Here is a 72089-nt window from a genome sequence, read left to right as displayed (position 1 = left end):
TTGAGTGCGTCTTGGGCCTTCCGGCATCAGGCTTCAGTGGCCCAGGTGTGTAAGGCGGCGACTTGGTTGTCCGTGCACACCTTCTCCAAGTTTTATAAGGTGGATGTTCAGGCATCGGCCGATGCCTCCTTTGGCCGTAAAGTTCTCAGTGCGGCAGTGCCATAGGGACCCTTGTTTTTGGGTCTTTGGCTGTTGGGGTGTTTTTACCCCTGGGTTACTTGTTTTTCCTGGGTTGTTGCTCCTGTTGAGCACGTTTCCTGTTGCCCAGCTGGTTCTCTTGCTGTGAGTAAGGTTCCTTTTCTCTGTTGTGGGTACTGCGTTGGCTCTTTCTGCGGCTGCGTCTCCCACCCCTCATGTCTACACTGCTTTGGGACATCCCATTGGTGAAGACTGTGTGAGTGGGTGGCGACTGTCGGAGGACGTAAGAGAAAACTGAATTTTTGTAAAATCTTATCGTAAAATTCCTTTCTCTGAGTCCTCCGACAGTCGCCGCCCCTCTTTTGGGGTTTTTGTGTACTCTTACTGCTATGCTACCAAACTGAGTGGGAATGCTAGTGCAGGGAGGTATTGACTAGTGGGACAGCCCCTAGGGGTGTGTCTATGCTAAAAGCTTTTGTTACTAACAAGTCTTGTGCCTAGCTACTCCTGCGGAGCAAAGGTCAATACCCATTGGTGAAGACTGTGTGAGTGGGCGGTGACTGTCGGAGGACTCAGAGAATGGAATTTTACGGTAAGATTTTACAAAAATTTCATTATTTTCCTTTACTTTTTTAGTTGTATTATGACAAAATGTGGAAAATTTCAAGGAGTATGAATACTTTTTTAAGGCACTGTATATGTGGTATCGTGCAGTTCTTAGTGCTTTACTGATTTCTTCAATAAATCACATAATCTGTGGAATCAAATCACTCTTCTGCCACCACCACTAACACTAGCTACTTACCAGATCACCATGACCCTCTAGTGTGCAGTGGGTCATGTAGCTATTTTCCCCTATTAAGGGAGGGGCTCCCCAGACCAGAATCTTACTCCTCCAAAGCAAATCTCTCGCTCTCCCAGTGTAGGATCCACCAAAAAGGGGAAGAATCCCACATAGTGTATAATTCTTTTATTAATTACTGTGCATTGCCTTTCACCCAGGTTACAGCGCTATCTCATGTAAAGCAACTGCTCCACCGCCACTGCTGACCTAAGGCGTAAGCTTTACTTCCCATACATGTGTACCTCGCCTCAGGGTTCATGACTGTAGGATAACGTCACTTCCTGCTGGCCTGCCCCGATGCGGCATTTCATCATGCTGATGTCTTCAGGGCACCCCTTGAAGCTTGGTCAACCACCATCCATACACAGAAGGACACAGGTTGGGTGGAGAACCATAGGGACCCTGGAGCCTGTGTAATCTGGGATATTATGAAACGGATTGCAGAAGATGCAGTTAAAAGATATGCAGCAATATATGATGAACTTTGAGCAGTGAGCTTGCTATCAGGGAATAAAGCAACCTCAAAGTGGATGTAAACCCCATTCATGAAATTTGAACTGGGCACATCTATCAGTAGTGTTTACTTATCTCTTTTTCAAAGTTTAAGTCCCATGGCTTTCTCCTGCCCCGTTCTTCTGTTATCACCATGATAATTTCTGACAAGTTCTCTGTCAACTGAGATAAAACCAGGCTGAATTTTGTCGGGTGGATGCTATAAATAGATTAACAGACAGTTGGTCTAGTCACAGCACAGCTCTTCGTGTTTCTGCTTATGTGGAGAGGGGGAGTGTGCCTTTCCTCCAATCAGCTGTCTCGTAGTGTATGGCAAGAATCCACACCCACAGGTGAATCGGGAAGAGAAAATTGAAATTCTAACAGACGTGCACATTCTAAACGGTATAGAAATCTGAAGACAGCACATATACAAGTAAAATGTATGTAGGGAGATTTGTTTCATCTCTGTGTATCATCTGAGGCTGTTCACGTCACTGGTTATATGTTATGGTTTACATCCACTGTAAGTGACTTGTTCTGTTGTTGTGCTTAATGTGTGATAACGATACGAAGAGTAAGGAGTGGTGATATTACGGATTGACTTAGCTGGTTGATTACAACTGGAGTTGAGCGGTGATCCATCGATTCCTAGAGGGATTTTTCCCCAAAAGTGTAGGCAGACTTTCTGCTACAGAGTTCTGTTTGCAGTAAGAGGCTTTGATATCCCTCTTTGGTGGTGTGCTTGACGGTGAGGATTGGAGGCATAAAATCACTCCTGCTAAGTGCATGATTAGAGGACGTTTGTTCTACATACCACTACACTTGGTTATCTTCTGATCACTTATTAACTTTTTAGATCACTTATTTGTTTCATTTATTGCATTTTTTTTCATATGAATTTTGTATTATAACTATGTACTTAATTTCATATGAATTTTATATTATATATGTATTTATCCATGTTATTGAATTTATGGTTTATTCACATTATTTATTATCTAGCAACGCAACACATTTATTTTGGTGACTTTTTTGTATTATTGTGTGCTGTGTGAAAAAATTCCTTCAGTGACTCTTGTTAATGACACCTTAGCACAGGATACCCCTCTTTTGTTATATTTCACCAATTATAATCTGTAGCTATCAAGTCTGTGCCAGAGTGCTCAGACAACATGGTATAAACATATTAGAATATGTATGCAAAGCTCCATAAAGAAGTGTGCTCACATAAATATAGCCTTACCTTTTTCCTAGCAGTGTTAAGGTAGCTGTGTGTGTATGTACACTGTATTGGGACGCCTACCTTTACATGCACATGTCTTTCTAGATCTTGCTCTGTGCACTGGTGCGCAGTCATGTTGGAAGAAGAGGCCATCCCTAAGATGCTCCCACAAAGTTGGGAGCATGAAATTGTCCAAAATGTCTTGGTATGCGGACACTATAAAAATATGGATGAGCGAGTTTGGGGTGGATGAACTTGACTGGCCTGCACACAGTCCTGACCTCAATCCAATAGAACCCCTTTTGGGATGAATTTGAGTGGAGACTGCGAGCCAGTCCTTCTCGTCCAATATCAGTGCCTGACCTCCAGTCTGCTTCTGGAAGAATTGTCAAACATTCCAATAGACACACTCCTAAACCTTGTGGACAGCCTTCCCAGAAGAGTTGAAGCTGTTATAACTGCAAGGGGTGGGCCAACCCAATATTGAACTCTACGGACCAAGACCGGGATGCCCCAATACTTTTGACGATATAGTATATGTACAACTCCAATTCCAAAAACTTGGGATGCTGTGTAAAATCTACATTAAAAACAATGCAATGATTTGCAAATCTCACAAAACCATATTTTAATCAGAATAGAAAACATATCAACTGAGAAAATGTACAATTTTATGAAAAAAAATATGGTCATTATAAAATTGACGGCAGAAACATGTTTTAAAAGTTGGGACAGGCCCATCTTTACCACGGTGTATCTTCCTCTCTTCTTTTAACCACTTGCCGACCGCCGCACGACTATCTACGTCGGCGGTCAGCCCCTCACAGGCAAACTAACGTAGGGCTACGTTGCTTGCTTGTGAGGGTCTAGGGAGCGAGTGCGCGCCCCCGGAGGCGCGCTCCCGCGTGGTCATGGACCCCCCCCCCCCCCCCCCCGCGCGTGTTACCAGCGGACCCGATGTCCGTCGGCGATCGGCGGGGGAGAGGGAGAATGTCAGGCAGCTTGTGTAAACAAACTGCCTGTCATTCTCCTCGCTGCAAAGACACTGATAAAACGGATCTAGTATGTAGATCCGTTGATCAGTGTCCTTACAGCTAGAGCCACAGCCAATCACAGTAGAAACCACGCCCCTAGGGACACACACAGCCCCTCCCTTCCAAATAAAGTTAACCCCTTCACTACCAGTGTATTTTTACAGTAACAGTGCATATGTATAGCACTGATTACTGTAGAAATGTCACTGGTAACCCCAAAAGTGTCAAAAATGTCAGTCAAGGGTCCGATCTGTCCGCCGCAATGTCGCAGTACCGCAAAAAAAATCGCAGATCGCCGCCATTACGCGTTAAAAAAAAAAAACAACAAAAATGACAAAAATCTTTCCCTTTGTTAGTAAACGCGATAACTTTTGCGCAAACCAATCAAAATACGCTTTTTGCGATTTTTTTTTTTTTTACCAAACATAGGTAGCATAAAACAAATTGGCCGAAAATTTTTAAAAATTTTGATTTTTACATTTTTTTGGGGGGGAATTTCATATAAAAAAATGTGAAAAATATTGCTATTTTTGCAAAATTGACGCTCTTTTTTTGTTTATAGCGCGTGATCAAAAAATCGCACAGGTGATCAAATACCACCAAAAGAAAGCTCTGTTTGTGGGAAAAAAAGGATGTCAAATTCGTTTAGGTACAGCGTCGCACGACCGCGCAATTGTGCGTTAAATTCACGCAGTGCCGAATCGCAAAATACCCCCTGGTCGGAATGGGGGTAAAATCTTCCGGGGCTTAAGTGGTTAACAACACTCTTTAAACGTCTGGAAACTGAGGAGACCAGTTGCTGGAGTTTTGGGAGAGGAATGTTGTCCCATTCTTGCCCGATATATAGGATTCTAACTGCTCCAACAGTCCTGGGTCTTCTTTGTCGTATTTTATTGTTTCAAGATGCACCAAATATTTTCAGTTGGTGAAAGGTCTGGACTGCAGACAGGCCAGTTAAGCATCCAGACTCTTCTATTACGACGCCACGCTGTTGTCATAGATCCAGTATGTGGTTTTGTATTTTCCTGTTTTAATTTGCAAGGCCTTCCCTGAAAAAAATAGCCTCTGGATGGGAGCATATACTGCTCTACAACCTGGATATATCTTTCAGCCTTAATGGTTCCTTTTTAGATGTGCAAGCTGCCCATTCTATACGCAATAATGCACCCCCATACAATCAGAGAGGCAAATTTTTGAACTGAGCGCTAATACCATGCCAAAAGGTGTCTCTTCTCTTTAGTCTGGAGGATGTCGCCCATTGTTGCCAAAAAGAATATCAAATTTCACTTCAGCTTACCACAGAACAGTTTTCCACTTTGCAACAGACCATATTACATGAGCTTTGGCCCAGAGAAGATGGTGACGTTTCTGGATCATGTTCAGATATGGTGTTTTCTTTGCATGATGAGGTTTAACTTGCATTTTTTGGATTGCACGGTGAACTGTGTTCGCAGTATGGGCTGAAACAACTAATCGATTATGAAAATAGTTGTCAACTATTTTCATAGCCGATTAGTTGGCCTGCATACAGAATGCATTTTTTGTTTTACATATCAGGAGATAAAGCTCAGAACACCCTCCATACACGTCAGTATACACAGTGGAGCACACATACAGCTCAGTATATCCCCCTCCATACATGTCAGTATACACATGCAGCTCAGTACCCCCCCCCCCCCCCCCCCAACATACATGTCAGTATACATGGTTCAGCTCACATACAGCTCACTACACCATCCATATATGTCAGTATACATAGTGCAGCACACCTACAGCTCAGTACACCCTCCATACATGTCAGTATACACAGTGCACCCTCCATTAGAGATGGGTTTGGGATCCCACCTACCCGATCCTGCCAGGAAGCCGACACTGCACATGGCTAATCACAGGCAGTAAGACATTCCCCGATCTGTGCAGCTGCAGATCTGGATCTGTCTCAGTGTCGGCAGGATACGGAACACGCCCGAGCCCATTCCTACCCTCCATACATGTCAGTATACACAGTGTAGCACACATACAGCTCAGTACACCCTCCATACATGTCAGAAAGCTTGTGAATGTGTGAGGAGCAATGCCTCATGGGACATGTAGTACCATACCTTGCTAGGGGAACTCAGTATTATACTTTGCGGCTTGCGACTTCATTTAACAGAACTTAATGCAAGTCACTGAAATCCCAAAAAAGGTATAGTTTTTAGTATTAGATCATTTTCACGAGTGCAAATGCTTAGTTATAGGCACCAATACCGGTGCAACACTAGTGTGTGTTTGTATATATAGATATCTCTTCTGCCTGTTATTAGAGTAGATTAGATAGTTTGTTCCCTCACCATATAGATACAAATTCTGGATGGACCCTTTCCAGCAAACTATGCAATGAAAAACAGAGCTATTTAGTTCACATAAGTCCATCCAGAATTTGTATAGTGTTAATATGTGGTCACCCCCCCCTTTAGCACCTGATAGATTATATACATGTACAAGCTATTGGGATTTGAGCACAGGTATATAATTTCTCTGCTGTAACACAGGTGAGTGACCAGACCTGAACCTAGTAGCTCTTCCCCATCTTGTGTCTCTATGTATGCCCCAGGTTGGTATGGTTTCCACTATAGTATTTGCAGTGGCAAAGCAGTGTGGAACTGGCCATCAGAGGGAGTACTTTGATGCAGTTAGCTTGCTAAAACATGTATTGCAGTATATGTGAACTAGATATCCCTGTTTTTAATTGCATAGTTTGCTGGAAAGGGTGTAAAGCCATGTGCAGAGGTTCCATCCAGAATTTGTATTGTTAATATGTGGTCACACCCATTTAGTACCTGATAGTTTTAAATACATGTACAAGCTATTGGGATGTGAGCACAAGTATATCTTTTCTTATATAGCTGGTTATTTGTATTTACCACTGCATAGAGATATTCAAGAATAAATCTTTTTTTAAGTAAACTAACTAAATTATACGCCACACTTTTTTGATTTTTTTTTTTTTTTTATCCGATTTAACCACTTGCTGCAAAGTGACGTAGGGGTACGTTGGCAGAATTTGCGGTGTTATACCGGGGTGATGCCTCTAGCTAGAGGCACCATCCCGGTACCGTGGTTTAGAGCCAGCAGTCGGATTTCCGTCGGTAACGACCGATGCGGCTCGGGATCCGCTCAATCGTTACCCGGGTGACCGGGAGGGGACGTCCCTCCGCCTTCCGCGGCTTTGCCCGAGTCTCCCGTCCCACCAGGAGACCCGAGCAACCAGCCGGCGTGTCCGCCGGCTGGATGGAGTCCCGATCGAAGCCGGAAGCGGCTTTGATCGGGTCTCCGATGACGTAACCAGGAGGCGGCGTCCATGATGTCACGTCCGGGTTACTCTGCTGCAAAAGGCAGCAGATTTAAAAAAACTACTGTATTCAAAAATGCCGTTTTCGGCGTTTTGAATACATGAAAGTGTAGTGGAGGCGTCTAGGGTCTTTTAGACCCTCGATCCCTCCATAAAGAGTACCTGTCACTGCATATTGGTGTCACAAGGGATGTTTACATTGCTTGTGACAGCAATAAAAGTGATCAGATTTTTATTTTTTTTTTTAAAAACCTGTGATAAAGTTAAAATAAATAGGGAAAAAAAAATTTTAGCCGCCCCCGTCAGCTTGCGCACGAAAGAAAACGTATACGGAAGTCGAGCCGCGAATGAAATGGCTGTTCAAACCACACATGTGAGGTATCACCGAGATCGCCAGAGCGTGAGCAATAGTTAAAAAAAAAAAAAAAAGAGCTAGAATCTAACTCTAAACTGGTAACCGTTAAAAAAATGTTAAAGCGTCGCCTATTGAGATTTCTATTGACCGTAGTTTGTCGCCATTCCACGGGTGTGTGCAATTTTAAACCGTAACATATTGGGTATCTATTTACTTGGCGTGACATCATCTTTCACAATATACAAAAAAAAAAATGGGCTAACTTTACTGTTTAGTTTTTTTTAAATGCAGTGAAATGTGATTTTTTGTAATTTTTCCCAAAAAATTGCGTTTTAAAGACCGCTGCACAAATACTGCATGACAAAAAATATTGCAATGACCGCCATTTTATTCTCCAAAGTCTTTGCTAAAGAAAAATATATATATATATAGTGTTTGGGGGTTCTAAGTAGTTTTTCAGGAAAAAATACTGATTTTAACTTGTAAACAAAAAGTGTCAGAAATAGGCCTGGGGCTTAAGTGGTTAATCAAAACAATCGGACAACTAAATAGATTATGAAAATAATCGTTAGTTGCAGCCCTAGTTCACAGACAGTGCTTTTTGGAAGTATTCCTGAGCCAATGTAATGATGTCCATTACAGAATCATGCCTGTTTTTAGTGCTGTCTGAAGGCCAGAAAATCATGGGCATCCAATATTGCATTTTGATCTTCTCCTTACACACAGAGATTTCTCAAGATTCCCTTAATCTTTTGATATTTGGTACTGTAGAGTACGATGATGATATATGATGTCTGCAATTTTACGCTAAGTTACGGAACATTATTTTGAAATTGTTCAACAATTTTTAGATGCAGCTTTTCACTAATTGGTGAACCTCTGCCCCTTTCTACCTCTGAGACACTCTGACTCTCTAAGGTGCTCTTTTTATACCCAATCAGGTTACTGACCTGTTACCAATTAACCGTTTTGCAAAATGTTCTTTCAACTTTCCGGTTAGTACCACTTACTTCGCCAGCTTTTTGTTGCCCCATCAATTTTTAAAATGATCTTATTTTTTCTTAAAATTGTAAATATTCTCAGTTTAAACATTTGATATGTTTTCTATGTTCTATTGTGAATAAAATATGGGTTTATGAGATTTGCAAATCATTGCATTGTTTTTACGTAAAATTTACATGGCATCCCAACCTTTTTGGAATTGGTGTTTGTATGTATATATTCTGCTAGACGAGGAGGTATTCCCATATGGACTTTTTTTTTTTTTTTTCAAATGGTCCATTGCAGGTAACACATACAACCTGTCGATTACTGCCAGTATTAGAATAAACCTGCCCAATGTTGGGAGGGATAGAGCACGGGAAAAGGTAGGTGAGGTAGTTCCAGCTTCTTGCACAGAACAGTGGCCAGCAACTGAGTGTAGAAGTAATGTTACATGGTGTGAATTAGGACACAAGGCAGGACTTTGAAACCTTATAGTAACTTCAGCTTTAAAGTACTGTAGATAAATCCATAATTCACACGTAGCCTGCATGGTATTTTCTTTATTCATGCCACTAATGTTCATCTATTCACCTTCTTCCTTAGGATTGGTCTTGACTTGCTTGGAAAGCCCCAAGATAATAAACAAGTCGGTGTATTTGAACCCACTGTAGTCAAGACAGAGTCTCAAGTTTTCAACAGAGGCAGCAATCACAATCCTGCAAATTGATGACCTCATTAAGTTCTACCCAGAGAGTAAAAACGAAAATGGAAATATCATGAAGCTGTGCAATCTGGTTCAAGTAAAAGTTGATCTGTCTTAAACACTTATCTTTTTATATATATATATATATATATATATATATATTTCATTACTGTCATTTATAAACTAGTAACTATTTCATTGTTCATCTTGCACTTGTTGGTCTAGCGGAAACCAGTAATCTATACACCTAAATAAAAGCAAACTTATATTTACTTCCTTTTGTGCCTTTTATTTTACTGATATAATAGTGGATACTGTTGTACAAAGTTTAGAAGTAAATACTGAATTAATGGACATTTACTCTGGTCAAAGGCACTTAGTAGCATTCTTAGCTTGATTTCACATTTCATCCAATAAATCTCACAGAACACATAAAAGAAATGCCTTAGTAGAATGTTAATTTAACACAGCCCAGACAAATCATTTTTAAGTAGGGTTGGAACTTCTGTTAGTCTTTAGCTTTCCATGTCCCCATTTGCAATATTTCTTTATACTTACTGTTGCAGAAGTTGGAGGAAATCCCACCTCAAAATTTGTGTCCTAGCCATAGATTTCCTTGTGTCTCTTGGGAGTGCTTCGACACAGGAATTTGGATAGTTGTGTATACTGCTGCCTATGGGAGGTTTGGTAAGCTAGGCCCTGTATAACCCCTCCGTTATCCAGTATGCCTTAGTTGTGTGGAAAATCAGTACTAAGAACAATAGAAAAAAACAGGAGTAGAGAATGCAGCCAGGAATAGTTTTTTTGTAAATGTTTTCCAGCATCAGACAAGGGGCTTTGTCCTTCCACAGTGAGTACCCCTAACTCCTACTTGGAGATCAAGGCACTGCAGCACCTAGCTTATATCCAGTCTGGGAAACTGACCCAACTCAGGGTTCCCCAAAGTAAAATGAACTAGATTGGAGCCCTGGGTCTGTGGACACCTTGGTCACTGAGATGCTCCTGGGCAGGGGGTAGATATCACCTCTGCTAACCAGAAGAGTTGATGGGTTGCGCCAGGGACCACCTCGTCCAGAGAGACAATGTAGATGTCACTCAAGTAATATAAAAGCGGGTTGGAACCAAAAAGGGAAGAGAGGAACAACCTAGGAGGGGGTTACCCCAATGCCTCACACACCCGAGTGGGGAAAAGGGGTGCACTCTCTGACTGTTGAAAAAGGCACACCAGTAGAAGACCTTTATAGCATGGATTTAAAGTTGGCTCCTGCTGCTGTCAATAAAATCCAGTGATGGGGCGGGAGTGTGCCCGCATGAGTACTCCCCTAGCAAGCAGCTTGATAGGGGGATATTCAAAGGCAGGAGGATCAGGGCTGCTCTGTGCAAAGCCATTGCGCAGAGCAGGTAAGTCTGACATGTTTGTTATTTTAGAAAAAAAAACATTAATATCACTTTAGATGTATATATCTTTGCCCACCTGAAGCATGAGGTTACCAATGACAGATGTCTGCAAAGTCCTATCTGGCCAAAGCTTGCAGATGACAATAGGCTCCTTCAGAAGGGTGCCGAGTAAGTGAAAGTTTTTTTTTTTTTTTTTTTTTGGAGCCTGACTCTACCTTGGCACCCTTTCCAGACATTACCATTTTGGGATGATCAGACAACCTCCACTGAAAACACAAGGTCCAGTTCTCTGAGGGGTAGAGAATGCCTCTAAAGTATGAGGAGGAGACAGATCCTTGTTTAGGTAGGGGACAGTCAGCCAGAGCTGGTCCCAGTTGACCTTGTGGGACAAGAACTCACTGTTGAGTGGGGTAGCCCTTACTGCAAAGGGTTTAGTAGAACCTAAAGACAGAATCATTCTGAGGGAGCAAATCTCCAGATAGAGTACTATTCCAAAACCCGAGTCCCCACTGGACAGGGGCAAAGCATCCCAGGATGTAGAGAAACAACTGAGGGAGACAGGGGTTAGCTTATGGGCTACAAGGGTGTCCTCTACCCTCAAGGTCTAGGTAGACACACTACCCAAGGTCCCATCCAGATACAAAATGAGCCCACCATTTGTAGAAAGAGGGAGGGGGTAGCACACCTTTATGCATAAGGCTTTTCAGATCAGTTAGTGGACCCTTGGCTTCCAGCTCCAAGGGCTGAAAAGGAGTCCGGCTCTCAAGGCCTGTGTGTACCCACAGCTAAAGTAGATAGGAGTGAAATTACTCCAACCCCACAGCAGACATTGTATGCTGAAGCAAGAGCACACTGTCCATCCATGGCATTGCTAATCAGTGTCATGACCAAATAGACCATGTTCCATGTTAAGTGATTAAGGGGCAGGTATACAGCTGCTGGTGTGCAGTTGGATGACAGCAGTGCTGATGCAGTGCATCACACTGTGTACTTTTGTTTTGTAACAAGCTTTGTTGAAATGCCACACAGTGACCTTCCATTAAGATCTATCGGTCACAGCATGATGTGAGGCAGTAGATTGCTTCACACTGCACTACACTGAAAAAAAGTACTGCATGCTGTACTTTTTTTTTTTTTTTCAGAGCATACCAACACAATTTAGTGGTTTGAACTGGTAATGAAGAAGACGATGGCATTTTGCCTTGTCTTATGGTGGGACTGCCCTGGAAGCACCTGGTGTGAATAGGCCCTCAAACTCATGGATGTAGCACCAGGATATCATCCATACAGCTGCTCTGTGCATCTGTACAGACATTAGTCCCATGCAAAACACAAATTTAGATGCCTGTAATAAGCCATAACTTCCAAAGCATAAAGTTCCAGAGATTTGTTCCATACATTCCTAGGAAGCAGGAACGTAGCCTGTTATGGTGGAGGGAACCCACCATCTTAGGTCTGACAAAATAAAGTACCGTCATTATGGGGCAGGGGGTAAGGCCAACCAGTCCAAACTGGGATTTAGGCTGCCTGTCAATGGTATCCCAAAAAAGTGAGCACTACCTTAACCAGTCTAGTGGTCTTCCTGTTAAGGTCAGTCACGGTATATCTATGGTGGGAACAGACCACAGGTTTACAAATTTCCTCTCAATGGTAAAAAGTTTTGATACACCCAGGTGGGGCCCAAGACCCTTCAGGATGCTTCCATTACATATTGAAGAGCTGTAAGAACCCTTAAAGACCCAAGACTTTGAACAGACTGATACTTCATATACAGGGTACAATGCAACTCCTTGTAAAGCTGAGGTGACTGCAGTGCTGCAAACAGTTGTCAGTGATAGACTGCTGGGAATCTGAGTCGGAAATGGTAACTGGGACCAAAGGCCCAGCCTTATCCAAGGCCTCTGGATTGTTAGACAGACTCCGGGATAACTCTGCCTTACCCAACAGAGCGAAGGAAGCAAGGCCTCAGGTACTCGTAAACCCTGGGAAGCTGGTGCTGATGAGGCTTATGGGCAGCCAGAGCTGACAGTCACTGTGGGGTGTGACCAGGGATCCACATGGTGATGCTTCTAGGTCAAATGGTGCCACAGAAAACACACACATTGGCTTCACCCAGCAGATGATGTCTGTTCAACCCCTTACCACAGTGAATCCATTAGTGGCAGGCAATTTAAGAGGTACTTGGCTTTGTAAACAAAAAAGTAGATCCTGGTGCTTTAAAACAAAAGGACTTGCACACAAAATGAGTCTTCGGAAACAGGGTCATGGCTCTGGACTTAGCAGCTACTGCAGTACACTTGGGTCTTAAAAGTGCCACAATGCAGAGCCCAGTACACAAAGGTCACATTCCAGGCTAGCCCTGCACCTTGTGTCCAGTTGTTAAGGTACAATCTCCAAAGCTAGTGCTAATATCCTGATCGCTGCTCTACAAAGACCAGCTCAAGCAGCAGTGTAGCAAGGAATCTTGATTAAAGTCACAGAGCAAAAAGTAACATAAGAAAAAACAAAACACTTTGCTGTAGCAGAGGGTGAATCTCCAAAACAATAACACTGTTGGCAATAAAATCCCTGTCTCTACCAAATCTACAAATAGTATTGGTTGAATGTCTAATACAAAGGCTTCATGTGTCTTCTACATCTTGGAGACACGCAACCTTCAAACAATTAAGCATTAATGCAAAGCCCTACAACCGTACATTTTCTTGATCACATTCCAGGAAACCTTTATTTAGCCCCCATTTACACTTGAAGCTTTTTTTTTCTCATTCCTTTGTGCCTTACTACACAGAATCCCATTATTTATTTCTAATTGTCCCTGTCCTCACTTGTACACAGAGTCACCCTACGCTCAAAAAAGCTTTTATTTTTTCCTGAGCGCATTGTTTCTAGTCCCTTAATCCCCGTACACACGTAGCGAATGTCAGCCGAACGATCGGCCGTCTTTTGTCCGGTGCTGTCCTGTCGGTTGAAAAGTGCTAAAGACTGCACACGAATTTTGTCGGCCAACAACAGCCGACTGCAGAAGTGATGTCATGTGACGGTTAACTTTCCGTGTGTTTTTTCTTCTCTGAGCATGCCCAGTCTTGCTAATCTGCTGTTTGTCGGCCGAATTCTGTACTGACTGGCGAACAATCGGCCGTTCTGGTGTTGGCCAACAAAAATTTTAATGCCTGCACACCCGATTCTGTTCGGCCGAAAATGCGCTGTCGGAAGCATCATACTAACAAGCCTACAATCGGTCGTGGGCCGAATATTTACAGCCGACAATCGGTACGTGTGTACGGGGCTTTAGACCTCAATGGGTACACCTGAAAAATTCTTCTCCTCCCCATGCCCAGACCAGAAAACAAACTCCTTAGGGTCCTTTCACACGGGCGTTCCTGTATGTCCGTTTTTTCCTCCCATCCATTAGCGAATTAAAAACGGACATAATGTATGTCTATGGGATTGCGGATGACCATCCGCTGACATCCGTTTTGCGTCCATTCCAATCAGTTCAGTTTTTTGAGTGAAGAGAACCCTATCTTTCTTCCATTTGAAAAACGGAACGGACGCAAAAACTGATGTCATCCGCTAACGTCCGCAATCCCATAGATATACATTATGTCTGTTTTTCATCCGCAAACGGATGGATGAAAAACGGACATACGGAACGGACCCTACAAAAGTGTCATCCGTGTCCGTTTAAAAAAAAAAGTGCCTGAGCGGAAAAAAAAACGGATCGTGCCGTGTGAAAGGACCCTAAAGCTGGATACATGTGAACAATGCTTTCAAATCACTAGGAATATGCTTTGCTTAGGTGTGAGTGCAGGCTTTCTCCTGAAAATGTAAATTCCTGGCTACCATGCATTTTACCTGCTGACTGGGAACAAACATGCAACAAGTAAAGACAGAAGTCCTGATCTGCATACTTGTTCTGGATCAGTACCTGAAAGACAGTTTACCTTTACCAAAACAAATCTACCCAAACAGATATAGGATGCTGGTAGATAACAAAAAACTGTGCAGTTTTGATCAAAGTGTAATTCGATGATGAACCTTGCTATAGGTGTAAGCTATTACATACCTTATGAAGCCTGACTAAAAAACTCCCAGGACGTTGCTAAGAGAGGGCCAGCTGTTACTGCTGCTTCGCCATCACAGGAGTGAGCTCTTTCTCTGACCCCCCTCCCATGCTCTTTCAGCTTTTGAGAGCTCACTCCTGTGATGGTGAAAGTGAAAAGTAACACTAGGCCTCTCTTCCCTACGTCCTGGGTGTTTTTCAGTCAGGCTTTGTGTGGTATGAACTGTAAATGGCTTACATGTATAGCAAGGGTATAATTCAACTTTAGTCAAAGCTACACAGTTTGTTTTTATCAACAGACAGCTTTTATCTGCATAGGCAGTTTTTTTGGCAAAGGTGAACTAACCCTTTAACCACTTCCCGCCCACCATATGAAAAATGACAGCTGCATCTCCGATCTTGGTAAAGAGCCTATGACGTAGGCTCTTTACCATGTGTCCAATCACAGCTGGTCACATCGTAACCAGGAAGTGCAGTTTCTCAGCTTTTCCTCTATTCGCGTTGACAAGGCGTGAGAAGAGGAAAACCGATTGGCGTCTCTCCTGATAATCAGCACATTGATTATTAGAGCAGACCCATCAAGGATGCCCAGTAGATCCCACCAGGGATGCCAGCCTGTGCCCATTAAGGATGCCAATCAGTGCCTATAAGTAATGATTGTCAGTGGCTCCTCATCAGTGCTGCATATTAGTGCCTCCTCATCAGTGCTTGTCAGTTCAGTCTCATCAGTACCCGCCCATGAAGAAAATGTACTTATTTACAAAATTGTGTAACACAAACAAAGAAAAACTTTTTTTTTTTCAACATTTTCAGTCTTTTTTTATTTGTTTAGCAAAAATTAAAATAACCAGTGGTGATCAAATACCACCAAAAGAAAGCTCTATTTGTGGGGGGAAAACAAAAAACAATGATAAAAATTTTGTTTGGGTACAGTGTTGCATGACCGGGCAATTGTCATTTAAGATGCGTCAGCACTGAAAGCTGAAAATTGGCCTGGGCAGGAAGAGGGTGAAGGTGCCATGTTTTAAAGTGGTTAATATATTTAGGCCATTAAATCTGAAAAGACTAGACAACAATTAATATTTTTGTCCGAAGTTAAAACTCTCCCTTTTTTTAGAAAGAGGTCTTTGCCTGCGTGCCCTTTTAGGGGAGCTTCCCCATTACTTCCTGTCATGACAAGAAATCTTCCCAATAAGTACACAGATCGCAAAAAAAAAATCTATCAGCGGCTCTAACCCAAATCTGCTCTGTCCCAAAGGGAAAAAAAAAACTTTTGGTTGGAGTTGGCTTTAAGCCAACATCATCAATGGTATTTCATTAACCACTATGGTTAATGGGTATTTTATTTTTCGAACTCCCATACACAATAAATGCAACAGTTTTGCGCACAACCAAATAACAAAAAAAAACGCTGCTTTCTTGTAGTTTAATGCTAAATGTATGAATATTTAATCCAAAAAAGTATTAAATTAAGGCTAAAAAAATACTAAAATAGTGATTGGTTATATCTAAAATTACTTGCAACTTGGGTGGAATGTCATAGTGCATCTTCAATACTTGCACTTTGTAACAGGAACAGTTGCTGTTTCCTATTAACCAGTGAGCACATGTTTAAAAAAAAAAAATGATGAACCTTAAAAAATTAGAAAAAAAAAAAAAAAAAAAATTGAAAACAAATATGTGCAGGCATGGATAATGCTAATTTTAGCTGGTTCGTTCAACACACATTGCTATTCCCATGCCTCCACCTATACATAGGGCAGCCACTCCTTTCTTTCCACCAGTTCTTTCCAGAGCATAAAGAAGAGTCACCAAAATACGACAACCAGACATCCCAAGAGGATGGCCCAGAGCTATGGCGCCTCCTTGAATGTTAACCTGTAAAAGAAGAAAATACTTTAGCAACATACAGAATTTGGCCCAAATTGTTTTTTATTTGCTAAGAAATGCCTTAATCGCTTATAATATTTGTCTAAGACCCCGTTCACACTGGGGCGACCTGTCAGGCGACCTGCCATAGAGAAGCTGTGGACCCATTCTAATAGGAGCGACACAAGTCGCTCCGACTTAGAAAAAGGGTCCGGAGCTTCTTTGGGGCGACTTGCATTGACTTCAATGTTATGAAGTCCATGCCGGCCTCTCCGAGGTCGCGGTGCGAGCTGCGCGCCGCAACCTGTGAGGTCGTCCCGGCAAGTCGGATCGCCCCAGTGTGAACGGGGTCTAACTCTACTATCGGTGTCCCTCATAAACAATGCATTTAGGGGTGACAAGTGAATCCAGACTATGGCATTCTCTTGCACCTCCTGTGGTTTTCTGGTTAAGCTAAATCCCATTTACACAGTTATAGACAGTTTTAAACAAAAGTGGGAATCCAAAAGAGAAATGAAGCTTCCTCCAGGTTATACTTCTAGTTTAAGATGCGTGGCAGCTCATTATATATAGATATATACACACACATATGGATACACAGTACTGTGCATATGTTTTGGGCAGGTGTGAAGAAACGCTGTAAAGTAAGAATGCTTTTAAAAATATATATTTTAATGGTTTGTTTTTATCAATTTACAAAATGAAAAATAAGCAAGCAGAAGAAAAATCTAAAGAAAATCAATATTTGGTGCGACTACCCTTTGGCTTCAAACCAGCATCAATTCTTACACTTGCACACTTTGAAAACTTGCACAAAAGTCAGGGATTTTGTAGGATTAGAGTCAGATATATGATTTACCATTTGTACCAAGCAGGTGCTAATGACCCTCAATTTCATATGTAGGTTAAAACACAGTCATTAACTGCAACAGAAACAGCTGTGTTTTGTAGGAGGCTTAAAACTGGGTGAGGAACAGCCAAACTCTGCTACTATGATGAGGCCATGGAAGAGTTTAATGTCACAGGTCAAGAATTTGAATGGGATTTTTTATTCTGTTCCCTCAGTTTGTAAGTTGTAAATTGATACAAATAAAATATATATTTACTTTACAGTATTTATTTACACCTGCCCAAAACTTTTGTACAGTACCTCAAAGTATTCAGTCCCCTTCACACTTTTTTCAATTTTGTTTTGTTGCAGCCTGATAATACAGTTGAAGAAACACATTTTTTTTTTCACAGTAATTTACACTCCGTACCCCATAATGACAAACTGAAAACAGAATTTTAGAAAATGTCTGAATTTATTAAAAAGAAAAAAAAACTTATTTGCAAATCCTCTCAAGCTCAGTCAGGTTGGAGGAGGACCACCAGTGGACAGCAATTTTTTAGGTCTCTCCAGAGATGTTCAATAGGGGTCAAGTCAGGGCTCTGGCTGGGCTACTCTAGGACATTCACAGAGTTGTCCCTACACTACTCCTGTGTTGTCTTGGCTGTGTGCTTGGGATCGTTATGTTGGAAAGTGAACCTTCAGCCTAGTCTTAGGTCCTGAGTGCTATGGAACAGGTTTTCATTGAAGATATCTCTGTACTTTTCTCCTTTCAGCTTTCCCTCAACCCTGACCAGTCTCTCAGTCCCTTCTGCTGAAAAACACTCCCTGCCACCACCATGCTTTACTGTTGGGATGGTATTGGGCAGGTGATGAGCGGTGCCTGGTTTCCTATAGATATAACATTTAGAATTGAAGCCAAACAGTTCAATCTTGGTTTCATCAGACCAGAGAATCTTGTTCCTCACAGTCTGAGAGTCCTTTGTGTGCTTTTTTACAAACTCCAAGCATGCTTTCATGTGTTTTGCACTGAAGAGAGGCTTCCGCCTAGTCAATCAGATCGGTGGAAGGCCGCAGTGGCAGTTGTCCTGGAACTTTGTCCCATCCCTACACAGGATATCTGGAGCTCAGGCAGAGTTACCGTTAGGTTCTTGGTCACTTCTCTAACTAAGGCCTTTCTCCCCGATTGCTTAGTTTGGTGGGGCAAACAGCTCTTGGAAGAATCCATGTTGTGCCAAACTTTTTCCATTTGAGAACTATGGAGGCCACTGTGCTCTTGGGAACCTTTAGTGCAGAAAGTTTTTGTAGCTTCTCCCAGATCTGTGCCTTGCAATAATTCTGTCTCTGAGCTCTGCAGGCAGTTCCTTTGACCTCATGGTTTTTGCTCTGATACAGTATGCATTGTCAGCCTGTGAGACCTTTTACAGAGAAGTGTGTGCCTTTCCAAATCATGTCCAGTCAATCTAATTTACCACAGGTGGACACCAATCAATGAGTAGAAACATCGCAGCAATGGTCAAGAGAAATAGTAAGCACCTGACCTAAATTACAAGTGTTGTTACAAAGGGTCTGAATACTTATGAGAATGTGATATTTCCATTTTTCATACATTTGCAAACATTTCTAAAAAAAATTAAAGTTTTTACTTTGTCACTGTGGGGTGTAGATTGAGAACAAAAATGAATTTGAATATTTGTCAAACTGGCAAAAAAGGCAGACAAAGGACTAGTTCCCAATATTGAATGTGGGTTCCCTGCAGCAGATCTCTCTAGTACTGACTTACCGTGCTTTGTTTTGCATTGCGTTTCTGAAGACAGGCAGGACCTTGATTCCTACACTCAGAGCCTCCAGCAAGGAGAACAGTGAACAGCACAGTAAGTGACATTACAAAATCATACTCCTAATCTCGATTAGTCAGAGGCAGCAGTGACTCAGATTTCACACTCTAGATTCACAGTTATGAGGATGCAAGCATTCACCATATACCTTTGTATACCAGGAAGCACACTGCTTTCTTACATCACAGGACACAGAGGAGTTAATATTTATTATAGCTTAGGTTATGCTGCCACCTTCAGGTGAATCGAGACACTGCCCAAAAAAAGAGGCAGGAATTCCCAGGTGCAACTCTAGCAATCCTATATTTTTGGCTAGTATCCTTAGGTGCTGGATGTGAATCTCTGAAAATCTCTCATGGGCTTTGCTTCCCATAATGTATCCTGGACTGTTCCCAACACCCCTAACAAAACAGAGGTGGTTTTGGGGGCGTGGCCATCTGCGGGTGGAGAAGGCTGCAGTGTGAGAGAGCTCCGTGATCATGGAGCTCCCTAAATTACACACAAACCAACTACTGAGCCCTGATTACACAGGCAGGCACCGGACAGCAGCAGGAGTCAGCGGAGGATGTTGGGGAAACACAAATCCAGAGAGGCTCCCCTAAAATTAGAAGTTTTTAACAGCCAGGCCGGGACTCCTAAGAAACAAGATGGCGCCGGCTCCTCCTCTCATTTGAACACAGCCCAGCAGCCTACACACCCACAGGAGAGAGAGGAAGCAGGAGCTGAACAGAAACAATATATAGTCTGACATTACCAGCCCAGTCAAAACGAAGAAGGCTTTTCTCCACTGATGGTAATGTAAACTAGGGATGCACTGAAATGAAAATTCTGGGCCGAAACAGAAACCGAAAATTCAGGATGCCCTTGGCCGAAAACCGAAACCGAAAATGACTTTCCCCCTAAAACTTGTGGGATTAACACTCCCGCACACCGGCTCCTTCATGTCAGAGAGAGAGAGTGAGAATAGTTGATTTAATTCAGATGTGGCACATTGATATCCAGAAAAAACAAGCCACCAGTGACTCGAGAGAACATGCTGGGACCTGTAGTCCTGCAGCCATGGGAAACTAGAAAGTAGCTAATTACACCAATGAGAATACTTGTCACTGATATGATAACCTAGGGGAGGGAGGGAGGGTATATATATATATATATATATATATATATATATATATATATATATTTATTATCAAGCAGCAGTCTGCCAGATTACGTTCCGCAGCACACAACACATGAAGGGAGGAGGTGGGTGGAGCCATTCTGGAATAGGCGCGGAGCACGACGAGGAAGATCCTCCTCCGCTCTGCATTTTGGGTCCTCTTTTTGGGACGTTACTGGTTGCTAGATGCCATTCGGCTGGCCATCCTAGCAAAAAGTGTAGCTCTGACTAAAGCGGCTGGCGCCCGGTGGAGGAACAAAGCGCAAATACCCACCTGACAGGGAAGCGAAGGGCTCACTTCGTTACAGTTATTAGCGGCCGATCGCCCGCCCGATGTGTTAGTTCATACACACTTTACCTGCGCTGCGCCCCCCTTCTGCAGCATCTTTGACCCATTTTCGGCCGAAAATTTCAGGTGGCGAAATTTCGATGCACCACTAATGTAAACTCCTCACTACATGATTATAATTCTCTATTGGAAAATAATCCTTATGATGAGAAATTAAATGCAATCCCTACAGCAGGGCAACCTATTCTTGATTCAACAATTAAAGATATATATCTTTAGGAGGTGCATTACAACATGACATGATTACCTTTATGCAAAAATCAAAAATGGAGATAGATGCAATAGGAGAAAGAGTGGATTATGTAGAGAATACAAAAGTGCGATTTTACTGCTGCGCATAACGAATTAGTTGACTCTCACTTTGACCTGAAAGATGAGGTCAAACAGCTTAGAATGAAAGTGGCAGATGTAGAAGATAGATCTAGACGTAATAACATGAAACTTAGAGGCATCCTGGAAAATGTAAAACCATCAGATTTAAAACGCTTTATTAAAGGAATGATCTCCGAATGAATCCCTGCGATTCCTCAACAAGAATTAGAAATCGATAGAGCGCACAGATTACCTAAACTGTCTCACATCCCAGAGAGATTACCAAGAGACATTATAGCAAGAATTCTCTTTTATGGAGTGAAGGAACAACTGATGCAATTCGCTCGCCGCCACTCTCCTCTTCCGGATCCCTACGCAGGAATCATTCTGTATTCTGATCTTTCCCAAGCGATGATTCTTGCCCGTAAAAATCAATTACTAAGATCCTACAAAACCACAGTATAATCTACAAGTGGGGGTTTCCCACAAAAATTCTCGTAGATAATGAAGGAACCTGTTATTCTATCACCAACTTGGAACAATGACTGAAAATCCTACAATCATGGGGCCTTATTTCCAACAATAACAACTAAATGGATAAAAACCATACCTGGAAAAATCCCTCAAGATTGACAAACAAGCCAAAGGTGAACCTAATACCTAACTTAAGGAAAATGTTCTCTATGGTCACTCTGGTCATGTTACTTTAGTATTATGGAGTCTCTCAAGCTTATTTACTACTAAGTATACAGGGACGCTGAACCTCAGGGAAACCAGATCTTAAAAAGTTGTGTGTTTTCTTTTACCTTAACCCCCAAAAAGTAGTACAAGTTACTGTACACTGGAGTTGTACTACAACTCCTCTTTATTTTCTCTCTCTTACCTCCTATGGTTCAGTTAAATTTTTTACCTTTTCTTTCTTATACTGAATACATGGAACAATGTCTCCACCTACTGGACGATAAAAATAACTACACTGAACTGTTCTGCTTTACCCTTATAATTGTGCCTTTTTATGCACCTCTCATATTTTTCCCAAGCACTCCTTTCTACATTTACAATGAATCTTAAGCTCATGTCATGAGTGTTAAAGGCCTCAAAAGTCTATATAAAAGAAGAGCTCTATTATGAAGTTTGGCAGCGACATCATCTGCATCCAAGAATTCCATTTCACAATGGACAAATCACCCAAATTCAATCATCATAAATTCCCACACGTATTTGTATCCAATAACAAAAAGAAAAAATGGAGTAATCACAGCAATTAAGGACACTTTTTCCTTCCAACTAATGGATCTTAACCACTTTACCACCGGAGGATTTTGCCGTCTTACGTCCAGGCCACTTTTTGCGATTCGGCGCTGTGCGACTTTAACTGACAATTGCGCGGTCGTGCAACGCCGTACCCAAACGAAATTTACGTCCTTTTTTTCCCACAAACAGAGCTTTCTTTTGGTGGTATTTGATCACCTGTGTGATTTTTACTTTTTGCGCTATAAACAAAAAAAGAGCGTTTATTTTGAAAAAATAACAATATTTTTAACATTTTTTTATATGAAATTCCTCCCAAAAAAATATGTAAAAATCTAATTTTTTTTTACTTTTTGGCCAATTTGTTTTCTGCTACATATGTTTGGTAAAAAAAAATCACAATAAGCGTATTTTGATTGGTTTGCGCAAAAGTTAATGCGTTTACTAACAAAGGGAAAGATTTGTCATTTTTGGTGTTTTTTTTTTTTAACGAGTAATGGCGGCGATCTGCGATTTTTTTTTTGCGGGACTGCAACATTGCGGCAGACAGATCGGACCCTTGACTGACATTTTTGACACTTTTGGGGGTAACAGTGACATTACTGCAGTAATCAGTGCTATATATATGCACTGTTACTGTAAAAATGACACTGGCAGGGAAGGGGTTAATTTTATTGGAGAGGGAGGGGTTAATGTATGCCTGGTGCTTACTGACGTGTGGGGGGAGGTGACTGAGTGAGTCAGGGACAGATCGGATGTTCAGCTATGCTGAACACTCCGATCTGTCACTCCCTGTCACTTAGGAGATCCGCCTGCTCTGTTTACACAGGCGGGCGGGTCTCCAAACTAGATTCCCCGACGATCGGGGAAGAGCAGCGGCGATCGCCGCCGCTCCTCCCCTGGCCTGACTCCCGCTTGGAATGAAAACAGCAGGAGCGCGCCTCCGGCGGCACGTGAGAGCCGCCTACAGGGGGAGGAGTCCAGCGACGTAGGTCTACGTCGCTGGACGATAACGAGCCACTGTGCCGCAGTAGAGGCACAGTGAGCGGACGTAAAGTGGTTAAAACTGACACCCAAGGAAGATATATAATCTTGGCAGCTTCTATAGACAATTCAATATACACAATAGTCAATCTATATACGCCCCCAACAAAAATCCTCATCAGTTTATCCAATAAATCATCAAAAAAGCACGGAAAATACAACAAGGTGACCTCATTTTTTGCGGGGACTTCAATGCTCTGATGGATCCCAATATGGACACCTACAATAGGAGTACTAAAACCAGAACTGGTTTACACTCCATCTTCTCCACAGAAAACCTGTATGCATGTATCCATGGTGGTTTTTTACACACCGCAAAAATAAACTTTCCTTTTTCACTCATGTGCATAGAACATATTCCAGAATAGATTTTTTCAGCACAGACAGACTTCTCCTGCCAAAGATCATGGATGCCTACATCCACAAAATTACTTGCGCACACACACCATGCTCCAATCACACTGGAAATCAATTCAGGCCACCAATGCAAGAATAACACTTTTTGGAGAAACAACACTTTTATTCTTTCCCAGGAGAATTGTCTGTCTGTGATGGGAAATTGTCTAAAATATTTTTTTGCCTTAAACGATAATTCTGTAATCAGTTCTACACTCTGGTGTACTCACAAAAGTATATGCTAGATGGCTTTTTTTATACAAATGGCTGCTAGGGGAAAAAAAAAGAAAATTGGACGCTAATAATAATATACTAAAAGATATATCCAAATTAGAAGTAATACATAAAGAGAAACCCTATGATACTAAGCTAGTTCTTCAACTCAATAATTTGAGGTCTGAATTACGCTCAGCACCTATAGCAGATCAGGACAAATACCTTAAGAGGTTGAACTTGAAGTATTACTCCCAGGGTAACAAAGCCGGTAAGTTACTGGCTTCTCAATTACTCCAACGCCAAAACAAAAATAAAATCCAAAAACTGGCCCATCACGCTACTGGGAAGGTAGTAATTATTCCCCAAGAAATTGCGGATACCTTCTTGAAATATTATGAATCATTATGCAATCTAAAAGATGATAGTAACACCCCACAACCCTCCACTAATAATATAGCAGAATTTCTAGGAAAAGTGAAATTACCAAAAATTTACTCTATCTCCTTAGAACAACAAAATAAACCAATATCATTAGACGAGATTCTAAAAGTTAAAGAATTACCAAAAAATAAATCCCCAGGAAATGATGGGCTATCATCATAAAGCCTTTGCTGAGATACAAGCTCCTCACTTAACAAATATGTTTAACCAAGTAGCAAATTCTAAACTTTTCCCCCAGAGAATTACTTGAAGCTATAATAGTCACTAGACAAGAACCCCTTTTCCCACTTAAATTATAGACCTATAGTTTTACTAAACTCCGACCTAAAAAATGTATGCAAAAATATTGGCCAACTGATAGTAAATATAACTCCTTCTCTGATAGGTCCAGAGAAGGTAGTGTTTGTAAAGGTGAGGCAAGCACCTGATGGCACCAGACAGATGCTGAATTTAATCAACCAAATACATACTGATCGAATGCCCTTCTTGCTCCTGGCACTAGACGCTGAAAAAGTGTTCGAAAGAAAGCATTGGGAATACATCTCTACTACACTAACGAAGTTCGGCTTTAAGGGTTTCATTCATTCGGCTATAATGGCACTCTACACACAACCCACGACAAAAGTTTTTACATTAGGTATAATATCTAGAAGTTTCACCTTAACTAACAGTACCAGACAAGGTTGCCCATATTCCCCAATAATCTTTTACTTTAGTGACTGAACCACTAGTAGAATACATACGAACATCCCCCGATATCAAAGGTATAACAATAGGTTATTATGAACACAAATTGGAATTATTTGCCGATGATATAATTATCACATTAACCAATTCTAATTCTTCCTTACAAGCTGTCCAAGGACTATAAGATAAACTTGGAGAAGTACCATACTACAAAATTAACCAACATAAATGCTGTGTTTACCTATGAACCTCCCTTCAGATCTCGTCGGTAAATTACTCATGAAGTATGCATATAACTGGGATGGACCCTTGATAACTTACTTACTGGTCCAACTCACCTTTCCACCAACTAAGATTTATGAGGCCAATTTTTCCCGCTCTTTTAGACCAAGTCAACAAGGACTTACATTACAAAACATAAAAAAAAAAAAAACTATCTTGGGTCTGTAAAATAGCAGCATCTAAAATGCAAACATTACCGGGGGCGTGGCCAGCGCGGGACAGTGATGGACGCTTGAGCTCTAGCTCCGCCAGCCGACGACTCCATCCAGCGCCATCCCCAGCGACGTGAACAGGATTTTCACCCTCATCTGACTCCGGCTGCTTGTGGCTACATACCGCGATGTCCCGCAAGAGGAAGGATGTAAAGGGACCGAAGAAACTGACGGCGTTCTTCCCGATGCCGGCCGAGGCGGTCGACAAGATGGCGCCGGCGCTCCGGGCCTTGCCGCCTCGGGGAAGCAAAGGGTCCATTATACCGACCTGCCGGAAGATACAGCCCCTTCTGGCACCCAGCAATCAGGTACCCTTTCTCCTTTCGCCTCTGCACCATCCAGCCCTGTATGTACAAGCCCGGCCAAATCTAAAATACGGCTGGATCCCGAAGACAAGGCCTCACAGCCTGGGAGCTCGAGTAACCCACTACTGCCCATCTCCCTGGGGTCCTCTCCCTTCGCTGCCTTCCCCACAGCTGGCCAACCTATCATGGACACGGCATTAAAGGACATGATGTATGCCCTCCATACCTCCCTCCAGGCAGATATAGTCTCCCTTGCTACAAAATTTTCTGCTGAAGTTCTCTCCTTAGGGGAAAGGGTTCACACTGTGGAATCCTCTGTATCTGAGATTGTAACTACAGTTAATGATTTGGTGGAAGCGCATGAAGAAAATTTGGATGAGCGACAATGGCTGAAAGCTAAAATCGCAGATCTGGAGGACCACTCCAGAAGGAACAATCTTAAGATCCGTGGCATTCCTGAAACTGTATTTCCTGCTGAGCTACACAAATTTGCTACTGATGTGTTTTTAGCGATTTTACCTGGAGCGACTCCCCTGGAGCTGACGATTGACCGTATCCACAGGGTTCCTAAACCCCCTTTTCTGCCGCAACATGTGCCACGCGACACGTTGCTCCGTGTGCACTTCTACCAGACCAAAGAAGCCATCCTGAACAAGGCTAGGTCCTTGGGCAATCTACCTGATCCCTACTCCGCTGTACAAATTTTTGCAGACCTGTCTAAGCATACTCTGGACACACGTAGACAACTTTCTACTATCACCAAGGCTCTGCGAAACCACAACCTGCCGTACAAATGGAAACACCCCTCCAAGATTTCGGTGGAGAGGGATGGAGAATCATACATGATCACCACGCTAGATAGGGGCATATCCCTGCTCCACTCATGGGGCATCATCCCCGACCCAGTACCCCCCCCCCCGGGAGCGAAAAAATCCCCGAGCAGAGTTCCCCCACAATGGCAATCCATGCCGCAACGCACCTCGAGAGACACTTGATTGACTGGGCTCGCAATCCTGTTTTTTTTTTTTCTCTCCGGACTTTTTTCTGGAGTCCTGTTCCACCTCCAGCTTGTCGTCTAGAGGCGTTTAGCCCGTTTGGCTGTTGAACTGTTCTCACCCCCGACTGGAGACGGCTACCCCAGCCTATGGTTTCCTTCCGCTTTTGTGTTCTATGTCTGTATTGTCTGGTCTTGTGTTGTTCCCTTTCTCCCTCTTCTGCAGGTGTAACAGACTCTGATTTGCCTCGAGAAGATGTGTCTGTCCCCCGGAATCGCCGGGAAACCCCTCAAGCTCCGCATATCTGCAAGCTCCCTCTACATGACTACAGGAGACTACACTGTCAACTCCCGACTCTCCACTCATCCATCTAACTACACTATGTCTATCGATGGTTCCGTGAGTACTGATCCCTCGCACTCACCTCCACGCACACATGACGGTTAAAATCCTATCTGTCAACGGCCTCAATCACCCAGCTAAGCGCACTTCTTTGTGGCGCACTGCCATTAAGAACAGAGCTGCCATTGTTTGTGTACAAGAGACTCACTTCTTAGACCAACATGCTCCCCTTTGCTCCCATAAAGAATACCCCACGGTTTTCACAGCCTCCTGCTCTAAGAAACGTAAGGGTGTACTAATGGCTATACACAAAGACTTGGATTTCGAATTAATCACCTCAGTCACGGACGCCAACGGCAGATACTTGATCATAGTCTGCTCCATTGATGGATTTACAGTAACTTTGGTCTCTATATATGCTCCCAACATTCACCAACTCCGGTTCCTGAACAGAACTATGACTAAAATCCGTTCGGTCCAAAAAGGCCCCTTGGTGCTGTGTGGTGACTTTAACCTCCCCCCAGACAGAACAGTGGACACTTCAGCTGCCACCACCAGATGCCTTCCGTCTTTGCAAAATTTCATCCACAAGCATGACCTATATGACGTCTGGAGGTGCCATCATCCCTCCGATAGGGAATTCTCCCACCACTCTGCGGTGCACAACACGTATTCGCGTATTGATGTCATTTTGTCTGATTTGACTATACTCCAAAGGGCAGTGGACTCAGAGATAACCCCGATCACATGGTCCGATCACGCCCCAGTGAGTGTTGAACTCTCACTGTCACAAAAAACCACAGCGACAAAACCCTGGAGAGCTAATGCTGCTCTGCTCAAACGCCCGGACAATGTCGATTTTTTAAAAAACTCCCTAATCAAATTTTTTGAGACCAATCAGGGGTCGGTATCTGAGTCCGCGACTCTTTGGAACGCCCACAAGGCATTCAGTAGAGGGGTACTCATTCAATTGCAGCGTAGGACTAACTTACTAAAACTAAAATCAAATCCATCGTCCACCCCCATACGAACGAACGACTGCACGACCCTAGGGACATAGCTAACGCTTTCAGCAGCTACTATGAATCCCTCTATAACTTGAAGGATTCTGTACCCTCCCCCCCCCACCTCCGACCATATAAAGCAGTTTCTAGATAGTATTTCGCTACCTTCCCTCTCGCCCGTACAAACCACACAACTTAATACCCCCTTCACAGTGGAAGAAGTTCAGGCAGCCATAGGGTCCTTGCCAACTGGGAAATCCCCTGGCCCAGATGGTCTAGTAAACGACTACTACAAGAGTATGACAGACATACTGGCGCCCCATCTGTGTGCGGTGTTCAATGCTGCCGCAGATACCTCAGCTTTCCCGACGGAGATGCTTGAAGCTACCATCGTGACCCTACCCAAACCAGGCAAAGACCCGTCAACCCCACAAAATTTCCGACCCATCTCCTTGCTCAATTCTGATATTAAAATTTATGCCAAGTTAGTCGCTAATAGACTGATGCCACTGATGCCAAGCCTAATACACGAAGATCAATCAGGTTTCACGTTAGGTAGACAATCTGCTGACGCGACCAGAAGACTTATAGATGTTATCCACGCTGCACACTCCAATAGAATGCCTTCTCTGCTCCTATCTTTGGATGCAGAGAAGGCATTCGATAGAGTCCACTGGGGATATCTCCAGGAAGTACTCCGCAGATTTGGTATAGATGGCAGAATGCATGCTGCTATCCTGGCGCTATATTCCCACCCTACGGCTCGAGTCCTGGTCGACACATCTCTCTCCTCACCTTTTCATATCACAAATGGTACACGGCAAGGGTGCCCCCTATCGCCCCTGGTTTTTAATTTAGCCATTGAGCCCCTGGCCCAAAAAATGCATACAGACCCCTGCATCACCGGGATTCATGTGGGACCTCAGGAACACCGCATCAGCTTATTTGCTGATGATGTTATCCTGATGGTATCGAACCCAACATCCTCCCTTCCACGAATCAAATTTATTCTTGCAGAATTCGGGGAAGTCTCGTTGTACAAAGTGAACGAGGCTAAATCGACTATGTTAGACCTAGGTATCGACGGGGTAACTAGAAACCTTCTCACTAGATCGTTTCCATACAAATGGGCGGACGACGGGGTTACTTACCTAGGCATAACCCTCACCAGATCCACCAACCTCCTGTTCCAGGCAAATTTCCTCCCCTTCAAACTCCAACTATCGAAAGAACTTAATAATCTAGTGAAATTTGAGTTGACATGGTCGGGGCGACTAGCCGCCTTTAAGATGTGTACACTACCCAAACTGCTGTACCTTTTCAGGTCAATTCCCATCCCCAAATCGTTCCTACTAGCATTGCAGTCGATGGTGTCCCGCCATTTATGGCAGGGAAAGCGTGCCCGTTGTGCGAGGGGGATATTAATGAAGTCTAGGGACGCAGGGGGAGCCTCTGTGCCCAATCTGGAAGAATACTACCTGGCATCCGTCCTTTCGCAACTTCGCCCATGGTTCCAGAGCTCCCCAGATACTGTCTGGGGGAAACTGGAACAACATCTAGCTCCTCGCGGAGACCTCGTCTCATGGCTCTGTAGTAGGCAAACTAGGGACAAGATCCCGGCGTACTTGCCTCCGACCGTCGGAGCTTCGATCGCGGCATGGCTGCAACTGACACACTCGCGATGGAAATGCACCCCGCTCACGACTATTTCTCTACCTCTACTTAGCCTCCTCCAGGTAGTCCCAGATATGAATCTGGGTCACTGGATGGATCATGGAATCACCACTCTAGACGCCCTCTATACTGGTGGTATCCTTAAATCTTTCCCACAACTGTCTTCGGAGTTCCATATCCCCAAAACTGAATGGTACAGACATGTCCAAATCAAGTCCTGCCTGAAGCGCAACCCCCAATTCAGGGCCACCATCCCGAAGAAAATTTGGGAGTTCCTCACGTCCTCTTCTCAGAAAGCGATGGGTATCTCCACTATCTATCCTATTTTAAGCGAAAAAGGCGTTTTCTCCAAGTCTCCTCCCCTGCTCAAATGGGAGCGAGATCTGGGGGAGTCCTTCTCCTCTCAACAGTGGTCCAAGGCCCTATCCTTGAGTAGTAAAGCCTCCTTGAGTGCCTCCATTAGAGAAATGCACCTTAAAATTCCACTAAGATGGTCCCTCACACCTGACATAATAGCGAAGTTCCATAATGACACTCCTCCGACATGCTGGCGTTCCTGCGGAAAACTAGGCACCATTAAACATCTGTTGTGGGACTGCCCACCAATCCGCGCCCTCTGGTCTGAAGTTTTCCAGCTGCTAACCTCCATTACACAGTTACCCCTGAACCCGACACCGGAACTGGGACTTTTGAACTTGACCATAGAGACTATCCCAAGACCGCACCGTAAACTAGTACTGAACGTCCTATTCGCAACTAGACTGAGTATTACTAGAAAATGGAAGAATAGCCAACCCCCTTCCCTCCAGGACATCGTCCACACCACCCAACTGCACCACACGTACGAGTTGCTTGTAACCCCCAATTGTGAGTCTTACCGAAAGGAAAAGGACTTATGGTCCAACTGGGACCACTGGTATAATCTGAATACTTGTGTGTAATTTAATTGATGGCCGCTAGATGGCGAACTCCCACTGTTATGTGATTTCCAATGGAATAGAGTGAAGTAGTCATGCTCCAACCCCCCATTTGATACCTGTTATGGATGATGTAGGCTTTTCAGTTTAAGGGATCCTGTTTTACGATTATTACTTGATTACTGTTTCACAAAAGCTGTTACATGTACTATACATACCTGCTTATTGTTATACCCTGTTGTTTGAAAAATTTTCAATAAAGATTTGAAATGAAAAAAAAAAAAAAAAATGCAAACATTACCAAAATTTATGTACTTTTTTCGATCTTTACTTATTACAATTCCTGCTAGTTTTTTTTTACGCGACTGGATACAAAACTTTCACAATTCATTTGGAATGGTAAAAAAAGACCTAGGGTAGCGTTGTCAATATTAACCACCAATGAATCTCTAGGAGGTAGGAGTTTACCAGATATCAAAAACTACTAATATGCTACCCTACTAGACCAAATTAAATTATGGTTCTCCACCCCAGAAGACAAACTATGGTTAAGCATTGAAAGAGAGGCCACCAAAGGTCATGATATGCCTTAATAATTGCTAGCATTACTCTTCATAAAATTAATATACCCAATCTTTTAAGTATCAGATCTACAATCTACAATAACAGCATGGAAACACATTCTATCGAAAACTAAACATTTGACTGATATTACTAAAGTTTCAAGTCCAACAGGAATAATAAACCATTGTAAAATCCGCCTATTGTTGGCGAATGGATCAAACAGGGACATCATTTATTTTAAAATCTACCCTCACAATATAAAACAAGTGTCTTAATTAAGATTACCAAATACACGCAATTAAAAGATATTGATCGCAATAACCACGTAGAAATCCCCTCACCAATCTGGCACTTTTTTACTAAGAATAATGGACAAAAAAAGAAAGGTATTTCTTTCTTCTACCATCTATTAGTATCCCAGTCGTACGATACCAAAAATTCCCATATGACTAAATGGGAAAAAGATCTAGCTCAATAAATCTCTTGGGAGAGATGGAAGAAATTCTTTTCAATAATCAGTAAATCCTCTTCGTATATCGAACACTGGGACAACTCTCAAAAAATAATAAATAGATGGTACCTGACTTTTTATAAATTAAATTATCGAAAATATATCCTTCCTCTTCCCCCCATAGGTTTGCGATGAAACAAACAGATGGAATATCTCTTACATATTCTTTGGAGCTGTAAATGCTTACAATGTTTTTGGAATTCGGTTTCCTCCTTTTTAGCAAATCTAACAGGGAATCTATCCAAGCTCACACCTACCACAGCTTTACTAGGAATGAATGTTGATATCTATCCTAAAATTTATAGAACAATTGTAGTCTATATAGTGATAGCAGCAAGGCTCACTATTACCAATCTGTGGAAATCCACTGATGCACCTAATTTATCAACGGTCATTTCCATACTAAATACTCAAGCATAATACGAATTGCTTTTAGCATATAAGAACTATTCCACCACTATCTATAAAAATGGATAGCAAATATGGCCATCACCAAATATCACCATAAAGCTTCCCAATACTTAAAGGACTGTAATCTCTAATGTTGATCTTAAGTTTGACATTTTGACTGTGTAGTTATTTACTTGTAATATTTAATTTATTTTAACAGATACAGTATAGAGCCGTGGAGAGTATTAAGAACTTGAATCTAGGAGGGCTCTACCTTTGTCAAAAAATATAAACATATTCCAGTGGGTCCACGTGTTTGAGTAAAGCTTATGGTTATTATGGACAAAATGTCAGCAGCTACAAATCCTAAAGCTGCTGACCTTTAATAAAAGCCCACTTACCTGTCCAAGGATCCCGTCAACAAGACTCCCCAGGTATACTGCCTGAAGATATTTTTGCCCATGTTGTCTGGGCAAGGTTAAAAGACGCTTTTGCATTCTTGGTCACTTATGGGCCCAGATAAAGTCAGTGAACAACGTGTTAACTTGTCTAAAGACTATGGCAGGAATGTCAATGGGCAGAGTCTAGAATAGGTATAAGAATTTGGGTAATATAGACATCTTTATTATGTTATAGCGCCCAAACCAGGATAAGAAGCCCCTGTGCCATTTGTTAAGATCCCACATCTGGCCTACTAAGGGTGGGAAGTTTAATGCATAGGTCTTGCCCAACCATGGAGGAAAATAGGTGCCCAGCTATTTCAAAGCTTGTATAGTCCATCTGTTGTAGGTGGGTTACCTAAGCCGCAGCCATAGCAATACCCAAGTTTATTTTCAAATGTGATATCGCTCCATAAATTTCAAATTCACAAAAGAGATTAGGGAGCGAGATGGCCGGGTTAGTCTGTGAGACAAGCTTATCGTCCATGTAAGCAGAGACTTTATGCTGAGTAGGGCCCACCTGCACACCCGTAATGTCCACATCTTAACAGACCATGCAGAGGAAGGGTTCCAAGGTCAGGTCGAAGAGAAGTAGGGAGAGGGGGAAGCCTTGTCTAGTTCCATTAGATATAGAAAAGGGCTCTGAAAGGGTTCCATTAAGCTTAACCAATGCTCTTGGGGTTGTATAAACACTTCCAATCCATTGAAGTACACTGCTCAAATAAATTAAGGGAACACTTTTTAATCAGAGTATAGCCAAGGTTTAGCCGAGAGGAGATCTGAGAGCTCAAGTTTCAATGTTACAGGAACGTGGTCCGACCAAGTGATACTCTATCTCTGTAGCTATAATGGATGAGAGCTGGTGATGGGGGGGGGGGGGGGGGGAGATATAAAAAAATACACTTAATGCAGTGGGGAGAAGAACATGTAATTCCTCTCATCCAGGTGCACCAGCCAGCAGATGTTCACAAATTGTTCACCGTGAAACGTCTAAGGCTGGGTTCACACTGGTGCAAATTGGATGCGGGTTTCCCCTAATATAATTTGCATGTCAGGAGTCTTTGACCCACTCTTAATGAAGCTGGTTCACACAGCTCCAGGACAGCTGCAGAGCGGTTTGCAGGAAATTCGTGTGCATCATCTGGTCTCTTTCAGGTCCGAATTCAGCCAAAAATTCAGACCTGAAAAGGTGAACGGGAGGCACCGGACCACCTGCTGTGAGCTGCTCTGCAACCCAGTGTGAACCCAGCCTAAAGGATGCGTTTGCGGAGGCCAGGAGAGGCAGAGGAGGAACCCAAAGTAGTGTTGGTCGCAGGATCCTGAGGAACATTAAAATCACCTCCCAGAATGTGTAATTCCTCAGCAAACTACATGTGTCGTTCATTAGTACAGCTTAAGAATTGATCTTGGTTTGTGTCAGGAACATAAACCAAAGCCAGTGTGACCTTTATGACGTAAATCATACCTTTTAGAAAAAGAAACCTACCTGTCCCATCTGAACGTTAGTCTTCCTGAGTTCAGGGAACCCGCTTTAAACATCAAAATGGAAATGCCTTTGGATTTAGCTACTCAATTAAAAGGCATGATATGTAAACGGGTAAAGCTAGTTTTTGAGGGGATGAGCTTTGCTTGAAACAGAGTTTGAGATAATAAAGAAACATTCTCTGCTTTTCGGGCACATTAAAGTAGAACTATAGGCAAAACTTTTTTTTTTTTAATTTTGGATAGAGCAATGGAGGGTTATAACCTGTAAGATTTTTTTTGCCATTTGTGTCCCATTGCCGTGATTTCCCTACACTTCCTGTCCCATAGCCAAACAGGAAGTAAGAGGAAATCCCTGAAAATTGGGGAATATTCCTTGGGGACCCCCAGGTAACCACAACTAGTGTCCTTATTGGAATATTTCCCCTGTATTACTTTTCAGAGGACAACCCAAAATTTGGGATTTTCTTTACTTCCCCTTTCCATGATAATGGTAAACAAGACAAATAGAAAGAGTGAATCTCCTTAATGGTGGCATACACAGCAATAAAAACTGACAAGCATTCTAATCCCTCTGGACTCTCTCCAAAACTAAAAAAACGTTTAGCATTTAGTTACACTTTAAGCCCCTTAACGTTAATGGACGTAAAGCATAGGGCATCCATACCGTGAGCTAACCAGAAAGAAAGAAGAGGAGAGAGCTCTCCTGGGTTGCTAAGAGTGGAGTGAGAAAAAAGTGGGGAGAAGAAGAAAAGAAAGGGGAGGGTAAGGGAGGGGAAAAAGATTTTGCAGGTAAACCAAAAATCCTAATATTTATCAGTAGGAATTCAAGACTAAGGTACATTTTCAGGGTACAGCTTAGGCACAATAACCACTTCTAGATGCCTAATAAAATATAACTTTCATTTAGGTTGACTTTAAGTTTGAGAGACACAGTTCCATGAAAGTCCTGACTGAAATTATTCTGTGAGGCAGATTCAGAATTTGCATGGTAGGGACTATTTTCTTCCAACTGGCCTAGAAAATCTAAAACCTGGGCTTGTGGCACAGTTACCAACATCAACAAATTAAGGTAACATAACTTACCTTATCAGGGTTTAACCCTAGTTCTTTGACAACTGCCAATGCTTGTGCTGCAAATGCTTCATTTATTTCAAATACATCCACATCATCAAGGCTCCATCCAGCTTTTTCAACCTGCAAAACAAAAATTCCATGACCATCTGGCAGATCTGTCCACAAGGACTTCTTTTACAGGATGACAATGTAAAACTGGCTATATATATATATATATATATACACTTAATAGTGTTTGGTGCAGCAGAGAGGGTGTATGGCAGTATTTAGTACCAGAGACAATGGGGATGATTTACTAAATTCAAACTTTGTAAGAGACTGTCCTTTATCTTAGTAAAAGTGGGGAAAATTCACTTTGCAAAGAATACCTAATAATGTGGAAAAAAATGATATATATATATATATATATATATATATATATATACTTCCACAAGATTGGATGACGGAAGTCGACAGTTCTTTACTCTATTCAGCCTGTTTGCCTTTTGTAGATCAGCCCCAATGGGTCTGGTACTCCTAAGCATCCAGCCAGTGCAAGTAAAGTCATAGAAAAATCAGAACAGAAAGATGTCCACTGAGATATATGAGAGTAAATAAGAGTCTCTGATTCACAAAAGTATTTGACATTGCCAGAATAACCATAAAATGACATCATTTTGCATCTTATAACAGGACAGGAGCCTGAGCGTTTTGACAATTTAAAGCTATTTACAGAGAATAGACTTGTTGTTCTTAACTTTGGAAAGACTGAGGAGGGCTTGGGCCCTCAGTCAAGCTTTTACTGCTGCTGTACTGCTGGTGATTTTTACCCCTCTATTTTCTGAGTTTGACCATTGCTATTAAGACAGAAAGTGAGAGAAAATCCCAAAATTTTTCTAAAATATATCTGAAATCGAAATCACCCTCACTTTATGGAGATTTCCTCACACTTCCTGTTGCATTTCTAGGACAGAAAAGAGGAAAATCTTGCCAGCAGGACACAGATCAAAAATAATCTGATAGGGGCTTTAACTCTTGTCTAGACTACCCAAATAAAAAGATAGCCATACTGCACATACTCTTTAAGTGTACAAATGATTCAGCCACCACAAGAGCCTCCAACAATCCTAAGGCAGGCTATACATGGTTCAAATCTCAGCTGGTTCAGCAGGAACTGGCCAAGATTTGAACCATTTATGGGCAGGCTGAATGTACCAATCGTTCAACTTGGGTATACAACCAGCCTGCTTGTGATTTTCTTGTGATTAGGGTTAGCAGTTGGTATAGCCGCTAGCAATAATCACTGTCTTCTCCTGGCGCGGGGGGGGGGGGGGGGGGTAGATTATCCTGCCCCTTCGCTGGGAGAATACAATGGATCAGCAGGAGGGGATTTCCCTGTCAACACTGTCTGAGCTGATGGGGAATCAAGCAAACCCATGGTTGCCGGAAAGAAATTTGCACCGTGTATGGCCGGCTTAAGGCTGGATACACACCTTTGGGTTATTGCTTGATGCACTTTTTATTATAATCAAAGAAAACACATTTCAACATGCATGTCAAGGCACACGTTGATGCATCATGAGACAGGTAAATGTATGCGCGAGGCAACGCAAATGATGTTCATTATGACGCATATTAATTTTCAATACAATGTGCATTGCAGCTAGCTTTAAAAATGCACAACAAGCACAATAACGTACACAGCTCCTGATATTCTTAACCAATGGGTTATACTGCCCCCTACAGGAGTAGGACACTAGGCAGAAAAAGACCTAGAGATCCCTCCTGGTACCGCACGGGGCCGCCATTTACTTGTAGCCTTTGTGCTGCAATGCACAGTGGCCATGTTTGTGTAGCCCTGCGGCCATTTTGCAATGGATCAGGTGATTCAGGCGTATTCCATCAGGGGTCGGGTTCCTCCTTTCCCTATCAAGGCACACTCTACTTGGGCGCTCAGTGCCTGCTGGACCTTCCGTCATCAGGCGTCAGTGACACAGGTTTGCAAGGCGGCCACCTGGTCGTCGGTGCACACTTTCACAAAGTTCTATAAAGTGGATGTGTTGGCATCTGCGAATGCCTCTTTTGGCCGCAAGGTTTTGCAGGCTGCTGTTTAGAGGACTTGGTCCTCTTTGAGGGTGTATTGTTTTTTTCAGTTGTTTTGGTTGAGCCCCTGTTGCCTTGTTGGCTACTGTTTTTAGCCTTGGGACTTTTTTGCTGTTCCCACCCCTTATATTTAACACTGCTTTGGGATGTCCCAATGGTTAAGAATATCAGGAGCTGTGTCTGTCAATGAACAAAAGAGAAAATATGATTTTTGACTTACCGTAAAACCCATTTCTCTGATGTTCATTGATGGACACAGCTCCCACACTGTGAAGTTGTATTTTCTCTGACAATGCTTGTAACAAAACTGAGTACCTATAGTAGAGAGAGGGAGTATACCCCCTGGGATTGCCCATAGGTGTAAAAAGACTTTTTCTGCCTAGTGTCCTACTCCTGTAGTGGGCAGTAAAACCCAATGTTTAAGAATATCAGGAGCTGTGTCCATCAACTAACAAAAGAGAAATAACAAGTAGCTGAGAAAACCAAGCCTCTTTTCTTCTTCCCTAAAACAGGCTCAGACAGGGAATATCTATCAAGGTCTGGGAATGCCTACAGGAAGAATATCATTACTTATAATGTCAATATTAATCATAAACTCCTGGAGGTGTGCAACGTTATGCTAGGTACACACTATAAGACAATCGAACATACGTCCTGTTTCCTCAATGTTTTACAGCAAGTCAGAACTGAGGATGGAAATAATGTACAAACAAACATTCTCATACAACAGTTATTAATTGTTTCTGATCATACGCAGTCTTTCGTATCTGATTTTTCTTGTACGAAAACTGTATGCAAACAATACACATTAAAGGAAAATCGTTCATTGTGTTCACATACAAGAACATTTTTGGCGTATGTCCTTTCAGAAATTTTTGTTTAGAAACTCTTGCCCCGTACAGAATTTTTCTTCCGACTCTCTCATAGCGTGTAATCAGCTTAAATGTTATGCCTTTAGTCACCTTTAGAACTTGAGTGCATTCTTCAGCCTAGAACTGTTTTTCTTCCCATACAAGCCAGATTAGAAGCAGGTCAGAAAAAGGCCATAAGCACCTCTGAAGGATCTCAGATATAAGAGAATCGGCTCGGGATCGGTTTGCAAACCTTGTGATGAACCTAACTGAAATCTGTGAGGGGCAAACTTGTTATTTAATTCTGGCCATTTGATGGGCTAATAAGCAAGCTGTTGTCCACCTACATAGGAAGCTGGACAGAAGGGGACATGTACCATTGCCAAAAAATAAGAAAATAAAAAGAAAACCAAAACCGTGTCTCTGCCTATACAGAACTGTCAGCCCTCCCTAACAGCTACATCAGTCACTGACAATATGGCTGCTGTGAACCCACCTTTTTTATAGAAAGTGGGACTGAGTTAAAATTCTTTCAAATGATTGTCATTTGTAACTCACCTGACCATGGGTAAAGGTTGAGTTATATAGGTTTTTTTATTTCTACATTCAAACTTGCAAATTTTCATCCAAAAGTTGGTGAATCTGAACTTCATCCCTAATCTCAAATGCAGGCTGGATTCACCTAAAGGCATGCTGTAGTTACAAAAGCTCTTATGCATGGTTTGGGAAAAATAAATTTAGAGTTTGAATATAAAGCACACATTAGGACTAAAGATGTAATTATTTTATTGTATTTATTGCACAACTTCAACTAAAAAGCAATCTGAAAGTCTCAAGCAATGGTCTTGATTTGACTTGTGTTTCTTTTGAGTCATGACATTAAATATACTTACAGCAAAGAACACTGATGGCATGAAAGAACAGTATTTTTAATCTTTCAGATCACCTTTTTTGTAATTCATCTGTGTGAATACTTACAGCTTTTTTGATGGCTGGGATTGGTCCAACTCCCATAATTGATGGATCCAAACCAGCCTGAGCTGTGCACACAATCTGTGCCAAAGGTGAAAGGTGTCTACGACGTGCTTCAGACTTCCGCATGAGAATCACTGCTGCTGCTCCATCATTAATGCCTGAGAAGAGGTCATTAAAAGTGCTGCATTAGAACCAACGTCATCTGAATTATTTATATCAAGTTGCAAATGTTCCTTTAGACAAATGGAGCTAGTGGCATTCCAATATATACCTAGCTAATCTTAAAACTGCTATCTCTCAACTCTTAACATCTATACTAACATGTAAATGAAAGATCTGTATACTTACAGTGCCTTGGAAAACTATTCATAACCCTTGAAATTTTCCACATTTTGTCATGTTACAACCAAAAACGTAAATGTAGTTTATTATACCGTATTTATCGGCGTATAACACGCACTTTTTCCTCCTAAAAATGGAGGAAAAAGTAGCTGTGCATGTTCTACGCCGATATAAAAAAAAAATGTCCAGAAAGCAGCACCGAGAGTTAGAAGGGGGCGGGCGGCGCCGAGAGTTAGAAGGGGGCAGGCGGCGCCGAGGAGAAGGAAGTACGCGCTGTCATTGGAAGTCCCGCCTCCTATGCCGACGTCAATCATAGGCGCCGGGACTTCCGATGAGAGCGCATCCTTCCTTCTCCTCTGCGCCGCCCGCCCCCTTCTACCTCTCGGCACTGCTTTCTGGGGATTTTTAGTGATGTGTATAGTGGCGCTGGCGAGGCTGCAATTATGGGCGCTGGCGAGGCTGCATGTATGGACACTGGCAAAGGCTGCATGTATGGGCACTGGCAAAGGCTGCATGTATGGGCACTGGCGATGGCGAGGCTGCAATTATAGGCGCTGGTGAGGCTGCATGTATGGGCACTGGCGCTGGCGAGGCTGCATGTCTGGGCACTGGCAAGGCTGCATGTATGGGTACTGCAGTGACGAGGACTTCTGATGAGAGCGCATCCTTCCTTCTCCTCGGCACCGCAAGCCCCCTTCTACCTCTCGGCACTGCTTTCTGGGGATTTTTAGTGATGTGTATAGTGGCGCTGGCGAGGCTGCAATTATGGGCGCTGGCGAGTCCCGCCTCCTATGCCAACATCAATCATAGGCGCCGGGACTTCCGATGAGAGCGCATCCTTCCTTCTCCTCGGCGCCGCCCGCCCCCTTCTACCTCTCGGCACGGCTTTCTGGGGATTTTTAGTGATGTGTATAGTGGCGCTGGCGAGGCTGCAATTATGGGCGCTGGCGAGGCTGCATGTATGGACACTGGCAAAGGCTGCATGTATGGGCACTGGCAAAGGCTGCATGTATGGGCACTGGCGAAGGCTGCATGTATGGGCACTGGCGAAGGCTGCATGTATGGGCACTGGCGATGGCGAGGCTGCAATTATAGGCGCTGGTGAGGCTGCATGTATGGGCACTGGCGCTGGCGAGGCTGCATGTATGGGCACTGGCAAGGCTGCATGTATGGGTACTGCAGTGACGAGGACTTCCAATGAGAGCGCATCCTTCCTTCTCCTCTGCGCCGCAAGCCCCCTTCTACCTCTCGGCACTGCTTTCTGGGGATTTTTAGTGATGTGTATAGTGGGGCTGGCGAGGCTGCAATTATGGGCACTGGCGAGGCTGCATGTATGGACACTGGCAAAGGCTGCATGTATGGGCACTGGCAAAGGCTGCATGTATGGGCACTGGCGATGGCGAGGCTGCAATTATAGGCGCTGGTGAGGCTGCATGTATGGGCACTGACGCTGGCGAGGCTGCATGTATGGGCACTGGCAAGGCTGCATGTATGGGCACTGCACTGGCGAGGCTGCATTTAAGGACACTGCGCTGATGAGGCTGCATTTGTGGGCACTGGTAAGACTACATTTAATTTTAAAAAAATGTTCTGAGTTTAAAGCTGTTTATTTTAAATTCCAGCTTTTTTCCAGAAATTTCTGCCCTAAAATTTAGGTGCGTGTTATACGCCGATAAATACGGTAATTTTAAGTGATAGACCAACACAAAGTGGCACATAATTGTGAAGTGGAAGAAAAATGATAAATGGTTTTCAATATTTTTTACGGATAAATATCTGAAAAGTTTGGCGTGCATTTGTATTCAGCCCCGCGACAATACTTTGTAGAACTACCTTTCGCTGCAATTCCAGCTGCAAGTCTTTTTGGGGATGTCTCTACCAGCTTTGCTTACTCTAGAGAGTGAATCTTTGAGTGAAATCTTTGCCCATTCTTCTTTGCAACATAGCTCAAGCTCTGTCAGATTGGATAAAGAGCGTCAGTGAACAGCAATTTTCAAGTCTTGCCACAGAGTGTAAGGAGGAATTAGGAGGTGGGAGCTTGTTAGGATGTTACACATAGCAAGCAACCTCCACAAGGAGAATAAATTAACCATCCAGCGGGCAGGATGTGGAAACCTTACAAGCGGACCTGAAAAAAATTATGGGGTGGGCAACTACATGGCAGATGAGGTTTAATGTTGAAAAATGTAAAGTAATGCACCTGGGTGCCAGAAACCAGAAAGCAAGCTACTCATAAGGGGTGGGGGGGGAACCTCTGGGTGAGTCTGGGATGGAAAAGGACCTGGGGGTACTGGTAGACAACAGGCTTGGCAGTGGCATGCAATGCCAAGCCGCTGCAAGCAAAGCCAACAGAATACTGGGATGTATAAAAAAGGGGATTCACTCCAGAAATAAAGAGATTATTCTCCCAATCTACAAGACTCTGGTCTGGCCACATATGGAGTATGCTGTCCAGTTCTGGGCACCGGTCCTCAGGAAGGATGTGCTGGAACTGGAGAAAGTCCAGAGAAGGGCAACAAAAATAATAAGGGGAATGGAGGACATCAGCTATGAGGAAAGACTACAAGCACTGAACTTATTCTCTCTGGAGAAGAGACGATTGAGGGGGGATATGATATACATTTACAAATATTGTACTGGCAACCCTAGCATATGGAAAAACCTATTCAGAGAAAGGAAATACAATAAGACACGTGGCCACTCACTAAAACTAGAGGAAAGGCGGTTTAACCTTTAAATACGTAAGGGGTTCTTTACTGTGAGAGCGGTAAGGATGTGGAATTCTCTTCCGCAAGCAGTCGTATCAGCAGGGAGCATCGATAGTTTCAAGGGACTATTAGATGGGCACCTTAAGGACCACAACATACAGGGGTATACAATGTACGGTTAACAGCAAACACACACACACATCATAGGTTGAACTGGATGGACTGATGTCTTTTTTTCAACCTCACGAACTATGTAACTATGCAACTATCCTGGAGCTACGTGCCAGATTCATAGCAGCTGGCTTAATATATTCAGATTACCTAGTGTGCATTGCTGACCAGGGAAAAATCTGTGGTATTACTCCTGGGACCCCCAGGTTCTGCAGCCCACTTCACATCCCTTCCAATTAACCCTTTAGGCATGTCTAACGTGTTCATTGGCAGAAATAGCCTGTAAGAGACTGTGTTTACCAGGTCTTACCTCTTCACTGGATTTACCCTTTTTGATGTACAATCTGGTTTATAGAGAGAGGCTGGCTACTTAATGTTGCAATAACCACAGAATCTCCCGAGGAAAAGGGAAGCTGTGGACACTGATCTAGCTGGAGCTTCTGGGCTATTTGTTCCCAGAAGGGAAAAGGATAGTAGCACCCTGTATTGGGTTCGGGAGTGCCATCTTAATACCCAGAAACCAGCTGGTTGCTATTAGGGATTCCGCTGCTAAGCTCCCAAGGCAAAGTAAAGTACTCACCACTGTTGTCTTTCCCCTTTACCACAGCCACAGGGCTTGCTTTTCCATCCTCAGGATTACATGAGAGGATAGCAGCCAAAATCACCCCGTTTCCAAGTTGCTGTTCCAACTGGGAAGCTACCAAGATATTCTATATGGCTCACACTGCACCAGCAGCATACATACACCTCTTCTGGGATCCAAAGGGAGGAGAGGGGGAGGGGGAAGCTAGGGCCATTAAAGCCAGTGGTGGCTAGCAGACAGCCTTTCTCCTCTTCTGCTGTCCCTCTTAGGGCATTCTTCATCTGCCTTTTTCTGAACGCCCATCACAAAAGGCCCTCACCCGCCCTGACTTTCTCTTGCCCGCATCCGCATTTGCTGCCCTTCCTTCCTCCCTTTCTATGAGGTGGATCCAAGCAGACGTTGGCTCTTTGCAGCCCGCTGGACTCAGTGTCACTGAAGTCCTAGGTCCTATTCCCGCAGCCACACGGATCTGGCATCTCCTCCAGCAGTTCTCTTTATTCTGGGTTGCGCTGTGCTCTGCCTCCTGTGCTGTGGCCTGAAACTCCAATTTTAGAGAGAGGGCTGGAGCTTGGAGTCCTCCCCTTGTCGCTGCTTACGTCATCCGGCTGGCCCTCCACAGCATGGAGCTCGCTGTATGCAGGGGAGGACAGGACTCTGCTGAGCAGAGTACAAAGGTGGGGGACCAGCACACTGTGCCTGAACCCCCTGTACAACATCATGAGAAGGCGTGCAAATTAGTGCGGTCCTCACTGGCGGTCCTAAACCTGCCTTACAGGGGTACCACCCGACTCTCTAGGTCTTCTGGTCAGAGAAAAGAACAAACGTTTCGCTGTGGGAGAAACACAATCAAAAACTGAGGAGCAAGGGGAAGGGTGGGGACTTATAACAAGCTGTCAATTGATTGTGTTTCCTCTAGGGAGGAGCCTCTTATCTCTCAGGTGTTGTCATCCTGGAAGGTGAGAGGAGAAAAGCAAATCATTTGACTCCAGTAATATGAAGGGCAGTTCACCAACCTGATGCATTTGCAGGGGTTACTGTTCCAGTCCCATCCTTGAGAAAATAAGGTTTTAATTTTCCCATTGCTTCTATACTGCTGCCATGTCTAGGAAATTCATCGGTTTTCACTACAACAGGACCTGATAAAAAGTGAAATAAATCTTACAAACAGAAAATATACCAATAAACTAGAAATTAGACAACTATATTATCAAATACTGCAATCACAAGGGGATTTGCATCAATAAAATGTTTTTATAAACAGGGCAATTTTATACATAAATGATTTGCTAGACTAAAGTAAAGAAAGTACTTTAAAGCAAGTTGAGCAAGATCACCTAAAATTAAGGTCAAAACAAAATAAGATTCAAACCTTGGGATGCACAAGTCTTTAACCTGTGTATCCAACACACCTCACAATTTTTGATGTCTCCATACTGGTCAGCAAGAAAAAACATGCTCAATCCCACAAAACCTTTTACAGTGTACCTCTTTAAAACGATGGGATATATTTGAAATCTCCTTGACATTCTGAGCATCACAGTATTGTTCTGGATTGCTCTGTACAATGAGCCTGTAGTGGCTTTGAGCCTTGGCTCCGGTGGTCTTTCCTCACACATTTTTTTGGGTATATGAGGTGGTAGCCTGGCTTTTGTGTGCTTTCTCTGATGGTGGCACACCTGCAGACTCAATCCTGAGCCGGATGGTGTGTTCCTATTGACTATTGGCTCAGCCCCCCCCCCTATTTTCTAGAGGATTTGATTGATAGCAGCAGGAGCCAATGGCTGCTGCCTCTGTGAGCAGAAAGAGGCGAGAGATGCTGCAGATAGGAACAGTGCTGGATCGAGATAGGACTCAGGTAAGTATAAAGGGTGTGACGGGGATACAAAGATTGGGACATTTTTTACCATAATGCAGGAAAGGTAAAAAATGTCCAAGCCTTAGAACCACTTTAACACTCTGTATGTCTGTGTGTGCATACTCTCTAACCTGCACAATAAATAAAAGAAGTGGCAGATCAGAAACTGCAAATATGACAATTTTGATAATGTTTCACAGGAGTTATATGCAACATAAGTACATACTATAGTTAAATAAAACAAAAGAAAATTAGTACAGACCTTTCCTGGAAGGCACCTCAACGAATACAATTTCTTTGTCGAAATGGCCAGCCTTTTGCGCAGCCTCAGTCCTGTTCTGTGATTGAACGGCTAACTGGTCCTGCTCCTCTCTGGATATTTTCCATTGTTTGGCCACATTTTCAGCTAGAAAAGAAACAAGACAAGATATATACAGTTTATATTTAGGAGAACATGTGATAAAAGATCGCAGTAAACATAAAGATAACTATCATTCCATTTTTAAAAAAATGCTCTTGGTTCATAGCGTTCAACAAATGTTCCCGCAATCACACTATTGGTCCAGCAATTCAGACCTGATTGCTCCAGCTTAGAAGGTAACAGAAGCAAGACCAGTCTTGGGAGAAAGGAAGACTGTACACGGAGAAATGGCATAGACTAGGGGTCTTCAAACTTTCTAAACAAAGGGCCGGTTGATTGTCCTCCAGACTTTAGAAGGGCCCGTGGGAGTGGAAATATTCCTGGCATTAGTTGAAGTAAATATCGCCACATTTGGTATTCGGAGGAGCAATAGTGCCCCATTATTGGTATCATAGGGATGAATAGTGCCCCATTATTGGTGTCAGTGGGATAAATGGTGCCCTGTTGTTGGTGTCAGATTTTGGAATAGTATCTTGTATCAGTGGAAGGAATAGAGCCCCAAGAGCCAGATAAAGGCAAGCAAAGGGCCACATCAGGCCCTCGGGGCCACAGTTTGGAGACCACTGGCATAGACCATACCATACATAAGCAAGCAGGAATGGACAGAAGGGAACATGTACGTAGAATGCAGAGGCTGGAGATAGGAGGGAAGGATGGCTCACTGCATTCAAGTTACAGTTGTGCCCATAATGCAATGGAAGCTTTCACTGCTCTATCAAAGCATGAGGACACCCAATAATGCCTTTATCCAAACTCCTTTTTGACTGTATGCTTTATGTTGCTTGTAAGCATAAAGAGATTCTTCAGTCTCTTTAAAAACAATTAAAATTCAGCAGCTACAAACACTGTAGCTGCTGACTTTTAAAAAAACAACAACTCTTACCTGTCCAGGAATCCAGCGCTGTCCTCATCCGCCTTGGTTCTTTGCCACTCTTCAGGTCCCCGGTGCTGGCATGTTTACTGTCCGAAGCCAGCTGTGATTCCTTGCCGCGTCACAACCAGCCCCCCGCTGTGCATGCACGAGCTGTACTGTGCTCTATAAATGGACCCACAGCCTTCTGTGACCTGTGACTTGCTTCAGGAGGTTGCAGGCAGCTTGGCGAACAGCCAAGGTGCTTCCAGTTGAAGTGGGAGTGGATACCTGGCAAAAAATAGGTATCAGCAACCCCCCCCCCCCCCCCATAAAAGAAAGCTGAATTTTGTACTTACCTGGAAAATCCATCTTGGAGTATGGCAAGGCACACAGAGCAGGCTGTAAATCATGACTACCTGGGTTATGTGCCACCTATAGGTAAATGAACACTGGCAAACAAACAGACAAGAAACCCTTCCCTATATAACCCCTCCCATACAGGAAGTAACCCAATTTTAAAGCAAGCAATAAACCCCCAAAAAAGAGGGGGAGGGACCTCTGTGTCCCATGAAGTATACAAATCCAGTTTTCTTTCTTGTACATCACAGGACACACAGCAGGTTATAAATCATGACAACCTGGGATATTCCAAAGCAATGCACATGAGGGAAAGGAGACACAGAAGCCACTGCCAGGCCCAAGGGAACTACTCCGCAGCCCGAAAAAACATTACGGTAAAACCGTATCCTCTGCAACCCTTATGTCCTATTGGTAAAACCTTGTAAAGGTATGCATCAAAAACCAAGTTGCAGCCTTGCAAACCTGAGCCACTGACACTTGATGACGGATAGCCCAAGAGACCCCCAACACTCACTAGAGTGAACATCTACTTGAAAAGCCAGGGGCTTACCCATAAAGCCATAGCCTTGGTCAATAAGCCGACTAATCCATCATGAAATGGTCAACTTAGGAGCTGCCTGGCCCTTCCTAGAACCTTATTGAAGGACAAACAAAGAAACTGGCTGCCTGATCACCATGGACATTTTCAAATATATCTTAACAGCCCCAACCATATCTAATGTAAGCAGAGCTTTCTCTCCTGGCAACTGAAGTCTGGGAAAAAACAAAGGTAAGGCAAATGTCCAGATTCAAATGAAAATTTGAAACTACTTTAGACAAGAATGGATGAGCACACAGCACCACTTTATCATGGTGGATAACAAAAACGGCTCTATACAGGAAAGAGATGCCAATTCCGACAGTCTCCTTGCCAAAGTGATTGCCACCAAAAAAAACACCTTCCGAGGCAATAGGACTAACGGAATCTCATGAAGTTGCTCAAAAGGCGGCTTTTGCAAAAAAGGCAAAACGAAATTCAAGTCCCCTGGACACCGGAGAGACTTAAAAGGTGGAACCATACAGGTTACCCCCTGAACAAAAGTGTGTATCAATGAGTGAAAAGCAATTGGTCTCTGGAGAAAAACAAATGGCAGGGCAAATATCTGGCCTTTAAAAGGTACATAAGGCCAAACTAATTTCCACCCACAATTATTGAAAGAAAGCTTTGGTACAGAAGGAATACACGCAGAAGCTGGTTCAGGCCTGCTGGGTTGAACAAAAAAAACTTCTTGTGCGTACCCTGCATTAGAGACCCTCCGCTCTGGATAAAGGAGCGCCAGGGCACCTTCTGGGCAGCAGCATTATTAACCACTTGAGCTCCGGAAGATTTTCCCCCTTCATGACCAGGCCATTTTTTGACATTTATATAATTTTTTTCTTTCCCACAAATAGAGCTTTTTTTTGTTTTGTTTTTTGATCGCCACTAGGTTTTTTTATTTTTTACGCTATAATAAAAAATAAAAAAAAATAAATAAAACATTCTGGGGAAAAAAAAAAATAATAATTTTACACTGTGTAAAACATGGGTGTCCAACCTTTTGGCTTCTCTGGGCCACATTGAGTGTAGAGAAATTTTCTCTGGCCGCATATAAAATATATACTATAGTTAAGGTAGATAAGCAATAAAATGCTGCCGTGCCCTTCCTGCACCCCCCCCCCCCCCAGCACTAATTTAACACAACTAGAGGATGATCAAATGAAATGGAATCAGTATACAGAGTTTTGCTTCTTCTGGAAGCAGCGGCTCTGTCACTGACTGCAGACATCCTAAGTCTCCCGCAACAGCCGGGAGATCGCACGGCACTTGCAGCCCAGTGTTTGCCCATCCAATGCAGCCTAAACAGTGCCCATCCAATGCAGCTTCACCAGTGCATGCCCATCCAATGCAACCTCACCAGTGCATGCCCATCCAATGCAGCCTGATCAGTGCCCATCCAATGCAGCCTCACCAGTGCATGCCCATCCAATGCAGCCTGATCAGTGCCCATCCAATACAACCTCACCAGTGCATGCCCAACCAATGCAGCCTGATCAGTGCCCATAAAATGTAGCCTCACCAGTGCAAGCCCATCCAATGCAGTCTGCAATGAAGAGAGAGGAGAGCCGCTGGATTACACAGAGTGGGGAAGTCCTGCTTACCCGGCGACCACTGTCATCCTGCTTCCTGGACCAGCTCCTATGAGAGACGTTACCAATGTGCTGTCTATCACAGGAGCCAGTCAAGGAGGCAGGATTTCGTATGACAGTGGCCGCCAGGTAAGCAGGAAATCCCCCCCCCCCCTCTGTTTGTAATCCAACAGCGCTCGCCCCCCCCCCCCTCCACCCCTCCCCACCAAGGTGGCCTCTGTCTACAGTTATTTGGAAACCGATGTGGCCGTGCCCCCGACTCGACTTCCTTCCACCCCAGCAAAAAAAAAAAAAAAATTGTCAGGGGGCAGTGGGCCGCATTGCCTGCGGTTCTGGGCCGCAGGTTGGACATGCCTGGTGTAAAACATTTCCAGAAAAAAAATAGAAAATCTAATTTCTTCATAAATTTGAGCCAATATATCTGCTTCATGACTTTGGTAAATCCAAAATCCCAATAAGTGTATATAAATTTGTGTGAAAGTTATAGCATCTACAAATGATGATGTATATACAGTGGAATTTCTTTTTTTTTTTTATACTAGTAATGGTGGTGATCAGCTACTTATAGTGGGACTGTGATAGTGCGGTGCTGATGCTGGGGGGGAACTGACTGACACCAATACCGTGATCAGTGCTAATAATATACACTGTCAGTTATACACTTACACTTGCTGGGAAGACGTTAACATTTAGGGGCAATCAAGGAATTACTTGTGTTCCTAACAATGTTTACTGTCTGTACTGTGTTCTATTTTTAGTAAGCAATGTGCCGGATTTTACTCCCTGCTTTGCAGGGAGAAAAAAATGGGCACATTTCTGCTGTCTGTAGAGAGCCCTGTGTTATTTACCAATACAGGGCTCTCTTCTGTCATTCGCTCAGTCGATCAGCAGGTTCCTGCCATAAATCATTGGCCAGGACTCGCTGATCAGCTTGTGCCGTAGCGAATGACAGCACAGCTGGGGCAGTGGGAACGTGCCCCCTAACAGGAATTACAAAATCGTGTACATGTACGTGATTCAGCGCAGCAGGGCAGCCCTGCCACAGTATAAGTGCGGTGGGCGGTCCTGAAGCTGTTAATCTGGGGGAGGGTAGTGTTAGATGTACTAGCAGTTTTAGTTATACTAACAAACTGAAACCAGACTCCAGCTCACACTTTCTAATCTGCACAGCAAACAATGTTTTTGCTTTTAGAATACAGGTTTTACATAAAATAAATAAAAGCTGTTTATTATAAGCACCCGTCAGTGGCAAATGCTTTGTTTCATCCCTGTAAATTAATACATCCAGAAGAGGGCTTGTTTTTTTGAAAAACAACAGACTTACTGGCTACAGCACTACATGAAAATAAAGGAAAGAAAGCCTAAATAAAAAAAAAAAAAAAAAAAGACAACAAATGCAGCCACCATATCTAAGAATTGGTAAGTTGCATAAAAATCAATGTTTGCTTTTGAGTTTAATACTGCTAATCTGACTTTTTATATGCCTACATATAAAAAGACCCAAGACAACGCTCCCCACATGCGTTCAAGGCTGGTCATATTGGCTTCCTGCTTCCGGGCACGGCACTTCCGCTTTGAGTCGTGGTGACGTCACGCGGGAGCGCCGGCGGGCCAAGCCCAGCTCTCGTTCGTTGGTGGCTCTACCCAGCGGCATCACATGCCATCAGTGACCCTCTCTGCCACCTTCAGCGGACCCAGAAGCCATTGGCTGAGCTCCAACTGACAAGGCCAACCTGGTATCCTATAGGTTTTTATTCACTTAATATACCTACTGGTTGTCAAATAAACACTACTATTTCCATTGGTCTATTCAATATCTGGAAACTGTCATGACATCACCTTTATCTGGATAGCGCTGTCTTTCCTGGTTGCTTATACATTTTATTACAGCATACTGCAGGGCAGTTCTGTCGCAGTGTAAATGGGACACACAGAAAACAATTGTCCTTGAGGTGATCGGCATTTTACAATTCAGTAAATGTGTGAATTTAGCCCTAAACGTTTCGTCTGCAATCATCTTACCAGTTATTCCCATGTGGTACTTGTAAAAGGCATCATTGAGACCATCGCAAAGTATGCTGTCTTGTAATGGGACATCCCCAGCTTTCACACCTGCTCTCATCTGGATCAAGTGAGGAGCCTAAAAAATAATGATTTAGGTAATATGCAGGTATATACAGTATGAATCCATATCCTGTATAATATTTAGAATATAAAACACATTTCCTGGTTTCCTGTCAATGGCAATGGAAGGTTCTTGTATACAATAGCTTTACACCCAGAGTGAGCATGCTCCATCTCTCTGCCTGCTCTCCTACTAAGAGTAGCACTCGCCTCTCTCTGCTTTCCTTAAATAAGAACTAATTAATAATGATAGTTAATTAATAATAAAAAGAAGATTTAATTAATTAATAATAATATTTCTAGTACACATTTAGCTGTGTATTCTCAAGTCTCATGCGCTGCCTACTAGGGATCGACCGATTATTGGCAAAGCCGATATATCGAGGGCCGATCTTGCACTTCCCCCGATATATCGGAATCGGCCACCAAGGTGACCAATATTGCCGATATTTCGGGAAAGTGCTTGTACCGGATTGATGCCTGCAGCTAGAGGCATCACCCCGGTACCGGCGTCCATAGCCGAAGGTCGGCTGTCTTGTAATGACAACCGATGCGGCTGAGAAGCCGCTCGGCTGTCATTACAAGGAGCGGGAGGGGACATCCTCCCCCTCCCGCCTCCTTCTGTGGCTCGCCTGGGTCTCCCGTCCCACCGGGAGAACCGGGCAACCAGCCTGCATGGCCACCGAAAACCCGATCAAAGCCGCATTCGGCTCTATTTGGGTCTCCATGCAAAAACCCTGAAGTGATGTCATGAGTGACATCACTTCCGGGTACTGTCTAGCGCCAGATTCAAAAAAATGACAGCATTCAAAGCAGCCAAACTTGGGGTTTTGAATGCTTTTAAGTGCAGAGGAGGGGTTTGGGGTCTTTTAGACCCCCAGATCCCTTCACAAAAGTACCTGTCAAAAAAAAAAAAAGTGGACAAAAATATCAGCCAATATCGGCCGATACCGATATGCATTGGCTAAAGTATCGGTATCGGCAATGAAAAACCGATATCAGTCGATCACTACTGCCTACCTCTCTGCTCTCCCCTTCACCAATGTTGTACTAGCTGTACACCCTGCTCTCTTTTGCTCTTCCAATGTTCTGTTTTCTGTTACATCCAACATACTAAAGCACACATGTTGGAGATTTCCCTGTTGTTGGTATCTGACCTCTGGGGTCTAGGAAATTATGATGGCCTGGTTGGCTCACAAGTACGATATGCTTAAGATGCTCAAGATTGCTTTGCAAAGATGTCTGTTCAATGCCAAAAAATTAAAAAGAGAAGTGTGGGAAATTAAAATAACAATCATTCTCACCTAGATGGCTGCAGCACCGACAACTAAGCGATCAAAGACTGCAGGTTGCTTAATTTTCAGCTCCACTCTGAGCACAGAGCGGTGATTGTCAGTCATCGGCTTTCTGCTCTGCCACTCCAACACTCACTGGAGCACTGGACTGTGGAGGGGACGAAAGAGACTGCTTTAGGCTCTCAGCTATGCGCTGAAAGGTTGAGCCAGCTGCCAATCTGGCGACTGGGCGGATCCCCAGCATTTCTTGTTGGTATCCCTGCAGAGCCTGGACTAACTCTGTGCCATCAGCCGACAGCGGCTTTTCTTAGGAAATTTTGTGCATGGTGTACCTGCTGTGTCTGCTGCTTTATGCAATATCCTAGAATAGTTTGCCCTAAGAGAGGTGGCCTTTTTTGTGTGTTGTATGGTGTGCACATGTGACGAAGAGCCTGAGGCCTAGTGATGGTATTAATGTCCAAAATTGTATTTTTAGAAGCAACAGCTTTTACAGGGCGTTAACCACTTCAGCTCGGGAAGGATTTACCCCCTTAATGACCAGGCCATTTTTTGTGATACAGCACTGTGTTGCTTTAACTGATAATTGCGCGGTCGTGCGATGCTGTACCCAAAGAAAATTTTTTTCCCACAAATAGAGCTTTCTTTTGGTGGTATTTGATCCCCTCTGCGGTTTTTATTTAAAAAAAAAAAAAAAAACAAAACAAAAAAACACAATTTTGAAAAAAAATATATATATTTTTTACTTTCTGCTATAAAACATTCAAAAATGTTTTAAAAAATCTAAAATCAATCAATTTAGGCCAATATGTATTCTGCTACAAATTTTTGGTAAAAAAATCCTAAGAAGTATATAATCATTGGTTTGCGCAAAAGTTATAGTGTCTAGAAAACTATGGGATAGCTTTATTGACTTTTTATTTTTGTTTTTACTGGTAATGATGACGATCAGCGATTTTTAGCGGGACTGCGACGTTGCGGCGCACAAATCTGACACTAATGGCGCTTTTCCACTGCATGGAACCGTACCGGTTCGGCGCGCTTTTGTGCTTTTCCACTGCGGTACCGCATGGTATAGGGTCGGAACGGTTCGGTACGGTACGGTATAGGTTTGCTTTTCCACTGCATGGAACCGAACGGTACGGTACGGTACGGCTCTGAAAAAACAGTACCTACTCGATTGTGGTTCCAACAGGTACCAAACTGGTACCATATCCCACAATCCTTTGCATGCAGTCACTACTAGCCACTGATTGGTCAAAGAATCCCACCCACCCCGTTGTTATTCCACCCACTTAACTTTAGTACTACTTTAGTGGAAAAGCAAACCTATACCGTACCGTACCGAACTGTTCCGACACTATACCATGCGGTACCAGCAGTAGAAAAGCAAACTGGGCCAAGCAGGGCCGAGTAGAGCCGAGCCGGTACTTGCAGTGGAAAAGTGCCATAAGTGACACCAATATAGTGATCAGTGCTAAAAAAAAAATGCACTGTTACTGTATAAATGACACTGGCACGGAAGGGGTTAACGATCAAGGGGTCAAGTGTGCTCCTAGGGAGTGATTTCAAACTGTACTAGGACTGGATGTACTAGAGGAAAAGAGCAATCTGTGTTTCAGCTTAGCTGAAACACAAGATCTCTCTCTGCCTCTGTGACAGAACAGCGGTCTGCCTTGTTTACATAGGCAGACAGCCATTCTGTCATTCCATGGTACGATCAGCGAGTCCCAGAAGCCACTGCGGCCGCGGACCCGCTGATTGGCTCCCACTGTGTCCAATCACAGTGGGAGCGGCACGCGCCGCCCCCAAAAACCTGTGCATGTAGGGAGTATGGAGATCCAACGTAACCCAATCATTTTCCTGGGCAGGAATAAAATTCTAGCAATGGCAGGGTCAGTATATGGTTGTACATCAGAATATTCAATGATTCCTAATAAGCCTAGTTTAGGATCTGGTTGAAGGTTCAGAATTAAAGCCATTTGTTTAGTGCCAGTAATGAAATAGTTGACTGCATATGCACATACACACGGTATGCTCTTATCCAGCAGTCCATGATAATCTGTCTTTAAATAATAAGTTCGCGTTTTTAAAAAAAATATATAATAAATACACATTGTTTTGCAGGTTATAAAATGTGCACTGTCAGGCTCCTGCAGACTCTCAGTGTACAGGTCTGCCCGTACCGCCAATATGGGCAGGCAGTTACTTCAGTCCAGGAAGAATCAATGAACTACGAGGATATCCACCAGCGCACTCATAGTTCCTTGAGAACCACAAGCCATCAGCCACAAAGGCTGTTGGTACTTGTAGTCTATTCATTCACATAACTCGGTGACCATAGATCCCAGGCCCACTGCTACAGGGAGGGGGGGGGGTAAATCGAGGGTAGAGCTGCAGGAGGGGGAACATGTAACATGTTCCCAAAGGTGAACTTATCCTTTAATCAAAGTTGGCTTATGTAATGTCTCTATGTCATGGTGTAAAGCAGAAATTTTTATAGAAGTAGATTATTTCTATACATAAAAGTCACAATTTCATCACGGAGAAAACATTTTACAACCTTCATACCTGACTCATGTTCTCCATACCACCGGCAACCACGATATCAGACTCCCCTGTTAGTATGGACTGAGCTCCAAGGCTTACTGCCTTCAGGCCCGAACCACAGATCATCTGGCAGCTCCATGCAGGAACAGAGTAAGGAATTGTGGCTCCAACAGCAGCCTGGCGAGTTGGGTTTTGCCCAGTACCTGCAGGACACAGGAAAATAAGAGAATACAGAAGCAGAGAGAAATTGGTTGTAACTAAAAAAGTCAAATATTATACATTTTTAGGCATATCCAAAATCTTGGATATTATGTGACTGGTATCTGGCACAGACCCTATCCCATGCACCTTACCGGTGAAGTCACCAAAAATGGTGATGGCACAATAGTAAAGTGCATAGGGTAGGGATCTGCATTACAGATCGCTCAAGGTTTCAGTAGTGCAATAAAGAGTTGGCATGCAGTAATTAAAGGGCTCTTTTCCTGTCTGGCAAGACTGTTATCAGCAGAACAGAAATTGAGAGAACATCTTTCCAATGGAGCCCTGGAAAGAAGTAAAAATCTAAAAATGTTGTTAAAAAAAAAAATCTTTGACAGCAATAAATGATTGGAAGCGGCTGGATGCTGTACCAAATGGTTCACAAGTTTAGGGCTATATGCAGAATTCCTGTGTTCCAGGCATACGTCCCAGAATGCATTGGGCCGTACAAACAAGTGGCATTTGGTACAGAATCTGGCCCCTGATGTATTTCAGGCCCATCAAGTATCTTGACAGGCTACTGGCAACCAGGCTGGGCACTGTACCTGTGCCTCCCAGAGACACCCGAAAACACCAGGATTTGATGTAGAGGGGCTAAATGCTCAGTTTGCAAGAGACCTAAGCTGATTCCACTGTGAATGATATTGTTTGTGGCTTTTGGTGAATGCACAGGCCATACATGATTTGTCTATTGGCATAGAGCAGCCCAATCTGTAAAGGTTCAGGGGCTTTCATTTGTTTCTGAACGGCTTCTCTCCCCATGCAAAAGCAGCTTAGAGTAGGTAAACTCCAGGTCAATGTACCCATAAAATATTCTAAATGATCTCAAAAGCACCCTGCACTTGCCTATTGAGGCCTTTAGCCATCCACTGTGAAATGGGCCCAACTCTTTCTGTGAAAATTTGTTTTTTTCCTTTTATCAGGCATGTGTGCATAATGAATTGTATTCATGCTTGTAAATCTAAAGCCCCGTACACACGCAACGATTATCGGCCGACCGATCGTCCGACTTTTGTCCAAGTTGTGTTTTGTTGGTTGGAATGTGCCTAGACTGCACACAAATTTTCTCGGCCAACAAAATTCTACTTCAGAAGTGATGTCATGTGTTGGTTTGTTTTCTTTGTGTTTTTTCTTCACTGAGCATGCCCAGTCTTGCTCATCAGATTTTCCCCTGTCGAAATCTGTACTGACTGCACGAAAATCGGCCGTTGTGTTGACGGCCAACAAAAATTTTATAGTCTGCACACCAGATTTTTTTCAGCCAAAAAGTTGTCGGAAGCATCATACTAACAAGCTGAAAATCGGCAGATCGGACATTGGCCGAAAATTCCCTGCCAATTTTCGATGCGTGTGTACGGGGCTTAAGGCTGGGTTCAAAGCTGTGAGTTTTTTAGCTCATTTTTGGAAGTGCAGGAATTCATGACAAATGATTTAACATGGTTTCCTATGGGTCCCGTTCACATCTATGCAGTTTTTGGAAGAGGTGCAGGAACTTTTTTTTTTCATGCAGGAAGTTGTGCTTTTGGGTCCAGAAATGTAAGTGCAAGAAAGCATGTATATGTGTTTTCGGTAGGGATTTGTATTTAACGACCAAGTCCCCTTCTCCTACAAAAAGATGCATGAAGACGCATCAAAAACTGCAAAAACACACCAAATCAAACAAATGAAAATTACACGTACAGTTGTGAACCTAGCCTAAAGGTATTGCATAAAATGATTCTGCTCTAGACTTCACTAGGAAAACGCAATAAATTGGATACATTCTAAATAGAACATTAGACAAAGTAGATTACCTGATGTCAACACATGTCCGAATATAACTTCGGAGATTTCATCTGGTTTAACGTCAGCTCTCTTCAGCACTTCGCTGATCACTACGGTGCCCAGAGTATGAACCGAGAGAGTGGACAGGGCTCCATTAAATGAACCTAACAGAGAGGAAATATGTAAATACAGAACATTAATCAAATCACACAGAAAAGGACTAATGTGGTTACAGAGAACACTTAAAGCTCATTCACATGAACGTGATCTGTCCCGATGTTTTACCACTAGGGATGGGCTCAGGCATGTTCAGATCCTAGTCCCAACCTACCTGAGCAATCTTGCCAGGAAGCAGTCACTTCACACCGCCAATCATAGGCAGTGAGGCATTTCCCAGCCTGCAGCTGCACATACACACACTGCTCATGATTAGCGGTGTGCAGTGACGGCTTCCTGGTGGGATTGCTCAAGTGGGTTGAGACTAGGACCCAAACACGCCTGAGCGCATCCCTAGTTACCACGTGTTATGGCATGCATGAACGTGTGTTGGCTTAAAGTGGTTGTAAACAGTTACATATACCAAGTGGTTGTAAACAGTTACATATACCAAGTGGTTGTAAACAGTTACATATACCAAGTGGTTGTAAACAGTTACATATACCAAGTGGTTGTAAACAGTTGCATATACCAAGTGGTTGTAAACAGTTGCATATACCAAGTGGTTGTAAACAGTTGCATATACCAAGTGGTTGTAAACAGTTACATATACCAAGTGGTTGTAAACAGTTGCATATACCAAGTGGTTGTAAACAGTTGCATATACCAAGTGGTTGTAAACAGTTACATATACCAAGTGGTTGTAAACAGTTGCATATACCAAGTGGTTGTAAACAGTTGCATATACCAAGTGGTTGTAAACAGGTACATATACCAAGTGGTTGTAAACAGTTGCATATACCAAGTGGTTGTAAACAGTTACATATACCAAGTGGTTGTAAACAGTTACATATACCAAGTGGTTGTAAACAGTTACATATACCAAGTGGTTGTAAACAGTTGCATATACCCAGTGGTTGTAAACAGTTGCATATACCCAGTGAAGTGACTGGCCTCAGATGATACGTAGAGAATTCACAAATCCTCCTATGTAATTTGTACCTGTTTATCTAGGGTTTTCTCTACATCCATTGAAAGTGCAGAATTTTTAAAGCTTGTCTGAGCTGTCAGAAAAAAATTGGGCAAAGAGCTGAAATTACACACTGCAGAGTTCAGTGGTGAGAGCTCCGAGAGCTAATTGGATTGGAGGGGAGGGGAAGGGGGAGGGGAGGGGGTAGGGGAGGGGGAGAGGAGGGGGGGACAACCCCCCATCCCTCCCAACTTCCCTTCACACAGCACACAGGAACAGAGCTGAGGCTGTCAATCAGCTGGTGGTCCCTCCCCTGTCACCTTTTTTTTTTCTTGGTATCAAGAAAACTTGTCAGAAGTGATACATGCTGATAGCAGAGGAACAAAGCAGCAGATAGAAATGACACTTAGTGCTTTTAATTGAGACAAGTACACACTATAGATGGATATGCTTTGTTCATATTCAATGTCTATTTACAACCACTTTAAGGCAACCCATTCATTATAAATGGGCTGCCAGTGCACCACAACCAATTAAAACCAATGTATGACTGTTTTTTTTTCAAACTGCAGGGCACCACAATGCACAGAATGTGTGTTGTGGTGATCTGCTCTCTAAAGTGTGTTGGGGGGGATATTCATGATGAATAGCCTCACAATGCACCGCACATAGAGCAGTTGCATTGCCATGCATTGTAGGGCACTGCCACATCGATCTTTAGGGTCCTGCTCAGGTTCTATGCAGTGGCTTCCCTGCTGTACATTGACCACAGGGGGGTCAATTGCTTTGCATTGCCACCAATACTAACATGCCTTGCATTTCTTTTTCTAGTACATACAAGGCATTTTTTGATTGGGTATGGTAAAAATGGCGACCTCACCACCCCTCTTCTCTACCTTTTTTTTTTTAATCAAAGAATGCCTTTTATTTACTAAGAAAAAATACAATGCTACGCGAGTGACCTACTGACTATTACAGTGATTGTCATATTTCCCAGTGGCCCATCATGTATGAGACATGCATTCTTACATTGTGCCAAGCTGGGCCAATGTAAAGCTACCTATATACTGTACAATCTCATTCTTTAATCTTTTTTAGCGTTACCAAAAATATGTAGTATCCAATCAGGCAGGCTTTTGTAATACAAAGTTGATGGTTGATTTAAAGGCCATCAATTAAATCTGGTGTATGATGTATGGCAATCAAACAATTCTAGCGTTCAGCTTTACAAGCTGTACAAAAGCATCAGCACCATATAAATAAGAAAAAAAATAATAAAACACCATCACTGGTGGGTTACTAGATCCAAATATTATAAATCTGCATCACAAAATTGGTATTACGTGAGCAATATATTAAAACCATCACAAGTGTACAGAGGCACAAAGATAAAACGGTTTGACTGCCATTCTCAAGTGAATGCAATTACATGAAATGTTTCAGCTGGCAGCTTTATAAACCAAATTTGTGGAAGGTTGTATAAGGACAACTAAAAGCTTTTGAGAAAACCAGGATTGACGCAATGCGTCAGACGGGCGGTGACGTCATCATGCTGCGCGGGACGAGGACGCCATTTTGATGAAGCTAAATTTGTGGAGGATTCTGTGTCATCATGCTGTTTTAACCCATTCTATTGTGAGTGGCATTTTTTAATTTATAATAAATCCTATTTAGCGGTCTGCACATTTGCCTTTTTCTTTTTGCATGGGTAAATCTGCTGGAGGAATGGAGGAGACATTTAAAGGTCCAGGAGTCTGACCTCCATTTAATAGGGGGGTCCACGAGATAAGGTGAGAATACACCTATAGGGGTCTTTGGTGGTGGGCACAATGTTGGTCTGTTTTTGGTGAAAGTTTGATGTTTATTGGAGTACCGAGAAGATCTGGACTTCTATTATTATTATACAGGATTTATATAGTGCCAACAGTTTACGCATTGCTTCACAATGTAAAGGGGGACAGTATGATTACAATGCATTAGGAATAGGAAGGCCCGGTTAATGAAGCTTACAATCTAAAGGGAGGAGGCGGTACACAATATAGTGGGTTATGGGACTTGGCTACAGAGAGGACACTTATCCTGGTGCTGCAACATTTCAAAACTATTTTATTTTGATTGAACGCACATCATAAATTGGATTGTGTATGGGACTTTTGTTTTTTATACTGTATTGGATCTTTTTTTATTGTTTCTTTTTATTCGTTTTTACAACACTATATTTTGCACTTTTGATATAGTTGCTATATCATTTTTTGATATACACTATAGTACCAAAAGTATAGGGATGCCTGGCGCCTTTACATGCACATGAACTTTAATGGCATCCCAGTCTTCGTTCATAGGGTTCAATATTGAGTTGGCCCACTCCTTGCAGCTATACCAGCTTCAACTCTTCTGGGAAGGCTGTCCACAAGGTTTAGGAGTGTGTCTATGGGAATGACCGACTATTCTTCCAGAGGTGTATTTGTGAGGTCAGGCACTGACGCTGGATGAGAATACCTGGCTTGCAGTCTCCGCTCTAATTCATCCCAAAGGTGTTCTATTGGGTTGAGGTCAGGACTCTGTGCAGGCCATTCATGTTCCTCCACCCAAAACTCACTGATCCATGTCATTATGGACCTAGCTTTGTGCACTGGTCCAAATTTGGTGGAGGGCGGATTATGGTGTGGGGTTGTTTTTCAGGGGTTGGGCTTGGGCCCTCAGTTCCAGCGAAGAGAACTCTTATGGGCCATACACACTATACAATTGTCTTTAGATTTTTCCCTTTAGATTTACCAAAACCACATAATATGAGGTCAAATCTAAACACTTTTAATTTGTATGCAATCAGGCAGGTCCTTGCACTACATAGTTGAAGGTAACACGCATTGATTGTTGGCCGACCGATCGGCCGTCTTTTGTCCAGTGTTGTTGTGTTGGTTGAAATGTGCTCTAGACTGCACACAAATTTTGTCGGCAAACAACAACCAACTTCAGAAGTGATGTCATGTGCTGGTTTACTTTCGGTGTGTTTTTTCTTCTCTGAGCATGCCCAGTCTTGCTCATCTGATTTTTGTCGGCCGAAATCTGTACTGACTGACGAACAATCGGTCGTTCTGTTGACGGCCAACAAAAATGTTATAGCATGCACACCAGATTTTGTTCGGCCGAAAAGTCGCAGTCGGTTGTCGGAAGCATCATACTAACAAGCCGACAATTGGCCGATCGGACGTTGGCCGAAAATTTACGGCCAACAATCGGTGCGTGTGTACGAGGCTTAAATCTAAAGGAAATCTAATAACAAAACTTGTATAGTGTGTATCCAGCTTTAACTGCCGGTTCACACTAACGCGAATTGTCAGGCGACTTGTTCGCCTGACAAGTCGTGCTCCATTCTGTGCTATGGGAACCGTTCTAATAGGAGTGACTCAAATCGCTCCCACTTAGAAAAATGTTCCTGCACTACTTTTGACCGAAGTCGGAGTGACTTGCATTGACTTCCATTATGTGAAGTCCGTGCAAGTCGCGCCAAAGTCACGGTGCACGGCAACTTCACTAGTCGCCCCCGAAGTTGTGTCGCCATAGTGTGAACCGACTCAAAGGAGTCAGCATACCAAGACATTTTGGACAATTTCATGCTCCCAACTTTGTGAGAACAGTTTGGGGGTGGCCCTTTCTGTTCCAAGTGCACAAAGCAAGGTCCATAAAGACACAGATGTGCGAGTTTGGGGTGGAGGAACTTGACTGGCCTGCACAGATTCCTGACCTCAATCAATAGAACACCTTTGGGATGAATTAGAGTGGAGACTGTGAGTCAGGCCTTCCGTCAAACATCAGTGCCTGACCTCACAAATGCGCTTCTGGAAGAATGGTCAAACATTCCCATAGACACTCTGCTAAATCCTGTGGACAGCCTTCCCAGAAGAGTTGAAGCTGTTATAGCTGCAAAGGGTGGGCCAACTCAATATTGAACCCTACGGACTAATGGGCCATACACACTATAAGATTTTCTGAAGACTTTTTCCTTTAGATTTACCAAAACCATATAATATGAGGTCAAACCTAAACACTTTCAATGTGTATGCAATCTGGCCGGCCCTTGCACTACATAGAAAAGGTAAATCTGAATGAAAAAGACTTCAGAAAATCTTATAGTGTGTATGGCCCTTTAGGCTGGATACACACTACACAACTTTTGTTGTTAGATTTCCTTTAGATTTACCTTTTCTATGTAGTGCAAGGGCCTGCCAGATTGCATACAAATTGAAAGTGTTTAGGTTTGACCTCATATTATATGGTTTTGGTAAATCTAAAGGAAAAAATCAAAGGAAATTTGTATAGTGCGTATCCAGCTTAAGACTGGGATGCCAATAAAGTTCAATGCGCGTGTAAAGGCAGGTGTCCCAATACTTTTGGCTTTTGGAATTATAATGTATGTATGTATGTATATATATATATATATACTTAATGTCATTTATTCAAGTAGCTGCGACTAGTCTTTAATTAGAGCCATTGACCATTCAAGTACTTTATGTGTTGCTTCTTTTTTAGTAATATTTATTTATATATATATATATATATATATATATATATATATATATATATATATATATATACACACACACACACATATCTTAGTTATTTTTATTTTGATATTTTATTATTTAGAGCGTTTCACTTTATTTCCTTTTTTAATGTATATTACTAGTGTAGTGTATGCACTATACACTTAGAATATTTGGTTGATCCTTACATAATAGCGCTAGGATTTTTTTCACATTTACACAAAATTGGTATTACTTATGCGAGTAATCTATAAAAAACATCAGAAGTGTACAGAGGCACAAAGATAAAATTTTAAGATTGACTGCCAATCTTTAGCGAATGCAGTTACATGAACTGTTCCAGTTGGCAGCTTTATAAAGCAAATTTGTAAAAGGTTATTTAGGGAGAGCCAAGAAAGGTTGCATAAGGACAGCACAGTCCATGCTCTTAAAAATTATTGAGGTTATACACGGCTGCTTTGCAATTTGCCTTTGGACTTTCCCCTAGGACTCTGGACAAAAGAACATGATACGATCAGTGGAGTAGACTGGCCGTCCTATCACACTGACAGCATGCAGAGGAGGCATGGACTGACAGCATGGACCTTGTATATGGTTCTATACTCATAGGCAATCAGAACGCTGGGAGGGGATGCCAGCTGAACAGCTACCCTATCACACAGCCACCAGCATATATGGTTCTACATTAGCCAGCCAATCAGCAGCAGGAGAGAGTAGAGCTGACTGTCAGCACGGAAAACTCCTCCCTTCACTCCACACTGAGCTCATGAATATTAATGAACCCCTAATCCATGCACAGCTTTGCAGCATGTGCTCTTCCTTGTCTGTTTACATTTTCTACTATTAATGCATGGAACCCCTACAATGATCTAGAATAGATTTATCAATTCCTGGAAAATGGAACAGATTTCTATGTCTATATAAAAATAAATCTGACGTGTTAGAAATACCTCCCAATCTCCATGTACTTAATCCCTTAGGTTCACATCTACATTATATTCCCAAAAGTATTGGGACACCTGCCTTTACACGCACATGAACTTTAATGGCATCCCAGTCTTAGTCCGTAGGGTTCAATATTGAGTTGGCCCACACTTTGCAGCTATAACAGCTTCAACTCTTCTGGGAAGGCTGTCCATAAGGTTTAGGAGTGTCTATGGGAATGTTTGACCAATCTTCAAGATGTGCATTTGTGAGGTCAGGCACTGATGTTGGACGAGAAGGCCTGGCTTGCAGTTATCGCTCTAATTCACTTCAAAGACGTTCTTGAGCTGTACAATCAGATTGCAATGTGTGTGATGAGCTGTACAATCAGATTGCAATTTGTGTGATGAGATGTACAATCAGATTTCAATGTGTGTGATAAACTGTACAATCAGATTGCAATTTGTGTGATGAGCTTTACAATCAGATTGCAATGTGTGTGATGAGCTGTACAATCAGATTGCAATGTGTGTGATGAGCTGTACAATCAGATTGCAATGTTTTTGATGAGCTTTACAATCAGATTGCAATGTGTGTGATGAGCTGTACAATCAGATTGCAATGTGTGTGATGAGCTGTACAATCAGATTGCAATGTGTGTGATGAGCTGTACAATCAGATTGCAATGGGTGATGAGATGTACAATCAGATTGCAATGGGTGATGAGCTGTACAATCAGATTTCAATGTGTGTGATAAACTGTACAATCAGATTGCAATTTGTGTGATGAGCTTTACAATCAGATTGCAATGTGTGTGATAAACTGTACAATCAGATTGCAATTTGTGTGATGAGCTTTACAATCAGATTGCAATGTGTGTGATGAGCTGTACAATCAGATTGCAATGTGTGTGATGAGCTGTACAATCAGATTGCAATGTTTTTGATGAGCTTTACAATCAGATTGCAATGTGTGTGATGAGCTGTACAATCAGATTGCAATGTGTGTGATGAGCTGTACAATCAGATTGCAATGTGTGTGATGAGCTGTACAATCAGATTGCAATGGGTGATGAGATGTACAATCAGATTGCAATGGGTGATGAGCTGTACAATCAGATTGCAATGTATGTGCTGTACAATCAGATTGCAATGTGTGTGCTGTACAATCAGATTGCAATGTGTGTGATGAGCTGTACACACAGCAATGTGTATGCATCTTTAGTTATCAATGCTTTCAAGAATCTGCAACAGATATATATAATCACAGGGCAGACATTAGGATACAATGTCTCCCCAAAATAAAGTATGTGCACCCCTTCCTTCCTACAAACCCATTATAGAGCCATTCCCTGTGTGCCATCCATTAGTTACAAGGGACAGGTCCTAACTCTGGATATATACAGATTTATGGATTGTATTCCATTCCAAGTAAAACGAATTAAATGATTTATGAATAATAATAATAATAATCGTCCACACAGCAGGAAGATAGATCAGAATGACAGGCTGAACACATCACATACATGTCATGAATAGGGTTGCTGCTTACCTATAGGTGTGCGGGCAGCAGACACAATGACTACGGGGTCCTGTGTAGAAGACATCTTCCAGTATTGGGCTCACTCCTCTCTGTACTCTTCTCACACAACAGATGATCTGAGCTCTGCCAACACTTCCAGTCTACGTTACTGTCTCACCAGCCTACCAGCTCTTCCTGGATGATTGAGTACAGCAATTGTGCCACCTACTGGCCTGGAGGGGTATACTCCGAACAGCATCAGGATTATCATTTGTTACATGTGGAGGACTGTTTCCTATAAAGCCGACTTTCACTCACTTTTTAGGCCTCATTCATGCATTTTCCATCCCCTGGACGCCTGTACTCCTTGGCAGGAAAGAAGCAGCTTAAAGCCATGCCTAAAGCCACATATGGAAAGCATGTTTAAACGCATTTAGGTGTTCAAATAGCTCCCTGATTTTGAGGGACTGTCCCTGATTTAGAACGAAGTTCCATCTTTCCTCCTTATTTGCCCCTCATTTTGGTCTGATTTATTTCGTTGTATTAAAATACACTTTTTATCTTTCAAAGTGTTTCCCAGTGCTAAACCTTTTGTCCAGTTTTTAAATTGCATTTTTAAAATTCAACAGCCAATAAAAAAGGAATAGTAGTGGTAAAAAAAAGAGCACTTGTGGGTTTAACTAATCATTTTTTTTTAATAATTCTTCTTTAACCACTTAAGCCCCAGAAGATTTTACCCCCTTCCTGACCAGGGGGTATTTTGCGATTTGGCACTGCGTGACTTTAACGGACAATTGCGCGGTCGTGCGACGCTGTACCTAAACAAATTTGAGGTCCTTTTTTTCCCACAAACAGAGCTTTCTTTTGGTGGTATTTGATCACCTGTGCGATTTTTTGATCATGCGCTATAAACAAAAAAATAGCGGCAATTTTGCAAACAACAATGTTTTTCAAATTTTTTTATATGAAATTCCCCAAAAAAAATGTAAAAATCAAAATTTTTTAACATTTTAGGCCAATTTGTTTTCTGCTACATATGTTTGATAAAAAAATTGCAAAAAGCGTATTTTGATTGGTTTGCGCAAAAGTTATTGCATTTACTTACTAAGGGAAAGATTTTTGTAATTTTTATTGTTTTTTTTTAACAAGTAATGGCGGCGATCTGCGATTTTTTTTTGCGGGACTGCGACATTGCGGCGGACAGATCGGACCCTTGACTGACATTTTTGACACTTTTGGGGGCACCAGTGACATTACTACAGTAATCAGTGCTATACATATGCACTGCTACTGTAAAAATGACACTGGCAGGGAAGGGGTTAACTTTATTTGAGAGGGAGGGGTTAAGTGCGTCCCTAGTGGCGTGCTTTCTAACTGTGATTGGATGTGGCTTGTGGTGTAAGAACAGAGATATACGATTTTACATAGCAGAACCGTATGATCGCTATTCTTACACAGGGGAGAATGACAGACGCGCGGGGGGGTCCGTGAACGAGCGGGGGCGGGAGCACGCCTCCGGCGGCGTGCGCTCGCCCCCTGGAGCCCTTACAGGCGAGCGACGTAGTACTACGTCGCTTTGCCTGTGAGGGGCTGACTGCCGCAGTAAATATACTGTGGGTTAAAATTCTAAAGCCAATATAAAGGAATAGTAGTGGTAAAAAAACTTGTGGGTTTAACTATTTTTTTTAAATAATTCTTCTTAAAGCGGAGTTCCCTAGCAAAAATAAATTTTTAAGATAAAAATACCCCTCTAATCCTAACATATCCTCAATTACACTAACACTATTCCCACATTACAGTACAGCAATTGAATATAGATAAATTCTTACCTTTAAAATTTATTGCAGAGCCTGGCCATCTCCGTTGTGGGCATCTGAAGCCGCTGTGTCCCTCTTCCTGGTTTCTGGCTACCCAGAATGCCGATCACAATCACGCACATGCGCTGTAGATTGCGATCGGGAATCAGAGGAGCGGCCGGCCATGCCCATTGCCTCCTGGGATTTATGAAACACATCTCCCAGGACGCAATACGAAACAGGAAGTGACGTCCGAGGCCGCGGCCGCAGAAGAAGGAAGTGGGACAAAGAATCTCCTAAAATAAGGTAAGCGATCAAAAAAAAAAAAAGTATTGCCCAATTCATTTTTAAAATGTTTATCCTTACAGAAATCCGTAAAGTTGAAATTGAGGGTGGAACTCCGCTTTAATGGGGGTGTGTTCTATGCCTTCATACTTTTGCTAATAGGTGTCCCTCGTTCCCATCTCAAAAAGTTGGGAGGTATTCAAAAAGTGATTCACAATGCTAAATCTTTCATCCAATTTCCAAATTTAAAAAGTCAGTATATGGCAATAGTAGTGGTGAAAAAATCACACTTATGGGTTTAAAGAAGAATTGCAGTCTGCTCACATAATTTGTAATAAACACATTTTTGCTATTCTGAAGCTTCCCTCCAACCACTTTGCATATTATTTTATATATCCTGTGATTCTGTACTTGCCAAATATGCTGCAGAAATCTCCCTTCACTAACTCTGGCTGCATCCATTTTAACTGTGGGCAGCTGAAGCTGCTGCCTGTTCACTTCCTGGATTTACAGAGGCACAGAGATACACACACTCATACCACTGTTTGCCTGCACATTTCTCCTCTCTGTAGGATTACTCATGGATCTCTGTAGTATCATGTTACCTCCGCCCTCACCCAGCCCCCTCAAGCTCTGCAGTTCTACTTGGCTGTCCTATGACTCCTCCCTTGCTGGCAAACTCTCACGAGAGTTAGAGAGAGCTGTGCATAATGTCATTTGCCTAGGTTAATTACCAGACAAGAAAGGGAAAGTACGTTGGTCGCGCGCCTGCAGCTTGGGGGCAGCGTACACCGCCGGTGGCGCGCTCCTGCCCCCACTCGGCAGCGGGGACTCCGATGCATGGAGCCGGCGGCTCTGATTGCCGCAGGGCACCCACGATTGCTCCCCACTAAGAGAATAGAACGGTCAGCTATTGTAAACACAGCTGACCATTCTTCTCTCTGGAATGATCACAGAGTGCCTGTGATCCTGCTATATAGGATCCCAGGTCTCTGTGATCATTTCAAAAGCCCCGCCCCCATACAGTTAGAATCACTCCCCTAGGCTTACATTTAACCCCTGATCACCCACTGTGTTAACCCGTTCCCTGCCAATGGCATTATTACAGTAACAGTGCATATTTTTAGCACTGATTACTGTAGTAATGTCACTGGTCCTCCCAAAAGTGTCAAAAATGTCAGTCAATTAAAATTAGCTTATTGAGATTTTTTTGAAGCATAAAACAAATTGGCCTAAAGTGGTAAAAAATTTGGATTTTTAAATTTTTTGGGGGGGGAATGCTATATAGCAGAATGTGAAAAATATTGTCTTTTCTTCTCAGAAATGTTGCTCTTTTATTGTTTATAGCGCAAAAAATAAAAACCGCACAGGTGATCAAATACCACCGAAAGAAAGCTTTGTTTGTGGGGAAAAAAAGTACATCAATTTTGTTTAGGTACAGCGTCGCATGATCGCGCAATTGTCCGTTAAAATACTGCAGTGCCGAATCGCAAAAAATGGCCTGGTCATTAAGGGGGCAAATCCTTCCGGTCCAGAAGTGGTTAACTAATCATTTTAATTTCCCTTTAAGGGGGCATGACGGGAGTGTCCTATGCCTTCATATGCACAGATTAGCAGTGTGCAGTGTCAGCTTCCAGGCGGCAGGGCCGGATTAAGAGCATCATGGGCTTGGTGCTGAGGATTTTGAAGGGCCTTAAGGGCTGTGCCTTGGCATGCACCCAGAGGAGGAAGGGTGCAGCCATGCATGCCTAATTCAACATGGGATGCTGTCTCTGAAGCCCATAAACACATCCATGCATCGGCAACTGTCCCTCCTTGTCCAGCCTTCGTGCTGTGTGGGGAGGTTCTGAGGGAGCTGCCTGGGGAAGCGAGCATAGAAGCCAGACTTCTGTGTTTACAAGTGACAGAAGAGCGGTAACAGTGAATATGGCCAACCCGGGGCCTATATAAAGGTAGGGGCCTGGAGCTGCAGCTCCAATAGCCCCTATGTTAATCTGGCCCTGCCAGGCGGGATTACTCAGGTAGGTTGGGAGTCTTGGGACTATGATCCCTAACATACCTGAGCCTATCCTTAATAGCAAGGAATTGTTCTGCAAGTTTTAAAAAGACTTGCTAAGCTATTGCTAGACTTGCCAGGCTTCACAAATTGTTGCACAATTGCAGCAAGTCCGCATTGCATGACTGCAGATCAACTTTCTTTGAAAACAGTCTGCAAGGCTGCTACAAGTTCTGGTTCAGTTATGTTGTGCAATAGTCATCCCACCACAGGGGGCACTGTGACTGAATTTTTATGCTGTAGACTTGCAGAGCTCTTGCTGTAGACTCATCACTGCAACGTTGCTCTTGCTAGAGACTTCCCACACAAATTTGCTACAAATTGGAAAAGTGTCAGCTAAAACTTGTGCTTCAAGTGCTATGCAAGTGTACAACCTGCCAGTGAATATGTGCAGCAAGTTAACAAGAATTAGGCCTCTTTCACACGCTCCGCCTCCGTAGGCGGATCCGTGTTGCTCAGCGGGGATCGATCCGCGATCCCCGCTGAGCCGGCGGATGACAGCTCCGTCTCCGCTTGCAGAGCGGAGAGGGAGGTGTCTCAGCCCCCGCTGCCCTCTATGGGGGATCGGATGAGAGCGGACCACCTGTCCGCTCTCATCCAATCCGATCCGATTACTGAACGGATGGAAAAATAGGGTTTCCATCCGTCCAGATTTCACGGACAGGATCGGATGCGGGTGTGTCAGCGGAGGTGTCTCCGCTGACATCCGCTGCCCCATAGAGCTGCATGGAGGATCCGATCAGATCCGCCTAAAAAACTGACAGGCAGATTTGATCGGATCGCCCGTGTGAAAGGGCCCTTAAACTTCAACACTGCCACAAATTTGTGGAAAGTTATCCTTGCTACCTGGGTAGGCATACCTCCCAACGTTCTGAAATGGGAATGAGGGACACCTATTAGCAAAGGTATGTAGGCATAGGACACACCCCCTGCAAGGAGAATTGTACAACAAAAATATTAATATTTGGTTAAACCCACAAGTGCTTTTTAAACACTACTAGTCCTTTATATAATTTAAAAATGCAGCAATTTAGAAATTGGATGAAAGGTTTAGCACTGGCAAACACTTTGTGATGGATAAGTAGTGCATTTTATATACAACTATATAGATCAGACCAAAATGAGGGACAAATGAGGAGGAAAGAGGGACAGAGGGACTTTGTTATGAATGAGGGACAGTCCCTCGAAATCAGGGACAGTTGGGAGGTATGGGGTAGGTGTCCCACCTTCTCATCTCAGTTTGCTCAGTGCTTTATAACAGGAGGGCAAACAGTACAGTTACAAAACAAGGAATCAGAAACCCCTGCTCATTAGAGCTTACAATCCAAGCCGTGATACAAAAGGTTATAACTGTGGAGGGTGAGCTTGTAAGGGTAGGTGACTGGTACCTACTTTATGTTCCCCTCCTCCTTGGGTACCAAGTGTGGGTCACATAGGAGGCCTACCCCAGGGTGGGTTCTTCTGGGCTACATTAGGCAATTTGTTATAAGGATCACTTTACACATAAACACGGGGTAACTTTACTTTTAAAGATGAACGTGCACCATACATATCTTGCATTTTGGATATTTTCCACATCTACCTGTTTGGCGTTTTTTTCACTACAATCCCAAGTAGAAGAGTGATACAAGAAACAAGGATATCCCCCAATGGGATTTTTAAGGCAGTTGAAAAAAAGAGTATGTAGAGTAAAAAATTATATTTTATTGTTTAAAAATGAATAAAAGATGTAATGTACATCATATAAAAACAATATAACAATTCATGTGCATAGATATACATGTAGTACTGGTTCAAAAGGTGAACTTCCCCCCTCCTCTTTCCCTCTCTTTGGGGTGTATATACAGTATATCCCCTTGATATACCATATATTCATTGCAGGTCCATGTGACTACTGGCATTTGTAGCGATCCTTGAGGGCAGTATATGTATATGGCTGGAGTCTAGGAGATCTTCCCCTTCCATTTTTTACAAGGTGGAAGGATTCTGCCTGATAAAAAGGACATAAATCTACTTTACAACCAATTGATATCCAATTGATCTCTAATTAGCCCTATATTGGGGGCTTATCTGTGCTGCACACCAACTGAAACTGGCATTTGAAACTCTAGAACTGCAAGACTATATATGTACACTAAATAAATGTGAGTATATATTTACATTTTTCTACCATTGTGATGTTATTGATATGGATATGTAGCACCCTCCAAGGTAGGTGCTAGGTAAAGTTATAGTGGGGCCTGGCCTGCTTATCAGCAGGGCCATATGAATCAGCTAGGCTGACATGTGCTCCCAGGTGTGCCTGTTGTGCTGAGGAGTCTCCCCACTGTATCCCAATGAGGGCTCTCATTGAGCAGTGGAGGAAACCTCACCAATAACACACCAGGGCTTGTATCCATCCTGGAAGGGCAGATTCTGCCACACAGCATTCTGGGAGGGGATATAAGTCTGTGGGGCGCACATGTCAGATTGTCTTTGACAGGAAGCAGAGTCCCAGAAGGGAGGGGACAGCTGTCTCTCCTCCTGTCAGAAGAAACTGGTGTCCCAGGCAGCTTGTCTGAGGGGATACCGGGCTGAGCTGAGCTGCAGAGAAGGATCCAGTGTGCTGAGGACCAGCGGAGCTGTTGGGGAAGAGTTTCAGGAAAGCATTCTGAGTCGTGAGTACTGCAAACTACCCCTGGGGTCTGCCTAGGAGAGGGGACCACTCCGGAGAAGGTCAGAGGGATCCAGGAGCTAGCTAGCCGGTGTGGAAGTGTAGCAAAGGGGGTACCAGTGTATGCCCTGAAGAGTAAAGGGGTCGCCAGCGGTTGGGCCCTAAAGTGTTAAAGAGGTGAGAGTTGCAGCAGTAACTACAAGTGGCTACCTCAGTCAGGGAGGACTGGAGGTAGCAGTGCAAAGGACTTTTGAGCTAACAGAAGTGTTAGACGTCAGTTTCAGTTCAGTAACAGCAAGTCAGTATTCACAAGCGCCAGTAAGCATTGGTTGGCATTCAGCCGGCGCCAAGTCAGCACTAGAAGGCATTTTTTCTCAAGTGTCCCATTTCTGTAACTAGTTGAGCCAGAGGAGTATCCCACTCATTCCCTTCTCCCATCCCCATATAAAATAAACATAAAAACCAAAGATGCCGGACTGTTCATTGTCTCAGTTCTCACACTTGGGCAACAAGCATACTGTAAATGTGCTGTTGGTGTTAGCGGTAACCCTGGGAGACCCATCCCCAGCACCAATGCTGGAAATTCTGCTACAGATACAATACCTATGTCATAAGAAATACTGTATTGATATATATACTTTATCTTATAGACTCATACTGTGTTCAAAACTT

At 43.1% G+C, this 72089-nt stretch overlaps 1 protein-coding gene across 1 annotated transcript; it reads right to left on the bottom strand.

Moving 5' to 3' along the window:
- Positions 1–15981: 15981 nt before the first annotated feature.
- Positions 15982–64735, bottom strand: ACAT2 (acetyl-CoA acetyltransferase 2). The gene is made up of 9 exons (XM_082249371.1): positions 64658–64735; positions 56541–56675; positions 54511–54692; positions 50546–50663; positions 44986–45129; positions 43882–44004; positions 39068–39222; positions 35166–35276; positions 15982–16448 (listed from the first exon to the last, which is right to left on the bottom strand). Exons 1-9 carry the CDS (start codon positions 64710–64712, stop codon positions 16275–16277), a joined length of 1197 nt encoding a protein of 398 aa, XP_082105497.1. The 5' UTR covers positions 64713–64735; the 3' UTR covers positions 15982–16274.
- Positions 64736–72089: the final 7354 nt, after the last annotated feature.

The sequence above is a fragment of the Pelophylax lessonae genome (genome assembly GCF_965119305.1).
Source record: "Pelophylax lessonae genome assembly, chromosome: 3".
In the NCBI taxonomy this organism is placed as follows: Eukaryota; Metazoa; Chordata; class Amphibia; order Anura; family Ranidae; genus Pelophylax; species Pelophylax lessonae.
This window is presented reverse-complemented; position numbering and strand designations above follow the sequence as displayed.

Bases quoted from the DNA above. Each gene is read 5' to 3' on its own strand.
- ACAT2 (XM_082249371.1), bottom strand. From the start codon at position 64,712: ATGTCTTCTACACAGGACCCCGTAGTCATTGTGTCTGCTGCCCGCACA. The intron at 39,223-43,881 runs GTTGGTGAACTG...ACCTCTTCTCAG, and splicing joins AACCCCTGCAAATGCATCAG to GCATTAATGATGGAGCAGCA. The intron at 35,277-39,067 runs GTAAGTATTCAC...TTTGTTTTGCAG, and splicing joins TCCCAGCCATCAAAAAAGCT to GTTGAAAAAGCTGGATGGAG.